At 43.1% G+C, this 67628-nt stretch overlaps 21 non-coding genes and 38 pseudogenes across 21 annotated transcripts; all 59 read left to right on the top strand.

The window, feature by feature from the left end:
* The first annotated feature begins 25864 nt into the window (after positions 1–25864).
* On the top strand, positions 25865–25983 carry LOC136734820 (uncharacterized; annotated as a pseudogene).
* A 218-nt stretch (positions 25984–26201) lies between these two features.
* On the top strand, positions 26202–26320 carry LOC136734600 (5S ribosomal RNA). Its single transcript, XR_010810576.1, has one exon. It is a non-coding gene; the product is annotated as a 5S ribosomal RNA (ribosomal RNA).
* A 209-nt stretch (positions 26321–26529) lies between these two features.
* Positions 26530–26648, top strand: LOC136734735 (uncharacterized; annotated as a pseudogene).
* Positions 26649–26872: 224 nt separating this feature from the next.
* Positions 26873–26991, top strand: LOC136734594 (5S ribosomal RNA). Its single transcript, XR_010810570.1, has one exon. It is a non-coding gene; the product is annotated as a 5S ribosomal RNA (ribosomal RNA).
* A 210-nt stretch (positions 26992–27201) lies between these two features.
* LOC136735022 (uncharacterized) lies at positions 27202–27320 on the top strand (annotated as a pseudogene).
* A 224-nt stretch (positions 27321–27544) lies between these two features.
* On the top strand, positions 27545–27663 carry LOC136734609 (5S ribosomal RNA). The gene has a single exon (XR_010810585.1). It is a non-coding gene; the product is annotated as a 5S ribosomal RNA (ribosomal RNA).
* A 226-nt stretch (positions 27664–27889) lies between these two features.
* On the top strand, positions 27890–28008 carry LOC136734593 (5S ribosomal RNA). The gene has a single exon (XR_010810569.1). It is a non-coding gene; the product is annotated as a 5S ribosomal RNA (ribosomal RNA).
* A 209-nt stretch (positions 28009–28217) lies between these two features.
* LOC136734792 (uncharacterized) lies at positions 28218–28337 on the top strand (annotated as a pseudogene).
* A 210-nt stretch (positions 28338–28547) lies between these two features.
* Positions 28548–28666, top strand: LOC136735064 (uncharacterized; annotated as a pseudogene).
* A 224-nt stretch (positions 28667–28890) lies between these two features.
* Positions 28891–29009, top strand: LOC136734801 (uncharacterized; annotated as a pseudogene).
* A 219-nt stretch (positions 29010–29228) lies between these two features.
* Positions 29229–29347, top strand: LOC136734970 (uncharacterized; annotated as a pseudogene).
* A 210-nt stretch (positions 29348–29557) lies between these two features.
* On the top strand, positions 29558–29676 carry LOC136734921 (uncharacterized; annotated as a pseudogene).
* A 214-nt stretch (positions 29677–29890) lies between these two features.
* LOC136734758 (uncharacterized) lies at positions 29891–30009 on the top strand (annotated as a pseudogene).
* A 215-nt stretch (positions 30010–30224) lies between these two features.
* On the top strand, positions 30225–30343 carry LOC136734546 (uncharacterized; annotated as a pseudogene).
* Positions 30344–30563: 220 nt separating this feature from the next.
* Positions 30564–30682, top strand: LOC136734711 (uncharacterized; annotated as a pseudogene).
* A 216-nt stretch (positions 30683–30898) lies between these two features.
* On the top strand, positions 30899–31017 carry LOC136734529 (uncharacterized; annotated as a pseudogene).
* Positions 31018–31236: 219 nt separating this feature from the next.
* On the top strand, positions 31237–31355 carry LOC136734662 (5S ribosomal RNA). The gene has a single exon (XR_010810638.1). It is a non-coding gene; the product is annotated as a 5S ribosomal RNA (ribosomal RNA).
* Positions 31356–31564: 209 nt separating this feature from the next.
* On the top strand, positions 31565–31683 carry LOC136734979 (uncharacterized; annotated as a pseudogene).
* Positions 31684–31897: 214 nt separating this feature from the next.
* Positions 31898–32016, top strand: LOC136734764 (uncharacterized; annotated as a pseudogene).
* A 217-nt stretch (positions 32017–32233) lies between these two features.
* Positions 32234–32352, top strand: LOC136735027 (uncharacterized; annotated as a pseudogene).
* Positions 32353–32562: 210 nt separating this feature from the next.
* On the top strand, positions 32563–32681 carry LOC136734988 (uncharacterized; annotated as a pseudogene).
* Positions 32682–32889: 208 nt separating this feature from the next.
* On the top strand, positions 32890–33008 carry LOC136735061 (uncharacterized; annotated as a pseudogene).
* A 215-nt stretch (positions 33009–33223) lies between these two features.
* On the top strand, positions 33224–33342 carry LOC136734726 (uncharacterized; annotated as a pseudogene).
* A 210-nt stretch (positions 33343–33552) lies between these two features.
* Positions 33553–33671, top strand: LOC136734899 (uncharacterized; annotated as a pseudogene).
* Positions 33672–33896: 225 nt separating this feature from the next.
* On the top strand, positions 33897–34015 carry LOC136734595 (5S ribosomal RNA). Its single transcript, XR_010810571.1, has one exon. It is a non-coding gene; the product is annotated as a 5S ribosomal RNA (ribosomal RNA).
* A 210-nt stretch (positions 34016–34225) lies between these two features.
* Positions 34226–34344, top strand: LOC136734850 (uncharacterized; annotated as a pseudogene).
* Positions 34345–34569: 225 nt separating this feature from the next.
* On the top strand, positions 34570–34688 carry LOC136734673 (5S ribosomal RNA). The gene has a single exon (XR_010810649.1). It is a non-coding gene; the product is annotated as a 5S ribosomal RNA (ribosomal RNA).
* A 211-nt stretch (positions 34689–34899) lies between these two features.
* On the top strand, positions 34900–35018 carry LOC136734616 (5S ribosomal RNA). Its single transcript, XR_010810592.1, has one exon. It is a non-coding gene; the product is annotated as a 5S ribosomal RNA (ribosomal RNA).
* A 216-nt stretch (positions 35019–35234) lies between these two features.
* Positions 35235–35353, top strand: LOC136734973 (5S ribosomal RNA). Its single transcript, XR_010810711.1, has one exon. It is a non-coding gene; the product is annotated as a 5S ribosomal RNA (ribosomal RNA).
* A 210-nt stretch (positions 35354–35563) lies between these two features.
* On the top strand, positions 35564–35682 carry LOC136734849 (uncharacterized; annotated as a pseudogene).
* A 225-nt stretch (positions 35683–35907) lies between these two features.
* LOC136734961 (5S ribosomal RNA) lies at positions 35908–36026 on the top strand. The gene has a single exon (XR_010810710.1). It is a non-coding gene; the product is annotated as a 5S ribosomal RNA (ribosomal RNA).
* A 210-nt stretch (positions 36027–36236) lies between these two features.
* LOC136734615 (5S ribosomal RNA) lies at positions 36237–36355 on the top strand. The gene has a single exon (XR_010810591.1). It is a non-coding gene; the product is annotated as a 5S ribosomal RNA (ribosomal RNA).
* A 216-nt stretch (positions 36356–36571) lies between these two features.
* Positions 36572–36690, top strand: LOC136734631 (5S ribosomal RNA). Its single transcript, XR_010810607.1, has one exon. It is a non-coding gene; the product is annotated as a 5S ribosomal RNA (ribosomal RNA).
* A 210-nt stretch (positions 36691–36900) lies between these two features.
* On the top strand, positions 36901–37019 carry LOC136734848 (uncharacterized; annotated as a pseudogene).
* A 225-nt stretch (positions 37020–37244) lies between these two features.
* LOC136734728 (5S ribosomal RNA) lies at positions 37245–37363 on the top strand. The gene has a single exon (XR_010810687.1). It is a non-coding gene; the product is annotated as a 5S ribosomal RNA (ribosomal RNA).
* Positions 37364–37573: 210 nt separating this feature from the next.
* Positions 37574–37692, top strand: LOC136734757 (uncharacterized; annotated as a pseudogene).
* Positions 37693–37907: 215 nt separating this feature from the next.
* On the top strand, positions 37908–38026 carry LOC136734821 (uncharacterized; annotated as a pseudogene).
* A 228-nt stretch (positions 38027–38254) lies between these two features.
* Positions 38255–38373, top strand: LOC136734517 (uncharacterized; annotated as a pseudogene).
* Positions 38374–38582: 209 nt separating this feature from the next.
* On the top strand, positions 38583–38701 carry LOC136734658 (5S ribosomal RNA). Its single transcript, XR_010810634.1, has one exon. It is a non-coding gene; the product is annotated as a 5S ribosomal RNA (ribosomal RNA).
* Positions 38702–38927: 226 nt separating this feature from the next.
* LOC136734995 (uncharacterized) lies at positions 38928–39046 on the top strand (annotated as a pseudogene).
* Positions 39047–39255: 209 nt separating this feature from the next.
* On the top strand, positions 39256–39374 carry LOC136734657 (5S ribosomal RNA). The gene has a single exon (XR_010810633.1). It is a non-coding gene; the product is annotated as a 5S ribosomal RNA (ribosomal RNA).
* A 211-nt stretch (positions 39375–39585) lies between these two features.
* On the top strand, positions 39586–39704 carry LOC136734744 (uncharacterized; annotated as a pseudogene).
* A 208-nt stretch (positions 39705–39912) lies between these two features.
* On the top strand, positions 39913–40031 carry LOC136734789 (uncharacterized; annotated as a pseudogene).
* Positions 40032–40247: 216 nt separating this feature from the next.
* LOC136734527 (uncharacterized) lies at positions 40248–40366 on the top strand (annotated as a pseudogene).
* A 219-nt stretch (positions 40367–40585) lies between these two features.
* On the top strand, positions 40586–40704 carry LOC136735024 (uncharacterized; annotated as a pseudogene).
* Positions 40705–40926: 222 nt separating this feature from the next.
* LOC136734733 (uncharacterized) lies at positions 40927–41045 on the top strand (annotated as a pseudogene).
* A 216-nt stretch (positions 41046–41261) lies between these two features.
* On the top strand, positions 41262–41380 carry LOC136734993 (uncharacterized; annotated as a pseudogene).
* Positions 41381–41596: 216 nt separating this feature from the next.
* On the top strand, positions 41597–41715 carry LOC136734634 (5S ribosomal RNA). The gene has a single exon (XR_010810610.1). It is a non-coding gene; the product is annotated as a 5S ribosomal RNA (ribosomal RNA).
* A 214-nt stretch (positions 41716–41929) lies between these two features.
* Positions 41930–42048, top strand: LOC136734578 (5S ribosomal RNA). Its single transcript, XR_010810554.1, has one exon. It is a non-coding gene; the product is annotated as a 5S ribosomal RNA (ribosomal RNA).
* A 220-nt stretch (positions 42049–42268) lies between these two features.
* On the top strand, positions 42269–42387 carry LOC136734756 (uncharacterized; annotated as a pseudogene).
* A 223-nt stretch (positions 42388–42610) lies between these two features.
* LOC136734678 (5S ribosomal RNA) lies at positions 42611–42729 on the top strand. The gene has a single exon (XR_010810654.1). It is a non-coding gene; the product is annotated as a 5S ribosomal RNA (ribosomal RNA).
* A 216-nt stretch (positions 42730–42945) lies between these two features.
* On the top strand, positions 42946–43064 carry LOC136734605 (5S ribosomal RNA). Its single transcript, XR_010810581.1, has one exon. It is a non-coding gene; the product is annotated as a 5S ribosomal RNA (ribosomal RNA).
* Positions 43065–43280: 216 nt separating this feature from the next.
* On the top strand, positions 43281–43399 carry LOC136734719 (uncharacterized; annotated as a pseudogene).
* Positions 43400–43615: 216 nt separating this feature from the next.
* Positions 43616–43734, top strand: LOC136734520 (uncharacterized; annotated as a pseudogene).
* A 223-nt stretch (positions 43735–43957) lies between these two features.
* On the top strand, positions 43958–44076 carry LOC136734702 (5S ribosomal RNA). The gene has a single exon (XR_010810678.1). It is a non-coding gene; the product is annotated as a 5S ribosomal RNA (ribosomal RNA).
* Positions 44077–44291: 215 nt separating this feature from the next.
* On the top strand, positions 44292–44410 carry LOC136735052 (uncharacterized; annotated as a pseudogene).
* Positions 44411–44626: 216 nt separating this feature from the next.
* LOC136734774 (uncharacterized) lies at positions 44627–44745 on the top strand (annotated as a pseudogene).
* A 215-nt stretch (positions 44746–44960) lies between these two features.
* Positions 44961–45079, top strand: LOC136734938 (uncharacterized; annotated as a pseudogene).
* Positions 45080–51547: 6468 nt separating this feature from the next.
* Positions 51548–51662, top strand: LOC136734569 (U5 spliceosomal RNA). Its single transcript, XR_010810545.1, has one exon. It is a non-coding gene; the product is annotated as a U5 spliceosomal RNA (small nuclear RNA).
* Positions 51663–67628: the final 15966 nt, after the last annotated feature.

Raw genomic sequence — 67628 nt, 5'->3', positions numbered from 1 at the left:
ATAGACAGTGATCTCAGATGTAATGTGTGAATTGCATTTTGAAATGGTAATACTTTGACGTTAAGTTGTATCATTTTAGTTCAATGAACAAATGATCTGAGGTTGATGTGTATTGTATCCAAGCAATTGAAAAATGTGCATTTTGATCATCGGGTGTGAGTTTTGTGTCTAGAGTTTTGAAAAATGACATCAAGGTTCTGAAATGAGTGCCAAAGTGATTGTAAAAAAGTGTAATATCAGGGGACAGTGGCTATTACTGATCTGGCCTTCCGTGGCCTCTGTATTAATGTAACAGGTCACATTGTATGTGTACACTGATACTTGATAGTATAATATAGTACAAGTAAAAAACATACATAGGTATCATAGAAGTATTTTGCAGAAATGATTATGGATACTTATCAAAATGGAGAGGAAATGCTAAATCCAGTCTCCCCAGGCTGAGCTTCTATTGCTACACCTGCTAAGTGGCTGCTGGCCCCACTATATGGATAGAGCCACACCAAGTACAAGAGTCTCCCCATTGCTATTTATATCTCCCTATCCAGTCTTCTATACGTGTCAGGTATACAAGTGTGTGTGTGTGTGTGTGTGTGTGTGTGTCTGTCTGTCTGTCTGTGAAAGTGTGTGTGTGTGTGTGTGTGTGTGAAAGTGTGTGTGAGTGTCTGTCTGTCTGTCTGTCATGTAACTTGCACATCTGTTAGGGCACCATTAATGCAGAGATGTACACATATTGTTTATTTTCCATATATATGTATGTATGTATGTATGCATGTCCAATTGCTTTGACAATACAAATGCACTGAATTGAGACAGAGAGAGAGAGAGAGAGAGAGAGAGAGAGAGAGGTGCTAAGGCACATTTGTAACATAAATTAGGGAACATTTGAAACATGCTTAGGGAACATTCATAAGAACATAAGAACATAAGAACATAAGAAAGTTTACACACGAGAGGAGGCCATTCGACCCATCATGCTCGTTTGGTGTCCATTAATATCTAAGTGATCCATGGATCCTATCCAGTCTATTTTTAAATGTTCCCAAACTTTCAGCTTCTACCACTTTCCATCTTGAATGCCTTGAAGCCCAATTTCCATTTGTTGTCCCCTGGTGCGTGTGTCCCTGCTGATCTGGAAAAGCTCCTCTGGTTTGAGGAACCTTTCATGATTTTGAAGACTTGGATCAAGTCCCCACGTAATCTCCTCTGTTCCAGGGTGAAAAGGTTCAGTTCCCTCAGTCTCTCTGAGTAGGACTTTCCCTTCAGACCTGGAATAAGTCTGGTTGCTCTCCTCTGAACTGTCTCTAAAGCAGCAATATCCTTCTTGAAGTGTGGTGCCCAGAACTGTACACAGTATTCCAGATGAGGTCTAGCGCATTGTACAGTCTTAACATTACTTAAATTCTACACTTTTGACGATATACCCTAGCATTCTGTATGCCTTTTGTATTGCTTCCCCACATTGTTTGGATGGAGAAAGTGAATCCACATAGATTCCTAGGTCTTTCTCATGCATTACTTCATCTAGATCTGTACCTCCCATAGTGTAATTATAGTGGACATTTTTGTTTTACTGCATGTATTACCTTGCACTTGTCCACATTGAATTTCATTTGCCAGGTGTCAGCCCACAACTGAATTTATCTAAGTTCCTCTGAATAGCATGTGCTGCCAAGATTGTATCTGCTAAGCCACCTATTTTAGTATCATCTGCAAATTTGACAAGGTTGCTAAGTATCCCAGAGTCTAGATCATTAATATAGATTAGAAAAAGCAAAGGCCCTAGTACTGATCCCTGTGGAACTCCACTAACAACCTCACTCCAGTTAGAAGTGACTCCTCTAATCTGTTTCCTATACATCAACCAGTTCATAATCCATCTACTTACATGACCCTGAATGCCTACAGCTTCCAATTTGAGGATCAGTCTTTGGTGTGGAACCTTATCAAAAGCTTTTTGGAAATCTAAGTATATCATATCATATGCTTTCACGTGATCTACAGCTGCAGTTGCATGTTCAAAAAAATGTATTAAGTTAGTAAGACATGATCTGCCTCGTCTAAACCCATGTTGACTATCTCCAAGAATATGGTTTTCATTGAGATGTTCCTCTATTTTCTGTCTAATCATTTTTTCCAACATTTTACAGGTGATGCAGGTGAGACTGATTGGTCTGTAATTTCCTGGCTCAGTTTTGTCCCCTTTCTTGTGGATTGGTATGAAATTTGCTGTCTTCCAGTCAGTGGGAACATCCCCTGTTCTAAGTGTCATTTGAAATAATCGAGTTAACGGCCTATACATAATTTCCCTTATTTCTTTAAGTACTGTTGGAAATATCCCATCTGGCCCAGGTGATTTGTTTGATTTTAATTCTGCTAGTCCCTTTAGTACCTCCTCCTCATTTATCCTGATCTCTCTTAGGGTTTGACTGGATTGATTGTCAACCTGTGGCATGTCATCTGTTTTTTCTTTTGTACAAACCTCTGTGAAATACTCATTTAGAATATTTGCCACATCTTGTTCGTTTTCCAAGATACCTCCATTTTTGCCCTTTATCTGTTTCACCTCCTCCTTAATTGACCGCTTGCTGTTGTAATTTTGAAAAAAGCTCATTGCATTGGTTGTAGCTCCAAGAGCTATGTTTCTTTCTATTTCCCTCTTTGCTTTCCTGATCCCTTTCTTAAGATCTCTTTGCAGCTCAACATATTCTATGTATTTTGTTTCATCACCATCCCTTTTGTATGTGCTATACAACATTTTCTTCCTCTTTATATTTTTTTGCATGCCTCTGGTTTGTATGTATGTATGTATGTATGTATGTATGTATGTATGTATGTATGTGTGGAAGGAAAGTTAGAAATTCTTTTCTCACAACTGTTTTTCTCTCTTGTATACTTAAGAAAGATAAGGTCAAGCTAGAAGGTCAGGAGGCCATAAGGTATTTTGATTTCTCTTTGTTATTTACAATGAGAACCTTGGAGACAATGTCAAACAGAATGACCTACGTGCCTGTTCCCTAATACCATGTATAGACCTATGAACTCTGTTCGATAATGATATATGTTCTGCTTAGTTAGCCTTTAAGATAACATAGTAATGACTTTCTAGCATGTATGTATGTATGTATATATATATATATATATATATATATGTATGAATGTATGTATGTCCAATTGCTTTTGACAATACAAATGAATTGAGAGGGAGAGAGAGAGAGAGAGAGACAGACAGACAGACAGACTGACAAACAGAAAAACAGACACACACACAAACACACACACACACAGAGCCAGCCAGCCCGCCAGCCAGCCAGTCAGCCAGCCAGCTCAGCGATGACATCACGAGCCTCTCTCAGCTGACTGCTATGACATCACAGAGCACGTACATTCCGTTGCTTGCCGTCTGTCAACCACTCAGTCACTGCCAGCCAGACTGGCTGGCTGGCTGGATGTGGGGGCTGCTTGCTGCTGCTGCGTACCTTAGCAAGCTTATTTGCTTGACCGGCCTTCCTACTCCTCTGCCCACATGCCCACCTATGCCTCTACTCCAAGATACTTATACAATAGAAAAACTATGGTAATAATAATATAGCCCAAGACAAAAAATATTAATCTTTCTAGACTGTATTAAAGTTCAGCACTTCGGAAAAATAGAATTATTTTGTATTTCAATAAAACAAAAATTATTACTGGTATCCACACACCCAACCAATGTAAATGTCATGGACGGTGTTAATTAGCTCCTTAATCACCATTACTTATTATATTTATATTTCACTTCACTTTATGCAATATGGCTTGTGTATTTTGTTTGGTTCTATATTGCCATTATTTTGTGTGTTGATTATCTTTCACTTTATTGTTTAATTTGTTATTCACTTAGTATTATTTTGATTGTTTGCACGCGTGCCTTATTATTTTTGTTTCTTCTTTCTTTCACAACTCACCTGGGTCCACCTGCACTCTTCACACGCGTCCCCACTTAATCACCCTGCCCTGGGAGAGGAGAGGATTATCTGCTGTAGTCCACTTTCCAATGTGGGAGGTCTCTGCGGCTCATATCTCATTCAATTATTTATTCATTTATCCTACATCAAGTTTATTTATTTTCCCACGTTTCATTCAATCACCATCAGAAGCTCTCTGTGCTAAAAGTGGCAGCACATTTGTCTCACACACATCAAACTCGCCTTTTCCTGCTTCCCAAGCCTTATCAACTTACTCAGACCCTCGTCAACTTACTCAAACCCTCTTCAACTTTGGTTAACATTGCTCTGCATTCTAACAGCTATTCTTTCTCCTATTCTTAATTTCTTACAAGAAATGTATTCAGGTTTTTTTATCAATATGTTTTATTTATATTTATACAGATGTCACTCCATTATTCGTTTATTGAAGTCATATATGTACCTAACAAAATATTAGCCAATAGGCCATTGATCTCAATAATGATTCCCATAATCCTAGGACACCTTCTCTTTTACTCTTCCTTTCCATTCTTACTTTTCTCCTGTAAAGCATTTTATATTACTTGAGCTTACTTATTCTATAGTTGTAATCTTATACTTCTGCGGTATCTTACCCTTTTCCTACATCACTCATCTTAAAACCATGGTCTACTTTGACTTTCATTTCAGGTATTATATGCTAGGCACCAATAACCAAACATTTTCTGAAAGACTGTAACATGTCACCAGACTGTTTACATTCTCCTGCTTTCACAGGCTGTCAGGGCTGCACCAGGCTCTCTTCTAGCCTTTTGTTTCCTTGAATTTGACTTTTGACAGAGCTTGTCCATAACATGATGTTTAACAAACAAATTCTGGTTCTTCTTGTGGAGACACCATGACTATTTATGTATTACTATTATTATCCATCTGTTTATTCAATGTATATTTTGGATTACTTTTCTTATAATAGTCTTTCTTTCTGATTTCTGATGCTTGAGGCACTCTGTATAGAGCCAAAGATCCTCATGAATATGATAAATCTGTTGTTACATTTTTAAATATAATTCTAAAATGATTGCCAAAACATAGACATTTACCTTATATCACCTTCAAACTATACATATTCATAAACACACAAAGCACATACACATTGATATCTAAAGATAATTCAGATATCCGATCTGTGGCATGTTTTATTGACCCTGCAGTGTCTCAAACAGCCCTTATAACTTATTATTTAAGCTTATGATTATTTAGAATAAAATGTCAAATAATCCCACTCGATTATTTCATTATTTCACTATCTCAGTTTTCTTGATCCATTGTGAAAAAGTTCTGTTATTTCCTCCTCATCTGTAGAGGCTACATTAGCCCACTCCCCGGTCTGATATTCTCGTAGTAACTGTATCCAAATGTTGGGCGGACATTTAGCCTTCACGATGATGTGTACATCGTGCGGGTGAAGGAGGTGAATAACCATCTTTTCATCTAGAATATCCCAAAAAGTTGTGTTACCCTGGTTTGGTTTTAATTTTGGGAGGGACGCCCATATCATTTCTTTTTCTCCTGGGGAGAAGGGGACATGGGTTTTAGTCGTATAGACTATTGATTGACCTTCCTCTTTACTCTGTCTAGTTTTGACTTGCATGGGTGCAGCTGGGACCGTTTTCAGAGCGGTCAGATCTGGATACAATGTATTATTATAACCAAAATCAGTGATTGATTTATATTCCGGATTATATGGGGGAGGAGCGCTAGCAAAACCTCCTTTTTCATATTCCCATGCTTTGCGATCTAAATCATCCCAATCGGGCCTGTCGTCCTCGGAGTGATCTGTGTCGCGACGCGCTCCTAACACGGCAGCACATCGCGCACCTACACCTTCACCTTTTCTGACCACTTTTCTTGCCCTTCTAATTTGCCTTGTAGTTCTATTAATTCTATCGTATTTTTCACAACTTCTGCTCTCAATTCACATTACTGTTTATGATGATCTTCCATTTCTGTTATTTTCTTTTCTTGATTCTCACCAACCTGACACAATATCACAATTCCTTTCTCTGTCTTATCTGGTTGTTGTTGCTTCCACCAGTCCCGGTGCTCCTTCGGAGACCAGTCTTTCTCCCAACTTCCTTCCAACATTTTCTTCTCTACATTCTGTTTTTTTATTTCTCAAAAAACCAATAATGCTGGTGTCACTCACTGTGACGATTTATCTGAAATATTACATTATTATATATTATATTATGTATATATATTATAATAAAAACAAACACTCCAGTAAGGTACGGACACCCGTACATGACACTGGCTAAGGTAAGGGAACCCATAAACAACCATAAGCACCCCCGGACCTAGGACAGACTGTAACTTGCTAACTTGCTAACTGTTTTGTTTGCTTCACATCGTTTGCTGCTAGTTGCATGCCAAACGAGTTCGTTCTGTCCAAAATATAAGCTTTTTTCTTCTAATAAACTCAATAAAAATACAGTGCACTAGCAACTATTTCCCTTTCAAAAGTTGTAGTCCCGTTTCAGTTAAAACAAAATGTGTTCTTCAAACAAAGAAAATACTTGTGTTTCTTTTCCCTCTTTACCTGCTCTTATCACAAAGCTTCTCAACACAATCTCAGGTGCAGGTGCACTCTGCGCTATCCTTTGCCCGAGCTTTGTCCAGGAAAACTCACTGTAGCCATCTTAGTTCAACACGGGCTCTCCTTACCTGCGAGTCACACGGGTCCAGTTCACTTTGCAAGTGAACAATCTCTTCTCAGAAACAATAAGGAAACTTGGAAAGAAACACAATCCCAGGTCGGTGTTAAAAAAAGTTCTTTGTTTTCATATTAAAAGAAAACATTTGTATTTTCTCTGCACACTTCACAGCTCCAATTAGCACACTCAACTAATCCCTGCCCCCCTCAGAACCGTCACTAAAGAAAGGTACTCACAGTCATTTTAAATATGACATCCTGTAGTGTTTGTTTTCAAAATATGATCTTATTATCACTTGAACCAAATAAATCCTTTGACCCACTAATACCAAATTACAGTTATGGGGGCCACAGATGTGATTTGAAAATACGATCTTCCATGTCTTTCTGTTGTGTTTTGACCTGGGGATCTGTAATTGTCCAAGTGGCTACTGCACATGTACTTATTTAATATTAAATGTGTTATTTAATTAGGCTTGGTTCTGGTGAGCATGTACAAGACGTCAGCTTTTTAAATAACTGTGTGTATTGGATCATACACATTTTAGAAATACTCTCTCAAACTTCCCGCATTGGTACCTCACCAGGGAGGTAGAAAACAGCAATAGCATTGAAAAAGTGTGATTGTAGTTCTGCTCTTCTGCAATATATTTCTACAATATCTTTAACATCTTCTTTAACATTGTTTTAAAGGCTGGGACCAATATGGTGGAATATCTCCAACACACGGACATTGAGAGACTCGACCCCTTTGTGCTGCTGCTCAGAGACCAACTCTCAGTTGTCTCTGAGTAGGCTATGGATCAACTTCCTTTCCTAATATGAAGGAGACCATGGATACAAAACCTATGAAAAACAGGTGATTATTGTTATTCTTCTCATTATAAACTACTTAATACATCTCTCCCATAAAGTACAACAGGATAGTGGTGACGTCATTCAGGATTGGATTGCCATTGGTCAAAAGCCCTCTGAGAGAAATTGTGTGGCGACACTCCACACTCTTAGAAGAAATTGTTCTGCACAGAACCATAAAGGGTTCCTCGAGTAATCGCTCTGGTGGATCCCTTTATGGTTCTATGTAGAACCCCTTCAAAGGGGTTACATGAAGAACCCCCAAACATAGCGTTCTACACAGAACCATTCGTTTTAAAATGTTATATATAGAACCCATTCAAAAGGGGGACACGTGCTATACCTGAATTTGTTTTCCAAATACAATCTTTAAAAAATGTATGAGTTCATATATACAAACACACATACACAACGTAAAAATCGCACTACTAGTGAAGTAACTTCATTTACATTATATGCCACAACTCCTCAATTTGGAACGCAAAAACAAGACATCTGATGTAAAAGTGTAAACTAATTACGAACAGCACTTTTGATTTTTATCTTCAATTCAGGGGCTACTTATTCGAACAGTAAACTGTATTCTCTCTTCAGAGTGACTGGAATGTTTTTGCCTACATTCAACTTAAATATGAAAGATTCCAAAAACGGCATAGTTTTCTTTAAGGCTATTCAATGCCAAACACAAAATTCTCTCTGCTTTCAGTGCTTGTCCTTCAGCACAATTACACAGGTTCATGATGTTCTCATTTCAATACATTGTTTTCTTATTTAAACTATTTGACTTTGAGCTTACATTGAGAATAAAATCACTTTTGCAAGTAAAACCTGGCCAAGAAAGGAAGCAGCACTACAATAAAACAATACACAGAATACAAAGCAGTTCCTTCAAAAGTGAAAGTGATAAAGAGTGATGTCTGTCAGTAAATTACGTTGAGATACATATTGGTTATTTTGAATTAGGAGTCCAACTTCAATAACTTCTATTAACAAGCCAAAATACAGATCAGAATTACAGGTAATTGAAAATAATATGTAGCGCCTAGGTAAGCTTGGATGTGTTCAGAGAAACACTAAAAACGGACCTTCCTCACACCCGTCTTGTTGAGGTGGACGTGGTCATACAGGTGATGTGGCTGGATGTCTCAGTGGTGTGCCAGGTGGACGTTGGGGAGGAGGGCACATCTTCGGGATACTTCTGCGTTGATGGCCTGGATGATGTGCAGGGGCACGTCTGTGCGGGGCAGCAGTGTGGAGATGGTGATTTTGGCAGTTTGGAATTCCTCTGTGGCTTTCTTTGCCACCTGTCTCAGGGCTGAGGCCACATCGCCCCTGCGGGCACTCAGGTCGTTAGTGCCGGTGTGGATGAGGATGTGTTTGACCTGGCACAGCCTCCTCTTGGAGAGCAGCTCCAGGGCTCTCTGTGCTGTCGGGCACCAAAGCTTTTTCACTTTTCGCCCAGGGAAGAGGCGCCTCTCATCCAGGAACTTCCCATTGGAGTCGCTCAGAATGACCACCTCTGTGTTGACCTGCCACTCCGGGTTTTGCGTCGGGAGTGGTGGGGGCAGCGGGTGTGTTTTAGGGGAGTGGCGTTTCAGGGGTTTGTGTATTAGTGGCAGGTCTGGTGATAGTGGGGGTGTCAGGAGTGGTGGGGAGTGTGGGTGGATCAGTGGGTGCGTCAGTGGGTGCGTCAGGGGTTGTAGGTGTTGTGGGGTCAGTGCAGTGCAGTCTCTGTGCTCCTCTCTTAGCTTCTCCAGCTGGCTCTGCAGGCTCCTCAGCTGGCTGTGCTGGGGTGTCCTGGTCAGCTCCTCCCTCGCTCTGTGCAGCTCCGTCCTCAGGGTTTGGCTCTGCTCCTCCTGGTCTCTTACTGCTGCTCTCAGCTTATGGATCTCAGCCTTGTGGTGCATCTTTAGTCCCTGAACTCCGCAAACTTCAGCTCCAGCACTGATAGGCATTCCTTTAGTGTTTTAATGTTGCTGGAGAGTTTTGGGGAGACAGGGGGGCAGTCTGTGGGAGATGGGGCACTGTCTGGCTCCGTGTGGCTGGGGGCAGACTGCAGGGTGGCCGGCTCTGGCTCGTGTTTCTCTACCTCAGTCTGCTGCTTTGAGGTGTGGAAGCCGAGAGATAATTGGTCCAGGCTGCTCTCGCTGTCCTGCACCATGATGGTCCCGTTGTGGTATACATTAAAAGTGAGCATCACACTGTCTGTGTCTTTCTCTACCAGCACTGAGATCTGCCTGCCTCTGCTAATGCCCCTCTTGTTGTTATTGGGGTATGTCTGGCACAGGGTTTTGTGAAAGGCGGTGTAGAACAGTAGATTGTTCTTGACCCTGTTTTCTCCTTTACCGGTGTAGTCTAGGATGAGGGTCTCAGGAGATGCTCTCATCACAGCTTGTTTGTAGTCCTTCTTAGCCTGTGCAGAGCGAATGTCTTCAGGGTATCGGATTTCAAAAGGCAGCTCTGCAGTCAGACTGCTGTTCGATAGATTTGTATCAGTCTCAGTGGCAGTTGGGCTCTCTCCTACTGTCACTCTATTCAAATTGGAGCTCTGCATTTTCATTGGCTGAGTCAACTACTGAGAATGCTTATTTATTTTATTAATACATATTTTTTTGTTTAATTATTTGTCTCTATAGGTGAAAGGTCTTACCTCCAATTCTTGTCTTCAGCTTTTCTTTTCTGACTTTTCTTCCTGAACTGTCTCTCTGCTTTCTTCTTTTTGTGTTTCTCTTAAAATTATTATTTTTTGAATACTTTTTCTTCTGAATTTCTATTCCATGTCTTCTGTGTATGTTTATAGTGCTATATATTCATTTGTAAATGACAAATTAAATCCGCTTATGTATAAAAACAAATGTTTTTTAGGAGCTCATATTCCTCTCTCTCTCTCTCTCTCTCTCTTTCTCTCTCTCCCTCTCAATTCAATTCATTTGTATTGTCAAAGCAATTGGACATACATACATATACATACATACATACATACATACATACATACATACATCTACACGGAAAATAAATAATAGAATTATGAATCACAATAAGATGTAATGAAGTACAGAAAATGAAAATGTAAAAAAATGTGATCTTTAATACATACAAATAAAGAAAATAGGTTTACTATTTCCAGATTCCTTTTTTGAAATACAATGACATGCATAACAAACAAGTATTTACATTATATTTACAGCCGGTGCTCGTGTGTCACTGTGTCCCTCAGGCTGTGGTAGGCGCTGACATATTGGGCAGCCAGGGTGGCTGTGTGTCCCTCCCCCAGGAGGACTGGCGTTTTTCTTTTTTCTCAGTTTTGTCACAGGTTGGGTGGGCATCCATTATGTTGTTACAGAATTTGTCCCTTATTTTGGGCTAAAGCTTTCCGTGGAGGGGAACGTGGATCAGTTTGTACCATTTTTGGGAGAATCTGCCTTGTTGGGGCGGAGCTGTGACCAGGTGAACAGCAGATCGGGCATAGGTGGGCATGTGGGCAGAGGAGTTGGAAGGCCGGTCAAGCAAATAAGCTTGCTAAGGTACGCAGCAGCAGCAAGCATCCCCCACATCCAGCCAGCCAGCCAGTCTGGCTGGCGGTGATTGAGTGGTTGTCAGACGGCAAGCAACGGAATGTACGTGCTCTGTGATGTCATAGCAGTCAGCTGAGAGAGGCTCGTGATGTCATCGCTGAGCTGGCTGGCTGGCTGGCTCTGTGTGTGTGTGTGTATGTCTGTGTGTGTGTGTGTGTGTCTGTTTGTCTGTTTTTCAGTCTGTCTGTCTCTCTCTCTCTCTCTCTCTCTCTCTCTCTCTCTCTCCCTCTCAATTCAATTCATTTGTATTGTCAAAGCAATTGGACATACATACATTCATACATACATATATATATATATATATATATATACATACATACATGCATACATGCTAGAAAGTCATTACTATGTTATCTTAAAGGCTAACTAAGCAGAACATATATCATTATAGAACAGAGTCCATAGGTCTACACATGGTTTTAGGGAACAGGCACGTAGGTTATACCGTTTGACATTGTTTCCAAGGTTCTCATCGTAAATAACAAACAGAAATCAAACTAGCTTCTGGCCTGACCTTCTAGCTTGACTCTATCTTTCCGCCTTATATACTTGGTGAATAATTGAGGAAGTAGCACCAAGTGACCACATTAGGCTGCCTGAGGGTTTCTGGGGAGTGTAGTTGTCTAGGGTCGGTTTTCTTCCCTAGAGTGCAGACCTTGCAGCAGACCTGGCCTGACATGTCTGCCATGTATGACCCTGCCCCTTGGTTTGTCCCACATCCTCCCCCCCAGCTGCGACCCCATAGGTCGAGCGACAGCCGCAAAAAAGCATGCACCCGGGACAGCCCATCAACATTCCCCATGGCCTTCCCTGGCCTGTGCTGCAGGGTGAAATGAAAATGTTGGAGACTCAAAAACCACCTCATCACACGGGCATTCCTGTCTTTCGAACGATGCATCCAAGTGAGGGGGGCATGGTCAGTGATCAGGGTGAAGTGCCTGCCCAACAAATAGTATCGAAGACTGTCCAAAGCCCACTTCACTGCCAAACATTCTTCTTCAACTACCAAATAATTTATTTCATTGGATTCCAACTTTCTGCTAAGGAACAACACCGGGTGTTCGTGATCACCCATTCTTTGGGACAAAACCACTCCGATCCCCACCTCAGAGGCGTCCGTCTGGACTATAAATTCTTTCTGAAAGTCAGGTACCATTAAAACGGGGTTGCGGCAGAGCGCCTCCTGTAGGCTCCGGAAAGCCCGGTTTGCTGTATCACCCCATCTAACCATATTGGGTTCTGTAGCCTTAGTCATATCAGTCAGAGGGGCCGCTAAGGTAGCATAGTTGGGAATAAACCTCCGGTAATACCCAGTTAACCCTAAAAATGCCCTAACCTGCTTTTTATTGACAGGCCTAGGCCAAGAGTTTATGGCTTCAACCTTGGATATTTGGCGTTTCACCATACCCCTCCCTACTGTATAGCCCAAGTATTTGGCCTCTTCCAACCCCAAATTGCATTTGGTTGGATTAGCCATCAGGCCTGCTGCATGTATTGAATCCAATACCGCTTGGAGCTGAGACAAATGTGATTCCCAATCTGGACTGTGAATGACCACATCATCTAAATATGCTGCCGCATACGTCCTGTGTGGTCTAAGTATGTGGTCCATCAACCTTTGAAAGGTGGCAGGAGCACCATGCAGGCCAAAGGGCATCACTGTGTAGTGAAACAGACCATCTGGGGTTGCAAAGGCTGTTTTTTCTTTGGCACCCGGGGTCAAGGGAATCTGCCAGTAGCCCTTGGCTAAGTCAATAGTTGAAATATAGCGAGCATTCCCAATATTCTCTAACAATTCATCTACTCGGGGCATTGGGTATGCATCAAACTTTGAAATTTCATTAACCTTTCTAAAATCATTACAGAATCTCCAGGAGCCATCAGGTTTGGAAACCATGACTATAGGGCTGGACCACTCACTGTGGGATTCTTCAATAACCCCTGCCTCCAGCATTTCCTTAACCTCATTTCTAATAGTGTTCCTGCGAGCTTCTGGTACCCTGTAAGGCCTCATATTTACCTTCTTTCCTGGGAGAGACACAATGTTGTGAGAGACTAAATGGGTACGCCCCGGTATGCCTGAGAAAACTTCCCTATTACGTATTATCAAGTCGTTCACCTCCTTCAACTGGTCAGGTGACAAGGCAGCTGCAATATTCACCTTCGGTGTCCCTAGTGGCTGAGGGGGGTAAGTCAACATCAACACTTCCCTGTCCTTCCAGGCTTTTATTAAGTTGACATGATATATTTGTTCTGGGGGTCGGCGGCCGGGTTGCTGAACCTTATAGTTCACTTCCCGTATTCGCTCTATAATCTCATAAGGTCCCATCCACGTAGCCAGAAATTTACATTCTACAGTGGGAACCAACACCAACACCCTATCACCAGGCTGGAACACCCTCAGTGTAGCCTGACGATTATAGGCGAATTGTTGGTGTTCCTGTGCCTGCCTTAGGTGCTCTCTCACAATGGGAGTGACTGTGGCTATTCTCTCTTGCATAGCATTGATGTGCTCGACTACACTCCGGAAAGGAGTGGACTCGTGTTCCCACGTTTCACGGGCTATGTCTAATATCCCCCTGGGGTGCCTCCCATATAACAGTTCAAAAGGCGAAAAGCCCAGGGAAGCCTGTGGGACTTCCCTAATGGCAGACATCAAGTAGGGCAGCATGAATTCCCAATTTTTCCCATCCTTATCGATTACCTTTCTTAGCATGGACTTCAGGGTCCTATTAAATCTCTCAACCAACCCATCTGTTTGTGGGTGGTAGACTGATGTTCTCAACTGCTTAACCTGCAACAATTTACACAGATCGGTCATAACCTTAGACATAAAGGGTGTGCCCTGATCTGTTAATATCTCCCTCGGTATCCCCACCCTACTACACATCAACATTAGCTCTTTTGCAATACCTTTTGAAGCCATGGTCCGCAGTGGAATGGCTTCTGGGTACCTGGTGGCATAATCCAAAATAACCAGTATATACTGATGCCCTCTGGCTGATTTCGGGAGAGGTCCCACCACATCCATAGCTATCCTAGCAAAGGGGGTCTCTATGATGGGCAAAGGGACCAGTGGGCTTCTGAAGGCTGGTTTAGGAGCATGTAGTTGACATTCAGGACATGAGCTACAATGTTCTGTCACGTCTGCATGTACGCCTGGCCAGTAAAACCTCCTCAGGAGTCTATCCTTGGTTTTGTCCATCCCCAGATGTCCCCCCAGGATATGCCCATGTGCCAGATTGAGAACTGTTCGTCTGAATGGGGTGGGAACTAGCAATTGCTCCACAATGTCCACCCCTATCTTATTTACACGGTACAATAGGTCATTTTTTACCATAAAATAAGGATAAGCTGTTGGCGGGTCTGCAGTAGTCATAGGGGTCCCATTTACTACCTTCACATTTTCTTTAGCATAGTGTAGAGTGAGATCTCGCACCTGTGCGCTGCCAAAATCAGTGGGGAGTCCCTCTAACACTGACACTTCTACATTGTCAGCTTCAGGGGTCTCTATGAATGGATTCTCACCCACCCTGCTAGTGCTGGGTTCCTCACCCTCCATAGGGTCATCTACGTCACTACATTCCACCCCTATGTTTTCAGTTTAATTTTCCCCAACCAAAACCTTCACTGTCGACTCAACTGGAACCAGGTCTACTTTTAGCTCTAGTTGTGGGATCGAGGCAACTTCTGGCTTACAGTTTTCAGTGTGCATTTCCAATTTACTATGTTTTCTATCTAGTTTTCCAAAATTAGGAAAATATCGTCCCAGTATCACATCATATGGCATGTTGGGTACCACACCGACTTCGTAATCTAGTTTCCCGGCCTCTGTCTGTATGTTTACAAGGGCTGTGGGATAGGGGCGTGTGTCACCATGTGTGCATGTGATACTGAGCTCCTGATGTCTATCCAGCTTGTTGGTCGCTACTAATTTTTCTGTGACCAGTGTAACCATACTGCCAGAGTCGAGTAGAGCAGCCACTTCTTTCTCATCGACTATCACTGTACACATGTGTTTTGGATTAGGTACTCCGCCTATGAAAACATCCGTCCCAACAGGGCAGGCATAAAATACCGGTTTCTCTTTCCCCATATCACACACATTACATTGCATTGGTTCCTCTCTACCTGGGCAGTGGGCCGCAATATGTCCTACTTTGTCACAATTGTAGCAGACAATTGGTTGTGATGGTGACCCCCTATAACCCTTAGTCTCGGCTTTAGGCCCCACCTTTGCCCCCCCCAGTCTTGCTCTTTTCTTCCAACCCAGCGCGTCATGTTTCCCAGAGTACTTTGGAACCATCTTACCCGGTCCGCTGGTTCGTCATGGCCTGGGGAACGAGTTTTTAACCTCCGGTACATGCTCTGCTGCTCCGGCTGTATAGAACCGCTCTACAATGGCCACCAAGGTGTCAGCGGACAGCACCTCATTCTGGCCAACCCAGCGTCGAACGTCCTTGGGCAAACAGCGTTGGTAGTTGTCAAGGACTATGGCCTCCACCACCTCGGCTGATGAATGGACCTCTGGCTGTAGCCATTTCCTGGCCAGATGGATCAGATCAAACATCTGCGTTCGGATTGGTTGTCCTGGTTGGTAGGCCCACTGCTGAAACCGATGTGCCCTCACTGCGGTGGTCACGCCCAATCGGGTCATTATCTCCGCTTTCAATTTATCATAGTCCTGGGCGTCCTTCAGCTCCAGATCAAAGTACGCTTTCTGTGCATCCCCTGCCAGATAAGGTGCCACAAGCCCTGCCCAGGAATCTTTTGGCCATCCCTCTCTCCGCTGTCCTCTCAAAGGTCATAAGGAAGGCCTCAACATCGTCCTGTTTTGTCATTTTCTGCAGAAAGTGATTGGTGCGGGGAGTGGAATGGGTTGCAGCCCCCTGTGGCCCAATCCTGGTTGCAAGTGCTTCAACACTCTCTTTCAGCTCTTTAGTCACCTTTTCCTGCTCTTCTCTAAACATTTTATTTGTATCATGCTGGACCTGCAGTGCTTCCTGATGCATCCGCATAGCATCCTGGTGAGCCACCTGCTGCACCCTGGTCACTTCCTGTTGGGCTATTACAGCCTGTAGTTTTTTTTTTTTTGGATAAAAAAATTCACTCAGCCAGTCTGGGTTTCATGAGGTGCTGCCCGCATTCTACACCAAATGTGACAAAACGCCTTGGCTGTACACATGTGCGGGTCTTCTCTGTGATCTTCTTAGGAGTAAAAACCAGTCATGACCCAGGGAGGAGGTTGCAAATACAGGGCTGTGCCTGTATGTTTACTTCAAACAAAACAAATCTGAAAACAAAACCTAACTCACACTGGAGTTGTAACTAATCTTACATAATCATTCTATTTTAAACAAAGTCTGGAATAAATAAGTCTTGGCTTTCTCCTTATGAGCTACCTCTGTTTTCCAGATAACTCACCCTATTGTCTCTCACTTCTCTCTCTCTCAGGCCCGCCTTATATACCTGGTGAATAATTGAGGAAGTAACACCAAGTGACCACATTAGGTGCTAGAATGGCTGCCTGAGGGTTTCTGGGGAGTGTAGTTGCCTAGGGTCGGTATTCTACCCTAGAGTACACACCTTGCAGCAGACCTGGCCTGACATATCTGCCATGTATGACCCTGCCCCTTGGTTTGTCACAATACATACATACATACATATACACGGAAAATAAATAATAGAATTATGAATCACAATAAGATGTAATGAAGTACAGAAAAAGAAAATGTAATAAAATGTGATCTTTAATACATACAAATAAAGAAAATAGGTATACCATTTCCAGATTCCTTTTTTGAAATACAATGACATGCATTACAAACGAGTATTTACATTATATTTACAGACGGTGCTCGTGTGTCACTGTGTCCCTCAGGCTGTGGTTGGCGCTGACATATTGGGCAGAATGTGTCCCTTATTTTGGGCTAAAGCTTTCTGTGGAGGGGAACGTGGATCAGTTTGTACCATTTTTGGGAGGATCTGCCTTGTTGGGGCGGAGCTGTGATCCAGGTGAACAGCAGATCGGGCATAGGTGGGCATGTGGGCAGAGGAGTAGGAAGGCCGGTCAAGCAAATAAGCTTGCTAAGGTACACAGCAGCAGCAAGCAGCCCCCCCATCCAGCCAGCCAGCCAGTCTGGCTGGCAGTGACTGAGTGGTTGACAGACGGCAAGCAACGGAATGTTCATGCTCTGTGATGTCATAGCAGTCAGCTGAGAGAGGCTTGTGATGTCATCGCTGAGCTGGCTGGCTGGCTGGCTGGCTGGCTGTGTGTGTGTCTGTGTGTGTGTGTGTGTGTGTGTGTGTGTGTGTGTCTGTTTGTGTTTGTCAGTCTGTCTGTCTGTCTGTCTCTCTCTCTCTCTCTCTCTCTCTCTCTCTCCCTCTCAATTCAATTCATTTGTATTGTCAAAGCAATTGGACATACATACATACATACATACATGCTAGAAAATCATTACTATGTTATCTTAAAGGCTAACTAAGCAGAACATATTTCATTATAGAACAGAGTTCATAGATCTACACATGGTTTTAAGGAACAGGCACGTAGGTCATACCGTTTGACATTGTCTCCAAGGTTCTCATCGTAAATAACAAACAGAAATCAAACTACCTTATGGCCTCCTGACCTTCTAGCTTGACCTTATCTTTCTTAAGTATACAAGAGAGAAAAACAGGTTTGAGAAAATCATTTCTAACTTTCCTTCCATACAATAATACATACATACATACATACGGAAAATAAATAATAGAATTATGAATCTCAATATAATGTAATGAAGTACAGAAAAAGAAAATGTAATAAAATGTGATCTTTAATACATTCAAATAAAGAAAATAGGTTTACTATTTCCAGATTCCTTTCTGAAATACAATGACATGCATTACAAACGAGTATTTACATTATATTTACAGCCGGTGCTCGTGTGTCACTGTGTCCCTCAGGCTGTTGTAGGCGCTGACATATTGGGCAGCCAGGTTGGCTGTGTGTCCCTCCACCAGGAGGACTGAGCGTTTTTCTTTTTTCTCAGTTTTGTCACAGGTTGGGTGGGCATTCGTTATGTTGTTACAGAATGTGTCCCTTATTTTGGGCTAAAGCTTACCGTGGAGGGGAACGTGGATCAGTTTGTACCATTTTTGGGAGGATCTGCCTTGTTGGGGCGGAGCTGTGATCCAGGTGAACAGCAGATCGGGCTTAGGTGGGCATGTGGGCAGAGGAGTAGGAAGGCCGGTCAGGCAAATTAGCTTGCTAAGATACGCAGCAGCAGCAAGCAGCCCCCCCATCCAGCCAGCCAGCCAGTCTGGCTGGCAGTGACTGAGTGGTTGACAGACGGCAAGCAACGGAATGTACGTGCTCTGTGATGTCATAGCAGTCAGCTGAGAGAGGCTCGTGATGTCATGGCTGAGCTGGCTGGCTGTCTGGCTGGCTGGCTCTGTGTGTGTGTGTGTGCGTGTGTCTGTCTGTCTGTCAATTCATTTCAATTCAATTCAAAGGTGCTTTATTGGCATGATCTATCACAATATTGCCAAAGCAGATACAAATGTTCTATCAATCAAGACAAAACATTGCAATACAAGATTCAGTGGAACAAATATAGTACACATTGAAATAAAATTAAGTAGGATATAAACCATATTTGTTGTTTGTATCAAAATTTGTGTCATGACATCAGAAAAATCACTGTTTTTATTTTGTTTTGCAAATGGAGTGCCACAGGCTGGTGTCTACACACTGTCTCGCAGGCTGTGGCAGGTGGATACATATTGCGCTGCTAAGAAGGCAGTGCGCTCCTCCTCTCCCAGCAGGACGGGGAGTTTGCAGCAATCGGGGATCATGCTGAACTCAGGGATATGCATTTTTAATATTTTAAAGTATGTCTCCCTGATTTTTGTGTATTTAGGGCAGGACAGCAGGAAATGCGCCTGTGTTTCGACCTCCCCTAGGTCACACTGGCTGCACAGCCGCTCTTCTCTGGCAACCCAGAATTTTCTGTAGCGGCCTTTTTCAATGGCGAGGCTGTGGTCACTGAGCCTGTATTTAGTTAGATTTTGTCTCTCTTTTATATTTTGGATTTTTAAGTATTCAGCCAATGTAATGTTTCTATTCAGGGCCCGGTAGCATTCCAATTTGTTTTGTAATTCTAATTCATGTCTCTAATCTTTTGTGTATTTGCTTTTCAGGTACATGTCAATTTTCCCAATTGTTGTTGTTTTGGTCATTGTGTGTTCGGGCTCTGTGAGCCTCAGAGCCGTGGGGGCGTTTCTGTGTACGTGTAAGATGTTTTTATTAAATTCTAGGTGGAATATTTCCATGGGGCTTTTGTCCCAATTGTTGTTATTGAGGTTCATGAGGGGACCCCACACTTCGCTCCCATATAGCAGGATTGGTTGGATGATGGAGTTTAATATTTTAATCCAAATAGTTATTGGTATTGTTGTTTTCCCAAATTGTGTCTTTATGGCATAAAATGCCCGGCGTGCCTTGTCTTTTAATGCGTTTATAGCCAGGCTGAAGCTCCCTGACGCACTGATGGTCAGGCCAAGGTAGTTGTATCTGGTGCAGTGCTCTAATCCAGTGCTGCCCAGAGTGAAGCGGTACCTGTTTCCCTGAGATGGGGCTTTTTTCTGGAAAACCATAACTCTGGTCTTGTCCAGATTGACTGCCAGGGCCCATTTCTGACAGTACTGCTCTAGCAGCGCCAGGTTCTGCTGAAGCCCCTGCTCTGTGGGCGACAGCAGCACCAGGTCGTCTGCGTAGAGCAGGAACTTGATCTCTGTGTCATGGAGAGTTAGGCTGCGGGCGTCAGACTGCTCCAACACTGTGGCCAACTCGATGATGTAGATGTTGAACAGTGTTGGACTCAGACTGCAGCCCTGTCTCACTCCCCGCCCCTGAGTGAAGAACTCTGTTCTTGAGTTGCCAATTTGAACTCCGCATTTGTTTTCAGAATACATTGATTTAATGATGTCATAAACTTTACCCCCTACACCACTCTGTAGAAGTTTATAAAATAATCCCTTGTGCCAGATTGAGTCAAATGCCTTTCTAAAGTCTACAAAACAGGCAAATATTTTTCCTTTATTGTTTTGGGTATATTTATTTATGAGGGTGTGTAGAGTGTAAATATGATCGGTTGTGCGGTGTTATGGTAGGAAGCCAATCTGACTCTTATTCAGGACACTGTGCTTGGTAAGGAAGGCCAGTATCTGGGCGTTGATGATACTGCAGAACACCTTCCCCAGGTTACTGCTCACACAGCTGCCCCAGTAGTTATTGGGGTCTAATTTGTCTCCACTTTTAAAAATCGGGGTGATCAATCCTTGATTCCCGACCTCAGGGAAACACCCGGCTCTCAGCACCAGGTTAAAGAGTTTGAGCAGAGCCTCCTGCAGCTGCGGGCTGCTGTGCTTCAGCATCTCAGGGCTGATGCTGTCGGGGCCGCTGGCTTTCCTGGGTTTGAGGATTTTGAGTTGATGTTTTAGTTCCTGTATTGTAAATGGGTTATCTAAGGGATTTTGGTTATTCTTAATGATTTCTTCCAATTTATTTAGGTTTTTTAATATTTTAACCTGTTCTGGCTTTGGATTGTTTTCAACATTTTGGTAAAGTTTTTCAAAGTGTGTTTTCCAGATTTCTCCATTTTGAATTGGTATTTCATTTTTTGTTTTTGGGGTATTTATTCTGCCCATATAGTGGTCTTTTTTCTTACTGAGGAGTTGCTTGTAGTGCCGCAGGGCCTGGCAGTAGCTGAGGCGAGCCTCCTGGTTGTCGGGCTCTCTGTGTTTAGTGTTGGAGAGATGTCTCAGGTGTTTCCTAGAAGTTTCACACTCCTGGTCACACCACTGTTCTTTTTTTCTTTTAGACGATTTCATATTTTGGTTTTTAATTGTTTTAATGTTTGATTTTAAAGCCAGTCTCTCAAATATTTCATTCAGTGTTTTGGTGGCTGAGTTTATTCCGTTTTGGTTTATTTGATAGTGTGAGGATTGATATCTGTCTAACATGTTTTCAATCTCATCACTATTCAGGGCTCTTGTGTAGTTCTCTGTGCTGGGCTCTGACCATCTCTAACTGGGTGGCAGGGAGACCAGTTTTGTGGGAAGTTTGGCTCTGACTTGTGGCTGCGCTGATCTTTTTAGGTAAAGTGTTATTTGGCTGTGGTCTGATAGTGGAGATTGTTGTCTGACTATAAACGCATTGTTGGCTTGTGGGTCCAGGTCAGTTATGGCGTAGTCCACCACACTGCTGCCCAGAGCCGAGCAGTATGTGAATCTCCCCAGAGAGTACCCCCTGGTCCTGCCATTGATGATATATAGACCCAGGCTTTTACATAGGCGCACTACCTGCTTCCTGCTCTTGTTTACCACGCTGTCGTGGCTGTGTCAGTGTGGAGGTGTGTGTGTGGCACAGCGGGGAGTCTCCGAACAGGTGTGTGTTCCCCTCTGTATTGATGTAGTCCATCTCTCTGCCAGTCCTGGCATTGAGATCGCCACACAGCAGTACAGAGCCCAGGGTCTGGAAGTGGCAGATTTCGTTTTGAAGCTCATGAAAGCCTTCCTCATTATAGTAGGGGGAGTCTGCGGGTGGCATATAAATTGCACATAGGTATATATCTGTGTTATTTTGTAGGGTGTCTTTTCTGATTTTCATCCACAGGTGTGTGTCTCCTCTCTGTACTGGGCATAGGGCTGCTCGGAGCTCCTCCCTGTACCACACGATAATCCCCCACGAGGCCCTGCCACACCTGACTTTGGGTTTTATATAGGAGGGCACAATCAGCTCCCTGTATCCATTGTATCCATCCAGTGTATAGACATATCTGCACAGCACCAAGTCTCTACAAGAATGAAAACATCTGAACTATTTACAGTGTTGATCAGTTCAGGGCCTGTGCTCTTCATTCCAAAAGTTGAGGAGCGTAAACCCTGCATATTCCAACTGCTTATTTTAAAGGACATGTTAATATATTTTATTATACTTGTCTCTTCTACATAAGAAAGTTTAATTTGTGGTCTACAACTGATATTATATTACTATTAATAATTATATATGGATATACATAATAATCACTCAAAGATTTTATGTTTGCATCAAAATATCAGAATAATTAAATCACATTTTTTCTTACTCTCCATCTCCACAACCATATATATGTGTGTTGAGGCTCAGTTAACTCAGCAGTGTGGAACAGATGACACTGAGGAGTTGCCTTATCTGGGCCAGCTGGGCAGCATCGGGCCTCCAGGCTCTGGAAGCCGCTGCTGCGTGGCTGTGTGGCTGTGCTGGTCCCCGGCTGTCCGCTCTGCTGTGCTGGACGGGCCCTCTGGGGATGGGGGGGTGGGGAATGGGGCCGCGGGGTCTCAGGTGCTGGGGCTGGGGTGGAGCCGGTGGCTGGGGATGTGGCCGGGGGCTGGGGGGTTTGCTCCTGGTCTCGAGGTGGGGGTGTGTGGGGTTTCGGCCCAGGGTTGTGTCCTTGAGGACCTTTGAGATGATCCTCACACCCGTCTTGTTGAGGTGGACGTGGTCATACAGGTGATGTGGCTGGATGTCTCAGTGGTGTGCCAGGTGGACGTTGGGGAGGAGGGCACATCTTCGGGACACTTCTGCGTTGATGGCCTGGATGATGTGCAGGGGCACGTCTGTGCGGGGCAGCAGTGTGGAGATGGAAATTTTGGCAGTTGGGAATTCCTCTGTGGCTTTCGTTGCTACCTGTCTCAGGGCTGAGGCCACATCGCCCCTGCGGGCACTCAGGTCGTTAGTGCCGGTGTGGATGAGGATGTGTTTGACTTGGCAAAGCCTCCTCTTGGAGAGCAGCTCCAGGGCTCTCTGTGCTGTGGAGCACCAAAGCTTTTTCACTTTTCGCCCAGGGAAGAGGCGCCTCTCAACCAGGAACTTCCCATTGGATTCGCTCAGAATGACCACCTCTGCGTTGACCTGCCACTCCGGGTTTGCGTCGGGAGTGGTGGGGGCAGCGGGTGTGTTTTGGGGGAGTGGCGTTTCAGGGGGTTGTGTATTAGTGGCAGGTCTGGTGATAGTGGGTGTGTCAGGAGTGGTGGGGAGTGTGGGTGGATCAGTGGGTGCGTCAGGGGTTGGAGGTGTTGTGGGGTCAGTGCAGTGCAGTCTCTGTGCTCCAGTGATGTGTAGCTCCTCTCTTAGCTCCTCCAGCTGGCTCTGCAGGCTCCTCAGCTAGCTGTGCTGGGGTGTCCAGGTCAGCTCCTCCCTCGCTCTGCGCAGCTCCGTCCTCAGGGTTTGGCTCTGCTCCTCCAGGTCTCTCACTGCTGCTCTCAGCTCATGGATCTCAGCCTTGTGCTGCATCTTTAGTCTGTGCATCTCATCCCGGAGCTGATCACACAAGGAGGTCTGGGCCAGGGTGCTCAAGGTCTGCTCCCTGAACTCCGCAAACTCCAGCTCCAGCACTGATAGGCATTCCTTTAGTGTTTTAATGTTGCTGGAGAGTTTTGGGGAGACAGGGGGGCAGTCTGTGGGAGATGGGGCACTGTCTGGCTCCGTGTGGCTGGGGGCAGACTGCAGGGTGGCCGGCTCTGGCTCTTGTTTCTCTACCTCAGTCTGCTGCTTTGAGGTGTGGAAGCCGAGAGCTAATTGGTCCAGGCTGCTCTCGCTGCCCTGCACCATGATGGTCCCGTTGTGGTATACATTAAAAGTGAGCATCACACTGTCTGTGTCTTTCTCTACCAGCACTGAGATCTGCCTGCCTCTGCTAATGCCCCTCTTGTTGTTATTGGGGTATGTCTGGCACAGGGTTTTGTGAAAGGCGGTGTAGAACAGTAGATTGTTCTTGACCCTGTTTTCTCCTTTACCGGTGTAGTCTAGGATGAGGGTCTCAGGAGATGCTCTCATCACAGCTTGTTTGTAGTCCTTCTTAGCCTGTGCAGAGCGAATGTCTTCAGGGTATCGGATTTCAAAAGGCAGCTCTGCAGTCAGACTGCTGTTCGATAGATTTCTATCAGTCTCAGTGGCAGTTGGGCTCTCTCCTACTGTCACTCTATTCAAATCGGAGCTCTGCATTTTCATTGGCTGAGTCAACTACTGAGAATGCTTATTTATTTTATTAATACATATTTTTTTGTTTAATTATTTGTCTCTTACCTCCAATTCTTGTCTTCAGCTTTTCTTTTCTGACTTTTCTTCCTGAACTGTCTCTCTGCTTTCTTCTTTTTGTGTTTCTCTTAAAATTATTATTTTTTGAATACTTTTTCTTCTGGATTTCTATTCCATGTCTTCTGTGTATGTTTATAGTGCTATATATTCATTTGTAAATCACAAATTAAATCCGCTTATGTATAAAAACAAATGTTTTTTAGGAGCTCATATTCCTCTCTCTCTCTCTCTCTCTCTCTCTCTCTCTCTCTCTCTCTCTCAATTCATTTCATTTGTATTGTCAAAGCAATTGGACATACATACACATACATACATATACACTCACCTAAAGGATTATTAGGAACACCTGTTCAATTTCTCATTAATGCAATTATCTAATCAACCAATCACATGGCAGTTGCTTCAATGCATTTAGGGGTGTGGTCCTGGTCAAGACAATCTCCTGAACTCCAAACTGAATGTCTGAATGGGAATGAAAGGTGATTTAAGCAATTTTGAGCGTGGCATGGTTGTTGGTGCCAGACGGGCCGGTCTGAGTATTTCACAATCTGCTCAGTTACTGGGATTTTCACGCACAACCATTTCTAGGGTTTACAAAGAATGGTGTGAAAAGGGAAAAACATCCAGTATGCGGCAGTCCTGTGGGCGAAAATGCCTTGTTGATGCAAGAGGTCAGAGGAGAATGGGCCGACTGATTCAAGCTGATAGAAGAGCAACTTTGACTGAAATAACCACTAGTTACAAATGAGGTATGCAGCAAAGCATTTGTGAAGCCACAACACGTACAACCTTGAGGCGGATGGGCTACAACAGCAGAAGACCCCACCGGGTACCACTCATCTCCACTACAAATAGGAAAAAGAGGTGAGACATTCAGATGGTAGAGTCAGAATTTGGCGTAAACAGAATGAGAACATGGATCCATCATGTCTTGTTACCACTGTGCAGGCTGGTGGTGGTGGTGTAATGGTGTGGGGGATGTCTTCTTGGCACACTTTAGGCCCCTTAGTACCAATTGGGCATCGTTTAAATGCTACGGCCTACCTGAGCATTGTTTCTGACCATGTCCATCCCTTTTTGACCACCATGTACCCATCCTCTGATGGCTACTTCCAGCAGGATAATGCACCATGTCACAAAGGTCGAATCATTTCAAATTGGTTTCTTGAACATGACAATGAGTTCACTGTACTAAACTGGCCCCCACAGTCACCAGATCTCAACCCAATGGAGCATCTTTGGGATGTGGTGGAACGGGAGCTTCGTGCCCTGGATGTGCATCCCACAAATCTCCATCAACTGCAAGATGCTATCCTATCAATATGGGCCAACATTTCTAAAGAATGCTTTCAGCACCTTGTTGAAGCAATGCCACGTAGAATTAAAGCAGTTCTGAAGGCGAAAGGGGGTCAAACACAGTATTAGTATGGTGTTCCTAATAATCCTTTAGGTGAGTTCATCGTAGCTCTTAATACTCTCTTTCTGTCTGGAGGAGATATAATTGAAGTATTGTACACGTACCCGGCTACTTTCAACACCCATTGCTGCACTGATATTTTTCCCTCCATTTTTCTTTATCCATTTTTTTTTTGCTGGAAGTTCCGTCAATACCCGTCAGCCTTTAAGAGACATCATGCAGCCAGGCCTCTAGTCTTGCGGCCACACCGTCCTGAACGCGCCCAATCTCATCAGATCTCGGAAGCTAAACGGGGCAGGTCCTGGTCAGTACTTGGATGGGTGACCTCCTGGAAATACCAGGTGCTGCTAGCTTTTTCGTCTCCTGGGAAACTTTATCGTAGCTCTTAATACTCTCTTTCAGTCTGCAGGAGATATAATTGAAGAATTGTACACGTACCCGGCTACTTTCAACACCCTTTCCAGCACTGATATTTTTCCCTCCATTTTTCTATTTTTTTTTTTTTTTTTTTGCTGGAAGTTCCGTCAATACCCGCCAACCTTTAAGAGACATCATGCAGCCAAGCCTTTCGGCTTGTGGCCACACCGTCCTGAACGCGCCCGATCTCGTCAGATCTCGGAAGCTAAACGGGGCAGGGCCTGGTCAGTACTTGGATGGGAGACCTCCTAGAAATACCAGGTGCTGCAAGCTTTTTACGTCTCCTGGGTAACTTCATCGTAGCTCTTAATACTCTCTTTCTGTCTCCAGGAGATATAATTGAAGAATTGTACACGTACCCGGCTACTTTCAACACCCTTTGCTGCACTGGTATATTTCCCTCTATTTTTCGTTTTTTTTTTGCTGGCAGTTTCGTCAATACCCGCCAGCCTTTAAGAGACATCATGCAGCCAGGCATCTCGGCTTGCGGCCACACCGTCCTGAACGCGCCCGATCTTGTCAGATCTCGGAAGCTAAATGGGGCAGGGCCTGGTCAGTACTTGGATGGGAGACCTCCTAGAAATACCAGGTGCTGCAAGCTTTTACGTCTCCTGGGAAACTTTATCGTAGCTCTTAATACTCTCTCTCTGTCTGGAGGAGATATAATTGAAGTATTGTACACGTATCCAGCTACTGTCAACACCCTTTGCTGCACTGATATTTTTCCATCCAATTTTCTTTTTTCTTTTTTTCTTTTTTTTTTTTGCTGGAAGTTCCGTCAATACCTGCCAACCTTTAAGAGACATCATGCAGCCAGGCCTTTCGGCTTGTGGCCACACCGTCCTGAATGCGCCCGATCTCGTCAGATCTCGGAAGCTAAACGGGGCAGGGCCTGGTCAGTACTTGGATGGGAGACCTCCTAGAAATACCAGGTGCTGCAAGCTTTTTACGTCTCCTGGGTAACTTCATCGTAGCTCTTAATACTCTCTTTCTGTCTCCAGGAGATATAATTGAAGAATTGTACACGTACCCGGCTACTTTCAACACCCTTTGCTGCACTGGTATATTTCCCTCTATTTTTCTTTTTTTTTTTTGCTGGCAGTTCCGTCAATACCCGCCAGCCTTTAAGAGACATCATGCAGCCAGGCATCTCGGCTTGCGGCCACACCATCCTGAACGCGCCCGATCTCGTCAGATCTCGGAAGCTAAACGGGGCAGGACCTGGTCAGTACATGAAAGTGAGACCTCCTGGAAATACCTAGTGCTGCAAGCTTTTACGTCTCCTGGGTAACTTTATCGTAGCTCTTAATACTCTCTCTCTGTCTGGAGGAGATATAATTGAAGTATTGTACACGTATCCAGCTACTGTCAACACCCTTTGCTGCACTGATATTTTTCCATCCATTTTTCTTTTTTCTTTTTTTGTTTTTTTTTTTTGCTGGAAGTTCCGTCAATACCCGCCAACCTTTAAGAGACATCATGCAGCCAGGCCTCTTGGCTTGCGGCCACACCGTCCTGAACGTGCCCGATCTCGTAAGATCTCGGAAGCTAAACGGGGCAGGGCCTGGTCAGTACTTGGATGGGAGACCTCCTGGAAATACCTGGTGCTGCAAGCTTTTACGTCTCCTGGGTAACTTTATCGTAGCTCTTAATTCTCTCTTTCTGTCTGGAGGAGATATAATTGAAGAATTGTACACGAACCCAGCTACTGTCAATACCCTTTGCTGCACTGATATTTTTCCATCCATTTTTCTTTTTTTTTTTTTTTTTTTTTTTTTTTTTGCTGGAAGTTCCGTCAATACCCGCCAACCTTTAAGAGACATCATGCAGCCAGGCCTTTCGGCTTGTGGCCACACCGTCCTGAATGCGCCCGATCTCGTCAGATCTCGGAAGCTAAACGGGGCAGGGCCTGGTCAGTACTTGGATGGGAGACCTCCTAGAAATACCAGGTGCTGCAAGCTTTTTACGTCTCCTGGGTAACTTCATCGTAGCTCTTAATACTCTCTTTCTGTCTCCAGGAGATATAATTGAAGAATTGTACACGTACCCGGCTACTTTCAACACCCTTTGCTGCACTGGTATATTTCCCTCTATTTTTCTTTTTTTTTTTGCTGGCAGTTCCGTCAATACCCGCCAGCCTTTAAGAGACATCATGCAGCCAGGCATCTCGGCTTGCGGCCACACCATCCTGAACGCGCCCGATCTTGTCAGATCTCGGGAAGCTAAACGGGGCAGGGCCTGGTCAGTACTTGGATGGGAGACCTCCTAGAAATACCAGGTGCTGCAAGCTTTTTACGTCTCCTGGGTAACTTCATCGTAGCTCTTAATACTCTCTTTCTGTCTCCAGGAGATATAATTGAAGAATTGTACACGTACCCGGCTACTTTCAACACCCTTTGCTGCACTGGTATATTTCCCTCTATTTTTCTTTTTTTTTTTTGCTGGCAGTTCCGTCAATACCCGCCAGCCTTTAAGAGACATCATGCAGCCAGGCATCTCGACTTGCGGCCACACCATCCTGAACGCGCCCGATCTCGTCAGATCTCGGAAGCTAAACGGGGCAGGACCTGGTCAGTACATGAAAGTGAGACCTCCTGGAAATACCTAGTGCTGCAAGCTTTTACGTCTCCTGGGTAACTTTATCGTAGCTCTTAATACTCTCTCTCTGTCTGGAGGAGATATAATTGAAGTATTGTACATGTATCCAGCTACTGTCAACACCCTTTGCTGCACTGATATTTTTCCATCCATTTTTCTTTTTTTTTTTTTTTTTTTTTTTTTTTGCTGGAAGTTCCGTCAATACCCGCCAACCTTTAAGAGACATCATGCAGCCAGGCCTTTTGACTTGTGGCCACACAGTCCTGAATGCGCCCGATCTCGTCAGATCTCGGAAGCTAAACGGGGCAGGGCCTGGTCAGTACTTGGATGGGAGACCTCCTAGAAATACCAGGTGCTGCAAGCTTTTTACGTCTCCTGGGTAACTTCATCGTAGCTCTTAATACTCTCTTTCTGTCTCCAGGAGATATAATTGAAGAATTGTACACGTACCCGGCTACTTTGAACACCTTTTCCTGCACTGATATTTTTCCCTCCATTTTTCTTTTTTTTTTTTTTTTTTTTTGCTGGAAATTCCGACAATACCCGCTAGCCTTTAAGAGACATCATGCAGCCAGACATCTCGGCTTGCGGCCACACCGTCCTGAACGCGCCCGATCTTGTCAGATCTCGGAAGCTAAACGGGGCAGGACCTGGTCAGTACTTAAATGTGAGACCTCCTGGAAATACCAGGTGCTGCCAGCTTTTTACGTCTCCTGGGGAACTTCATCGTAGCTCTTAATACTCTCTTTCTGTCTGGAGAAGATATAATTGAAGAATTGTACACGTACCCGGCTACTTTCAACACCCTTTGCTGCACTGGTATTTTTCCCTCTATTTTTCTTTTTTTTTTTTGCTGGCAGTTCCGTCAATACCCGCCAGCCTTTAAGAGACATCATGCAGCCAGGCATCTCGGCTTGCGGCCACACCATCCTGAACTCGCCCGATCTCGTCAGATCTCGGAAGCTAAACGGGGCAGGACCTGGTCAGTACATGAATGTGAGACCTCCTGGAAATACCTGGTGCTGCAAGCTTTCACGTCTCCTGGGTAACTTTATCGTAGCTCTTAATACTCTCTATCTGTCTGGAGGAGATATAATTGAAGTATTGTACACGTACCCAGCTACTGTCAACACCCTTTACTGCACTGATATTTTTCCATCCATTTTTCTTTTTTTTTTTTTTTTTGCTGGAAGTTCCGTCAATACCCGCCAGCCTTTAAGAGAAATCATGCAGCCAGACATCTCGGCTTGCGGCCACACCGTCCTGAACGCGCCCGATCTCGTCAGATCTCGGAAGCTAAACGGGGCAGGACCTGGTCAGTACTTGAATGTGAGACCTCCTGGAAATACCTGGTGCTGCAAGCTTTTACGTCTCCTGGGTAACTTTATCGTAGCTCTTAATACTCTCTATCTGTCTGGAGGAGATATAATTGAAGAATTGTACACGTACCCAGCTACTGTCAACACCATTTGCTGCACTGATATTTTTCCCTCCATTTTTCTTTTTTCTTTTGTTTTTTGCTGGAAGTTCCATCAATACCCTCCAGCCTTTAAGACACATCATGCAGCCAGGCCTCTTGGCTTGAGGCCACACCGTCCTGAAGACGCAAGATCTCGTCAGATCTCGGAAGAGAAACTAGGCAGGGCCTGGTCAGTAATTGGATGGGTGACCTCCTGGAAATACCAGGTGCTGAAAGCTTTTACGTCTCCTGGGTAACTTTATCGTAGCTCTTAATACTCTCTTTCAGTCTGCAGGAGATATAATTGAAGAATTGTACATGTACCCGGCTACTTTCAACACCCTGTCCTGCACTGATATTTTTCCCTCCATTTTTCTATTTATTTATTTTTTATTTTTTGCTGGAAGTTCCGTCAATACCCGCTAGCCTTTAAGAGACATCATGCAGCCCGGCCTCTTGGCTTGCGGCCACACCGTCCTGAACACGCCCGATCTCATCAGATCTCGGAAGCCAAACGGGGCAGGGCCTCGTCAGTACTTGGATGGGAGACCTCCTGGAAATACCTGGTGCTGCAAGCTTTTTACGTCTCCTGGGAAACTTCATCGTAGCTCTTAATACTCTCTATCTGTCTGGAGGAGATATAATTGAAGTATTGTACACGTACCCGGCTACTTTCAACAGCCTTTGCTGCACTGATATTTTTCCCTCCATTTTTCTTTTTTCTTTTTTTTTTTGCTGGAAGTTCCGTCAATACCCGCCAGCCTTAAAAAGACATCATGCAGCCGGGCCTCTCGGCTTTCGGCCACACCGTCCTGAATGCGCATGATATCGTCAGATCTCGGAAGCTAAACGGGGCAGGACCTGGTCAGTACTTGAATGTGAGACCTCCTGGAAATACCAGGTGCTGCAAGCTTTTACGTCTCCTGGGTAACTTTATCGTAGCTCTTAATACTCTCTTTCAGTCTGCAGGAGATATAATTGAAGAATTGTACACGTACCCGGCTACTTTCAACACCCTTTCCTGCACTGATATTTTTCCCTCCATTTTTCTATTTTTTTTTTATTTTTTTTTGCTGGAAGTTCCGTCAATACCCGCCAACCTTTAAGAGACATCATGCAGCCAGGCCTTTCGGCTTGTGGCCACACCGTCCTGAATGCGCCCGATCTCGTCAGATCTCGGAAGCTAAACGGGGCAGGGCCTGTTCAGTACTTGGATGGGAGACCTCCTAGAAATACCAGGTGCTGCAAGCTTTTTACGTCTCCTGGGTAACTTCATCGTAGCTCTTAATACTCTCTTTCTGTCTCCAGGAGATATAATTGAAGAATTGTACACGTACCCGGCTGCTTTCAACACCCTTTGCTGCACTGGTATATTTCCCTCTATTTTTCGTTTTTTTTTTGCTGGCAGTTCCGTCAATACCCGCCAGCCTTTAAGAGACATCATGCAGCCAGGCATCTCGGTTTGCGGCCACACCATCCTGAACGCGCCCGATCTCGTCAGATCTCGGAAGCTAAACGGGGCAGGACCTGGTCAGTACATGAATGAGAGACCTCCTGGAAATACCTAGTGCTGCAAGCTTTTACGTCTCCTGGGTAACTTTATCGTAGCTCTTAATACTCTCTCTCTGTCTGGAGGAGATATAATTGAAGTATTGTACACGTATCCAGCTACTGTCAACACCCTTTGCTGCACTGATATTTTTCCATCCATTTTTCTTTTTTTTTTTTTTTTTGCTGGAAGTTCCGTCAATACCCGCCAACCTTTAAGAGACATCATGCAGCCAGGCCTCTCGGCTTGCGGCCACACCGTCCTGAATGCGCCAGATCTCTTCAGATCTCGGAAGCTAAACGGGGCAGGGCCTGGTCAGTACTTGGATGGGAGACCTCCGAGAAATACCAGGTGCTGCAAGCCTTTTTACGTCTCCTGGGTAACTTCATCGTAGCTCTTAATACTCTCTTTCTGTCTGGAGGAGATATAGTTGAAGAATTGTACACGTACTAGGCTACTTTCAACACCCTTTGCTGCACTGATATTTTTCCCTCCATTTTTCTTTTTATTTTATTTTTTTGCTGGAAGTTCCGTCAATATCCGCCAGCCTTTAAGAGACATCATGCAGCCAGGCCTCTTGGCTTATAGTCACACCGTCCAGAACGCGCCCGATCATATCAGATTTCGGAAGCTAAACGGGGCAGGGCCTGCTCAGTACTTGGATGGGAGACCTCCTGGAAATACCAGGTGCTGCAAGCTTTTTACGTCTCCTGGGTAACTTCATCGTAGCTCTTAATTCTCTCTTTCTGTCTCCAGGAGATATAATTGAAGAATTGTACACTTACCCGGCTACTTTCAACACCCTTTGCTGCACTGGTATATTTCCCTCTATTTTTCTTTTTTTTTTTTGCTGGCAGTTCCGTCAATACCCGCCAGCCTTTAAGAGACATCATGCAGCCAGGCATCTCGGCTTGCGGCCACACCATCCTGAACGCGCCCGATCTCGTCAGATCTCGGAAGCTAAACGGGGCAGGACCTGGTCAGTACATGAATGTGAGACCTCCTGGAAATACCTCGTGCTGCAAGCTTTTACGTCTCCTGGGTAACTTTATCGTAGCTCTTAATACTCTCTATCTGTCTGGAGGAGTTATAATTGAAGTATTGTACACGTACCCAGCTACTGTCAACACCCTTTGCTGCACTGATATTTTTCCATCCATTTTTTTTTTTTTTTTTGCTGGAAATTCCGTCAATACCCGCCAGCCTTTAAGAGACATCATGCAGCCAGGCATCTCGGCTTGCGGCCACACCATCCTGAACTCGCCCGATCTCGTTAGATCTTGGAAGCTAAACGGGGCAGGACCTGGTCGGTACATGAATGTGAGACCTCCTGGAAATACCTGGTGCTGCAAGCTTTTACGTCTCCTGGGTAACTTTATCGTAGCTCTTAATACTCTCTATCTGTCTGGAGGAGATATATTTGAAGTATTGTACACGTACCCAGCTACTGTCAACACCCTTTGCTGCACTGATATTTTTCCATCCATTTTTCTTTTTTTTTTTTTTTTTTGCTGGAAGTTCCGTCAATACCCGCCAACCTTTAAGAGACATCATGCAGCCAGGCCTCTCGGCTTGCGGCCACACCGTCCTGATTGCGCCCGATCTCGTCAGATCTCGGAAGCTAAATGGGGCAGGGCCTGGTCAGTACTTGGATGTGTGACCTCCTGGAAATACCAGGTGCTGCAAGCTTTTTACGTCTCCTGGGTAACTTCATCGTAGCTCTTAATACTCTCTTTCTTTCTCCAGGAGATATAATTGAAGAATTGTACACGTACCCGGCTACTTTCAACACCCTGTGCTGCACTGGTATATTTCCCTCTATTTTTCTTTTTTTTTTTTGCTGGCAGTTCCGTCAATACCCGCCAGCCTTTAAGAGACATCATGCAGCCAGGCATCTCGGCTTGCGGCCACACCATCCTGAACGCTCCCGATCTCGTCAGATCTCGGAAGCTAAACTGGGCAGGACCTGGTCAGTACATGAATGTGAGACCTCCTGGAAATACCTGGTGCTGCAAGCTTTTACGTCTCCTGGGTAACTTTATCGTAGCTCTTAATACTCTCTATCTGTCTGGAGGAGATATAATTGAAGTATTGTACACGTACCCGGCTACTTTCAAAACCCATTACTGCACTGATATTTTTCCCTCCATTTTTCTTTTTCTTTTTTTTTTTTTTTTTTTTTTGCTGGAAGTTCCGTCAATACCCGCCAGCCATTAAGAGACATCATGTAGCCAGGCCTCTTGGCTTGCGGCCACACCGTCCTGAATGCGCCCGATCTCGTCAGATCTCGGAAGCTAAACAGGGCAGGGCCTGGTCAGTACTTGGATGGGAGACCTCCTAGAAATACCAGGTGCTGCAAGCTTTTTACGTCTCCTGGGTAACTTCATCGTAGCTCTTAATACTCTCTTTCTGTCTCCAGGAGATATAATTGAAGAATTGTACACGTACCCGGCTACTTTCAACACCCTTTGCTGCACTGGTATATTTCCCTCTATTTTTCTTTTTTTTTTTTGCTGGCAGTTCCGTCAATACCCGCCAGCCTTTAAGAGACATCATGCAGCCAGGCATCTCGGCTTGCGGCCACACCATCCTGAACGCGCCCGATCTCGTCAGATCTCGGAAGCTAAACGGGGCAGGACCTGGTCAGTACATGAATGTGAGACCTCCTGGAAATACCTGGTGCTGCAAGCTTTTACGTCTCCTGGGTAACTTTATCGTAGCTCTTAATACTCTCTATCTGTCTGGAGGAGATATAATTGAAGTATTGTACACGTACCCGGCTACTTTCAAAACCCATTACTGCACTGATATTTTTCCCTCCATTTTTCTTTTTCTTTTTTTTTTTTTTTTTTTTTTGCTGGAAGTTCCGTCAATACCCGCCAGCCATTAAGAGACATCATGCAGCCAGGCCTCTCGGCTTGCGGCCACACCGTCCTGAATGCGCCCGATCTCGTCAGATCTCGGAAACTAAACGGGGCAGGGCCTGGTCAGTACTTGGATGGGAGACCTCCTAGAAATACCAGGTGCTGCAAGCTTTTTACGTCTCCTGGGTAACTTCATCGTAGCTCTTAATACTCTCTTTCTGTCTCCAGGAGATATAATTGAAGAATTGTACACGTACCCGGCTACTTTCAACACCCTTTGCTGCACTGGTATATTTCCCTCTATTTTTCTTTTTTTTTTTTTGCTGGCAGTTCCGTCAATACCCGCCAGCCTTTAAGAGACATCATGCAGCCAGGCATCTTGGCTTGCGGCCACACCATCCTGAACGCGCCCGATCTCGTCAGATCTCGGAAGCTAAACGGGGCAGGGCCTGGTCAGTACTTGGATGGGAGACCTCCGAGAAATACCAGGTGCTGCAAGCCTTTTACGTCTCCTGGGTAACTTCATCGTAGCTCTTAATACTCTCTTTCTGTCTGGAGGAGATATAATTGAAGAATTGTACACGTACTAGGCTACTTTCAACACCCTTTGCTGCACTGATATTTTTCCCTCCATTTTTCTTTTTATTTTATTTTTTTGCTGGAAGTTCCGTCAATATCCGCCAGCCTTTAAGAGACATCATGTAGCCAGGCCTCTCGGCTTGCGGCCACACCGTCCTGAATGCGCCCGATCTCGTCAGATCTCGGAAGCTAAACGGGGCAGGGCCTGGTCAGTACTTGGATGGGAGACCTCCTAGAAATACCAGGTGCTGCAAGCTTTTTACGTATCCTGGGTAACTTCATCGTAACTCTTAATACTCTCTTTCTGTCTCCAGGAGATATAATTGAAGAATTGTACACGTACCCGGCTACTTTCAACACCCTTTGCTGCACTGGTATATTTCCCTCTATTTTTCTTTTTTTTTTTTGCTGGCAGTTCCGTCAATACCCGCCAGCCTTTAAGAGACATCATGCAGCCAGGCATCTCGGCTTGCGGCCACACCATCCTGAACGCGCCCGATCTCGTCAGATCTCGGAAGCTAAACGGGGCAGGACCTGGTCAGTACATGAATGTGAGACCTCCTGGAAATACCTGGTGCTGCAAGCTTTTACGTCTCCTGGGTAACTTTATCGTAGCTCTTAATACTCTCTATCTGTCTGGAGGAGATATAATTGAAGTATTGTACACGTAACCGGCTACTTTCAAAACCCATTACTGCACTGATATTTTTCCCTCCATTTTTCTTTTTCTTTTTTTTTTTTTTTTTTTTTTGCTGGAAGTTCCGTCAACACCCGCCAGCCATTAAGAGACATCATGAAGCCAGGCCTCTCGGCTTGCGGCCACACCGTCCTGAATGCGCCCGATCTCGTCAGATCTCGGAAGCTAAACGGGGCAGGGCCTGGTCAGTACTTGGATGGGAGACCTCCTAGAAATACCAGGTGCTGCAAGCTTTTTACGTCTCCTGGGTAACTTCATCGTAGCTCTTAATACTCTCTTTCTGTCTCCAGGAGATATAATTGAAGAATTGTACACGTACCCGGCTACTTTCAACACCCTTTGCTGCACTGGTATATTTCCCTCTATTTTTCTTTTTTTTTTTTGCTGGCAGTTCCGTCAATACCCGCCAGCCTTTAAGAAACATCATGCAGCCAGGCATCTTGGCTTGCGGCCACACCATCCTGAACGCGCCCGATCTCGTCAGATCTCGGAAGCTAAACGGGGCAGGGCCTGGTCAGTACTTGGATGGGAGACCTCCGAGAAATACCAGGTGCTGCAAGCCTTTTACGTCTCCTGGGTAACTTCATCGTAGCTCTTAATACTCTCTTTCTGTCTGGAGGAGATATAATTGAAGAATTGTACACGTACTAGGCTACTTTCAACACCCTTTGCTGCACTGATATTTTTCCCTCCATTTTTCTTTTTCTTTTATTTTTTTGCTGGAAGTTCCGTCAATATCCGCCAGCCTTTAAGAGACATCATGTAGCCAGGTCTCTCGGCTTGCGGCCACACCGTCCTGAATGTGCCCGATCTCGTCAGATCTCGGAAGCTAAACGGGGCAGGGCCTGGTCAGTACTTGGATGGGAGACCTCCTAGAAATACCAGGTGCTGCAAGCATTTTACGTATCCTGGGTAACTTCATCGTAACTCTTAATACTCTCTTTCTGTCTCCAGGAGATATAATTGAAGAATTGTACACGTACCCGGCTACTTTCAACACCCTTTGCTGCACTGGTACATTTCCCTCTATTTTTCTTTTTTTTTTTTGCTGGCAGTTCCGTCAATACCCGCCAGCCTTTAAGAGACATCATGCAGCCAGGCATCTCGGCTTGCGGCCACACCATCCTGAACGCGCCCGATCTCGTCAGATCTCGGAAGCTAAACGGGGCAGGACCTGGTCAGTACATGAATGTGAGACCTCCTGGAAATACCTGGTGCTGCAAGCTTTTACGTCTCCTGGGTAACTTTATCGTAGCTCTTAATACTCTCTATCTGTCTGGAGGAGATATAATTGAAGTATTGTACACGTAACCGGCTACTTTCAAAACCCATTACTGCACTGATATTTTTCCCTCCATTTTTCTTTTTCTTTTTTTTTTTTTTTTTTTTTTGCTGGAAGTTCCGTCAACACCCGCCAGCCATTAAGAGACATCATGAAGCCAGGCCTCTCGGCTTGCGGCCACACCATCCTGAATGCGCCCGATCTCGTCAGATCTCGGAAGCTAAACGGGGCAGGGCCTGGTCAGTACTTGGATGGGAGACCTCCTAGAAATACCAGGTGCTGCAAGCTTTTTACGTCTCCTGGGTAACTTCATCGTAGCTCTTAATACTCTCTTTCTGTCTCCAGGAGATATAATTGAAGAATTGTACACGTACCCGGCTACTTTCAACACCCTTTGCTGCACTGGTATATTTCCCTCTATTTTTCTTTTTTTTTTTTGCTGGCAGTTCCGTCAATACCCGCCAGCCTTTAAGAAACATCATGCAGCCAGACATCTCGGCTTGCGGCCACACCGTCCTGAACGCGCCCGATCTCGTCAGATCTCGGAAGCTAAACGGGGCAGGACCTGGTCAGTACTTGAATGTGAGACCTCCTGGAAATACCTGGTGCTGCAAGCTTTTACGTCTCCTGGGTAACTTTATCGTAGCTCTTAATACTCTCTATCTGTCTGGAGGAGATATAATTGAAGAATTGTACACGTACCCAGCTACTGTCAACACCATTTGCTGCACTGATATTTTTCCCTCCATTTTTCTTTTTTCTTTTGTTTTTTGCTGGAAGTTCCATCAATACCCGCCAGCCTTTAAGACACATCATGCCGCCAGGCCTCTTGTCTTGCAGCCACACCGTCCTGAACGCCCCCGATCTCATCAGATCTTGGAATTTAAACAGGGCAGGGCCTGGTCAGTACTTGGATGGGTGACCTCCTAGAAATGCCAGGTGCTGCAAGCTTTTTACGTCTCCTGGGTAACTTCATCGTAGCTCTTAATACTCTCTTTCTGTTCGGAGGAGATATAATTGAAGAATTGTACACGTACCCGGCTACTTTCAAAACCCATTACTGCACTGATATTTTTCCCTCCATTCTTCTTTTTCTTTTATTTTTTATTTTTTTTTTTTGCTGGAAGTTCTGTCAATACCCGCCAGCCATTAAGAGACATCATGCAGCCAGGCCTCTCGGCTTGCGGCCACACCGTCCTGAACGCGCCCGATCTCGTCACATCTCAGAATTTAAACGGGGCAGGGCCTGGTCAGTACTTTTATGGGTGACCTTCTGGAAATACGAGGTGCTGCAAACTTTTTACGTCTCCTGGGTAACTTCATCGTAGCTCTTAATTCTCTCTTTCTGTCTGGAGGAGATATAATTGAAGAGTTGTACACGTACCCGGCTACTTTCAACAGCCTTAGCTGCACTGATATTTTTCCCTCCATTTCTCTTTTTTTTTTTGCTGGCTGTTCCGTCAATACCCGCCAGCCTTTAAGAGACATCATGCCGCCAGGCATCTTGGCTTGCGGCCACACCGTCCTGAACGCGCCCGATCTCGTCAGATCTCGGAAGCCAAACGGGGCAGGGCCTGGTCAGTACTTGGATGGGTTTCCTCCTGGAAATACCAGGTGCTGCAAGCTTTTTACGTCTCCTGTGTAACTTCATCGTAGCTCTTAATACTCTCTTTCTGTTCGGAGGAGATATAATTGAAGAATTGTACACGTACCCGGCTACTTTCAAAACCCATTACTGCACTGATATTTTTCCCTCCATTCTTCTTTTTCTTTTTTTTTTTTTTTTTTTTTTGCTGGAAGTTCTGTCAATACCCGCCAGCCATTAAGAGACATCATGCAGCCAGGCCTCTCGGCTTGCGGCCACACCGTCCTGAACGCGCCCGATCTCATCAGATCTCAGAATTTAAACGGGGCAGGGCCTGGTCAGTACTTTTATGGGTGACCTTCTGGAAATACGAGGTGCTGCAAACTTTTTACGTCTCCTGGGTAACTTCATCGTAGCTCTTAATTCTCTCTTTCTGTCTGGAGGAGATATAATTGAAGAGTTGTACACGTACCCGGCTACTTTCAACAGCCTTAGCTGCACTGATATTTTTCCCTCCATTTCTCTTTTTTTTTTTGCTGGCTGTTCCGTCAATACCCGCCAGCCTTTAAGAGACATCATGCCGCCAGGCATCTTGGCTTGCGGCCACACCGTCCTGAACGCGCCCGATCTCGTCAGATCTCGGAAGCCAAACGGGGCAGGGCCTGGTCAGTACTTGGATGGGTTTCCTCCTGGAAATACCAGGTGCTGCAAGCTTTTTACGTCTCCTGTGTAACTTCATCGTAGCTCTTAATACTCTCTTTCAATCTGGAGGAGATATAATTGAAGAATTGTACACGTACCTCGCTACTTTCAACACCCTTTGCTGCACTGATATTTTTACCACCATTTCTCTTTTTTTTTTTTTGCTGGCAGTTCCGTCAATACCCGCCAGCCTTTAAGAGACATCATGCAGCCAGGCGTCTCGGCTTGCGGCCACACCATCCTGAACGCGCCCGATCTCGTCAGATCTCGGAAGCTAAACGGGGCAGGACCTGGTCAGTACTTGAATGTGAGACCTCCTGGAAATACCTGGTGCTGCAAGCTTTTACAACTCCTGGGTAACTTCATCGTAGCTCTTAATACTCTCTTTCTGTCTGGAGGAGATATAATTCAAGCATTGTACACGTACCCGGCTACTTTCAACACCCTTTGCTGCACTGGTATTTCTCCCTCCATTTCTCTTTTTTTTTTTTGCTGGCAGTTCCGTCAATACCCGCCAGCCTTTAAGAGACATCATGCAGCCAGGATCTCGGCTTGCGGCCACACCATCCTGAACGCGCCCGATCTCGTCAGATCTCGGAAACTGAATGGGGCAGGGCCTGGTCAGTACTTGGATGGGAGACCTCCTGGAAATACCAGGTGCTGCAAGCTTTTTACGTCTGCTGGGTAAGTTTATCGTAGCTCTTAATACTCTCTTTCTGTCTGGAGGAGATATAATTGAAGTATTGTACACGTACCCGGTTACTTTCAACACCCATTGCTGCACTGATATTTTTCCCTCCATTTTTCTTTTTCTTTATTATTATTTCTGGAAGTTCCGTCAATATCCGCCAGCCTTTAAGAGACATCATGCAACCAGGCCTCTCGGCTTGCGGACACACAGTCCTGAACGCGCCCGATCTCGGTAGATCTCGGAAACTAAACGGGACAGGACCTGGTCAGTACTTGGATGGGAGATCGTCTGGAAATACCAGGTGCTGCCAGCTTTTTACGTCTCCTGGGGAACTTCATCGTAGCTCTTAATACTCTCTTTCTGTCTGGAGAATATATAATTGAAGAATTGTACACGTACCCGGCTACTTTCAACACCCTTTGCTGCACTGGTATTTTTCCCTCTATTTTTCTTTTTTTTTTTTTTTTTTTTTGCTGGAAGTTCCGTCAATACCCACCAGCCTTTAAGAGACATCATGCAGCCAGGCCTCTTGGCTTGCGGCCACATTGTCCTGAACGCGCCTGATCTCGTTAGATCTCGGAAGCTAAACGGGGCAGGGCCTGGTCATTACTTGAATGTGGGACCTCCTGGAAATACCTGGTGCTGCAAGCTTTTTACGTCTCCTGGGTAACTTTATCGTAGCTCTTAACACTCTCTTTCTGTCTGGAGGAGATATAATTGAAGAATTGTTCACGTAACCGGCTACATTCAACACCCTTTGCTGCACTGATATTTTTCCCTCCATTATTCTATTTATTTTTTTCTTTTTTTTTTGCTGGAAGTTCCGTCAATACCCGCCAGTCTTTAAGAGACATCATGCAGCCAGGACTCTCGGCTTGTGGCCACACCGTACTGAATGCGCCCGATCTCGTCAGATCTCGGAAACTAAACGGGGCAGGGCCTGGTCAGTACTTGGATGGGAGACCTCCTGGAAATACCAGGTGCTGCAAGCCTTTTACGTCTCCTGGGTAACTTCATCGTAGCTCTTAATACTCTCTATCTGTCTGGAGGTGTTATAATTGAGGAATTGTACACGTACCCTGCTACTTTCAACAGCCTTTGCTGCACTGATATTTTTCCCTCCATTTTTCTTATTATTATTTTTTTTTGCTGGAAGTTCTGTCAATACCCTCCAGCCTTTAAGAGACATCATGCAGCCAGGCCGCTTGGCTTGCGGCCACACCGTCCTGAACGCGCCCGATCTTGTCAGATCTTGGAAGCAAAACGGGGCAGGGCCTGGTCAGTACTTGGATGGGAGACCTCCTGGAAAAACCAGGTACTGAAAGCTTTTTACGTCTCCTGGGTAACTTCATCGTAGCTCTTAATACTCTCTATCTGTCTGGAAGAGATATAATTGAAGTATTGTACACGTACCTGGCTACTTTCAACAGCCTTTGCTGCACTGATATTTTTCCCTCCATTTTTCTTTTTTCTTCTTTATTTTGCTGGAAGTTCCGTCAATACCCGCCAACCTTTAAGAGACATCATGAAGCCAGGCGTCTTGGCTTGTGGCCACACCGTCCTGAATGCGCCCGATCTCGTCAGATCTCGGAAGCTAAACGGGGCAGGGCCTGATCAGTACTTGGATGGGAGACCTCCTGGAAATACCAGGAGCTGCAAGCTTATTACGTCACTTGGGTAACTTCATCGTAGCTCTTAATACTCTCTTTCTGTCTGGAGGAGATATAATTGAAGTATTGTACACGTACCCGGCTACTTTCAACACCCTTTGCTGCACTGAAATTTTTCCATCCATTTTTCTTATTTCTTTTTTTTTGCTGGCAGTTCCGTCAATACCCGCCAGCCTTTAAGAGACATCATGCAGCCAGGCCTCTTGGTTTGCGGCCACACCGTCCTGAATGCGCCCGATCTCGTCAGATCTCGGAAGCTAAACGGGGCAGGGCCTGGTCAGTACTCAGATGGGAGACCTCCTGGAAATACCTGGTGCTGCAAGCTTTTTACATCACTTGGGTAACTTCATCGTAGCTCTTAATACTCTCTTTCTGTCTGGAGGAGATATAATTGAAGAATTGTACACGTACCCGGCTACTTTCAACAACCTCTCCTGCACTGATATTTTTCCCTCCATTTTTCTATTTTTTTTTTTTTTTTTTTTGCTGGAAATTCCGTCAATACCCGCCAGCCGTTAAGAGACATCAGGCAGCCAGGAATCTCGGCTTGCGGCCACACCGTCCTGAACGCGCCCGATCTCGTCAGATCTCGGAAGCTAAACGGGGCAGGACCTGGTCAGTACTTGAATGTGAGACCTCCTGGAAATACCTGGTGCTGCAAGCTTTTACGTCTCCTGGGTAACTTTATCGTAGCTCTTAATACTCTCTTTCTGTCTGGAGGAGATATAATTGAAGTATTGTACACGTACCCAGCTACTGTCAACACCCTTTGCTGCACTGATATTTTTCCATCCATCTTTTTATTTTTATTTTTATTTTATTTTTCTGCTGGAAGTTCCGTCAATACCCGCCAACCTTTAAGAGACATCATGCAGCCAGGCGTCTTGGCTTGTGGCCACACCGTCCTGAATGCACCCGATCTCGTCAGATCTCGGAAGCTAAACGGGGCAGGGCCTGGTCAGTACTTCGATGGGAGACCTCCTGGAAATACCAGGTGCTGCAAGCCTTTTACATCACTTGGGTAACTTCATCGTAGCTCTTAATACTCTCTTACAGTCTGGAGGAGATATAATTGAAGAATTGTACACGTACCCGGCTACTTTCAACACCCTTTGCTGCACTGATATATTTCCCTCCATTTTTCTTTTTTCTTTTATTTTTTGCTGGAAGTTCCGTCAATACCCTCCAGCCTTTAAGAGACTTCATGCAGCCAGGCCTCTTGGCTTGCGGCCACACCGTCCTGAACGCGCCCGATCTCGTCAGATCTCGGAAGCTGAACGGGGCAGGGCCTGGTCAGTACTTGGATGGGTGACCTCCTGGAAATACCAGGTGCTGCAAGCTTTTTTCGTCACTTGGGTAACTTCATCGTAGCTCTTAATACTCTCTTTCAGTCTGGAGGAGATATAATTGAAGTATTGTTCACATACCCGGCTACTTTCAACACCCTTTGCTGCACTGATATTTTTCACTCCATTTTTCTTTTTTCTTTTTTTTTTTGCTGGAAGTTCCATCAATACCCGCCAGCCTTTAAGAGACATCATGCAGCCAGGCCTCTTGGTTTGCGGCCACACCGTCCTGAACGCGCCCCATCTCGTCAGATCTCGGAAGCTAAACGGGGCAGGGCCTGGTCAGTACTTGGATGGGAGACCTCCTGGAAATACCAGGTGCTGCAAGCTTTTTTCGTCTGCTGGGTAACTTTATCTTAGCTCTTAATACACTCTTTCTGTCTGGAGGAGATATAATTGAAGTATTGTACACGTACTCGGCTACTTTTAACACCCTTTGCTGCACTGATATTTTTCCCTCCATTTTTCTTTTTCTTTTTTCTTTTTTCTGGAAGTTCCGTCAATATCCGCCAGCCTTTAAGAGACATCATGCAGCAAGGCCTCTTGGCTTGCGGCCACACCGTCCTGAACGCGCCCCATCTCGTCAGCTCTCGGAAGCTAAACTGGGCAGGGCCTGGTCATTACTTGAATGTGAGACCTTCTGGAAATTCCAGGCGCTGCAAGCTTTTTTCGTCACCTGGGGAACTTCGTCGTAGCTTTTAATACTCTCTTTCTGTCTGGAGGAGATTTAATTGAAGAATTGTACACGTACCCGGCTACTGTCAACACCCTTTGCTGCACTGATTTTTTTCCCTCCGTTTTTCTTTTTTTCTTTTTTTTTTTTTATTTGCTGGAAGTTCCGTCAATACCCGCCAGCCTTTAAGAGACATCATGCAGCCAGGCCTCTCGGCTTGCGGCCACACCGTCCTGAACGCGCCCGATCTTGTCAGATCTCGGAAGCTGAACGGGGCAGGGCCTGGTCAGTACTTGGATGGGTGACCTCCTGGAAATACCAGGTGCTGCAAGCTTCTTACGTCTCCTGGGTAACTTCATCATAGCTCTTAATACTCTCTTTCTGTCTGGAGGAGATATAATTGAAGAATTGTACACGTACCCGGCTACTTTCAACTCCCTTTGCTGCACTGAAATTTTTCACTCCATTTTTCTTATTTCTTTTTTTTTTGCTGGCAGTTCCGTCAATACCCGCCAGCCTTTAAGAGACATCATGCAGCCAGGCCTCTTGGTTTGCGGCCACACCGTCCTGAACGCGCCCAATCTCATCAGATCTCGGAAGCTAAACGGGGCAGTGTCTATTCTGTACTTGGATGGGAGACCTCCTGGAAATACCAGGTGCTGCAAGCTTCTTACGTCTCCTGGGTAACTTCATCATAGCTCTTAATACTCTCTTTCTGTCTGGAGGAGATATAATTGAAGAATTGTACACGTACCCGGCTACTTTCAACTCCCTTTGCTGCACTGATATTTTTCCCTCCATTTTTCTTTTTTCTTCTTTATTTTGCTGGAAGTTCTGTCAATATCCTCCAGCCTTTAAGAGACATCATGCAGCCAGGCATCTCGGCTTGTGGCCACACCATCCTGAATGCGCACGATCTCGTCAGATCTCGGAAGCTAAACGGGGCAGGGCCTGGTCAGTACTTAGATGGGAGACCTCCTGGAGATACCAGGTGCTGCAAGCTTTTTACATCACTTGGGTAACTTCATCGTAGCTCTTAATACTCGCTTTCTGTCTGGAGGAGATATAATTGAAGTATTGTACACGTACCCAGCTACATTTAACACCCTTTGCTGCACTGATATTTTTCCCTCCATTTTTCTTATTTCTTTTTTTTTTGCTGGAACTTCCGTCAATACCCGCCAGCCTTTAAGAGACATCATGCAGCCAGGCATCTCGGCTTGCGGCCACACCGTCCTGAACGTGCCCGATCTCATCAGACCTTGGAAACTAAACGGGCCAGGGCCTGGTTAGTACTTGGATGGGTGACCTCCAGGAAATACAAGGTGATGCAAGCTTTTTACGTCTCCTGGGTAACTTCATCGTAGCTCTTAATACTCTTTATCTGTCTGGAGGAGATATAATTGAAGTATTGTACACTTTGTCTTAGGGACAGTCTGGCTAGCAGTGACTGAGTGGTTGACAGACGACAAGCAACGGAATGTACGTGCACTGTGATGTCATAGCAGTCAGCTGAGAGAGGCTCGTGATGTCATCGCTGAGCTGTCTGTCTGTCTGTCTGTCTCTCTCTCTCTCTCTCTCTCTCTTCCTCTGAATTCAATTCATTTGTATTGTCAAAGCAATTGGACATACATACATATATATATATATATATATATATATACATACATACATACATCCATACATGCTAGAAAGTCATTACTATGTTATCTTAAAGGCTAACCAAGCAGAACATATATCATTATAGAACAGAGTTCATAGGTCAACACATGGTTTTAGGGAACAGGCACGTAGGTCATACCGTTTGACAATGTCTCCAAGGTTCTCATCGTAAATAACAAACAGAAATCAAACTATCTTCTGGGCTGACCTTCTAGCTTGACCGTATCTTTCTTAAGTATACAAGAGAGAAAAACAGGTGTAAGAAAATAATTTCTAATTTTCCTTCTACACATATATACATACATACATACATATGTAGCATTATGTTGGGTGTATTTGGATAAGAGCATTTGGGCTCTGAGCTGAAGCACTGATCTAAAGAAGACCTCTCCCCCCCCAAAGTTATCAGATTTCCTTAGCTCATCAGCTTGGAACTGGTTTGCATCAAAGTGACAGTTTTGGGGAGGATGGCACCGAGAAGAGGCCAAATAGTTTGGAATTCTGCTATGAGATGTCTGGAGAAAGGGGCCTGTAGGTGATAAAAACTCTTTGAAGTGGATGAGAGCCGAAATCCCGACATAGAGCTACGAACCCAGGCCAACCGGCATTTCCAAAAGATGGCATGGATTGACATCAGTCATAAATAAAGCCTCCCTCCAATAGGACACTGGGGGCTGAAACCGAAATCCAATCTCAAGAACTCAGGGACCAATCACCTACTGATCTGACAGACTATAAGGAACAGCGGACAGTCTTTCTCTCTCTCTCTCTCTCACCTGAACCAGAAACTCGCTGCCACAGCTCAACCTGTAGCTCTGTTGCCAGAACCGGAATCAGAAACCAACCAAGTCTTTGCCGGCAACAGAAGAGTTAAACTATGAGAAGGAGATTGAGCGAAGAATTATTTTAAAGGACTTTATTAAATAAATAACTTCACAGACCCACCTGATCAGTGGAGTTTTACAGCTGGACAATTGACTAAGTCGACTGAATACGAAAGTGTCAGTCACTTAAATAGCTATTTGAGTCTTAAGAAACTTGACCCTTGGAACAAACAGGGCCCTGCTTTCCTCAAAGACTTCGTCTTCAAGTAACTACGGTGGAACCATGCTTACAAAGAAGATTTTGTGCACAACCTTGGAGCCTTCAAACCAGTGGAAAATCTGTTTGGAAAAGACTCTACATTCGCGAAACCCCAACTTCCAGGTGCATCGACTGAGTGGAAGTTCTTGGACAAAGCCGAACCGGACTGCCTTTGTTCCAAACCACACGGACCTCGTGCCGTGTGCTGTTATCTGAGCCCGAAGCCAGAGAGGCCTCTCTGCGATGAAGTTCACATAACTTTAACAGTTTGGAGTTTGTGATTCATGACATTTGAGAAATCAATTAGAAATGTTAATCTGTGATTCATAACTCTAGAATGTGTAATATCATTTAGTTTTCTTAAATATAAATGTGAGTTGCATTAAACTGTTTTGTTGATAATTTTAGAAATAAAATCTGTCAACGCCGAGAAATATCTTCTCATTCCTGTTTAACTGTTTAGTCTGAAATTGACACAAGTTAATAGACATTAGATTATTGGTGGCCTTGCCTATCCTTAATCATTGAATAATAATCAGTTAAGGGAAATTGTGGTAACAAATAGGATCTTTCTCGGCACCTAAATGTAAATGAGACTGATATATATATAACGAGAAGTTACCTGACATAAATACTAACCTGCGTAGTTATTTAATGTCTGACTAATAATACTAACGAGAGACTCACCTTCGTCTTACTAACCGGTATTGTAGTCAATGTGTTTATAACCTTTTTTGTTTAACGATTTGTTAAACGGAATGTACGTGCTCTGTGATGTCATAGCAGTAAGCTGAGAGAGGCTCGTCATGTCATCGCTGAGCTGGCTGGCTGGCTCTCTGTGTGTGTGTGTGTGTGTGTGTGTGTGTCTCTCTGTCTGTCTGTCTGTCTGTCTCTCTCTCTCTCTCTTACTCTCTCTCTCTCCCTCTCAATTCAATTCATTTGTATTGTCAAAGCAATTGGACATGCATACATACATACATACATATATATGGAAAATAAACAATATGTGTACATCTCTTTCTGCATTAGTGGTGCCCTCACAGATGTGCAAGTTACATGACAGACAGACAGACAGACACACACACACTTTCACACACAGACAGACAGACACAGACACACACAGAAACACACACACATACTATGCATACACGCATATTATGGGTCTTTGTTGGGTAGTGAAATGGGTAGCATCAGTCGCAGTGTGGGTAATGTCAGGGAGCCAATCATAGTCCCCGTTATTTGCATATCGTGGCACAAAGCATTCTGGGAAAAGCAACTAAACACGTTTAGTCATGTATTTGTCCATAGTTTACACATGAGATGAAAGAGACAGTATGACGTATTGAGCACCTGGGATTCCTCATGTGTATGTGAGGGGCAGAGGAACCGGATCCCAAGTGTGCGTCCCAGGTGCTATAGGTTTCAAAGCATGCAGGGGAATAGGCACCCCACCCTGACACTTAAAGAAGACTGGATAGGGAGATATAAATAGCAATGGGGAGACTCTTGTACTTGGTGTGGCTCTATCCATATAGTGGGGCCAGCAGGTGCAGCAATAGAAGCTCAGCCTGGGGAGACTGGATTTAGCATTTCCTCTCCATTTTGATAACTATCCATAATCATTTCTGCAAAATACTTCTATGATACCTATGTATGTTTTTTACTTGTACTATATTATACTATCAAGTATCAGTGTACACATACAATGTGACCTGTTACATTAATACAGAGGCCACGGAAGGCCAGATCACTAATAGCCACTGTCCCCTGATATTACACTTTTTTACAATCACTTTGGCACTCATTTCAGAACCTTGATGTCATTTTTCAAAACTCTAGACACTAAACTCACACCCGATGATCAAAATGCACATTTTTCAAAACTCTAACACTTTTTTACAATTGCTTGGATACAATACACATCAACCTCAGATCATTTGTTCATTGAACTAAAATGACACAACTTACATCAAAGTATTACCATTTCAAAATGCAATTCACACATTACATCTGAGATCACTGTCTATTCATTTCATTACAAAGATCTAACTATCAATTGATACAGCTGCTCAAAATGATAAGTGACTGTTGCATTACTCTTAATGCATAATTTTATGGAAACTGACAAACAATATTCCATGTTTCGATCATGAAAGTTTCAGGATAATGAGATCCATTGACATCAATAAACGAGGAGCATGAACCAGTTGGACTACATTATCTATGGATGTAATATTTCATCATCATTCATCATCATGTAGCACTTTTCCATACCATGTTTGCAGTGTGGAAGGAAAGTTAGAAATTCTTTCTCTAATACCTGTTTTTCTCTCTTGTATACTTAAGAAAGATAAGGTCAAGCTAGAAGGTCAGGCCAGAAGGTAGTTTGATTTCTGTTTGTTATTTACGATGAGAATCTTGGAGACAATGTCAAACAGTATGATTGAAGTGCCTGCTCCCTAATCCATGTGTTGATCTATGAACTCTGTCCTATAATGATATAAATTCTGCTTAGCTAACTTTTAAGATAACATAGTAATGACTTTCTGATTATAACCAGCTCTTTGATTTTTGTGTATAAAAGCTCTGACTGTTAAAATGAAGGCAGAGCGACTTTGGGATCTACTTGAGTCACTGTTTCTCTCCACGCTGCATGTATTAAAGGCATTGCAACTAACGCTCCAACCTGGTTGAAGATGATTGTTCTTCCACATCAGATTTGACATAACTGTATGTATGCAGGCCCTTGTAATTGCTTTTCCAATACTGCCAACTGGTTATTGATGATTGATTTCACATTGTGGTACGAGTATCGAGTGAATTGAGTGCTATCCACCCCAGCAACACAGTGATAACATGGAGCCGGCAAGTCATCCAGGTCACAATAGAGGTCAAGCAGTGGGAGGAGGAAGACGTGGTGGTCAAAGGAATGGAAGGGGACATGCACCCCTTCTGAGAGGTGGTCGTGGGCCTCGTCATAGAGGAGGGCTTAGGCCTCACCAGAGAGGCAGCCATGGGCCTCATTTGAGAGGTGTTGGGGGAACGTGGTAGAGGACAAGGCCACGGACCAGACAGCGGCAGCAACAGCAAATAGTGTCCAGTGAAATCCGAGAAATAGTTGTAGAGCATGTTGTAAATCATGGCATGACCATGACTGAGGCAGCTACAATGATTCAATCAAACCTCAGAATCAACTCAGGATCAACTGTGGCCTCAATCATCAGAAATTTCCGTACTGAGAAGCGGCAAGTCTTCAGCATGCACTAAACATTAGGCTACTCTCAATTGTCAAATGACTGTATACTGCATACCAATGTGTAGCACAGAGTATAGTGTGCCTTTTGAAAGAAATGCAGACAGAGTGAAGCAGCTGATGACTGAGTATGTTCAGGTATGTTCAGTTTCAAGATGCCTCTTGTGAAAAATGGTTGTGAGAACCTGAACCTGAACACAGGGCTGATGGAAATTCAGAAGTACAGTAATCAATCCTTTGTTTTACACTAAGCCAGGTGAGGAACACTGCAGTTGACATTTTACTGTAGTTTTGTTCTTTTTTGTAGCTAATTATTGTTGCATGGCTTCAAAGAAACCTATGGTGTGATTTGATTGTATTGCATCAATACATTTCAGATTTTGTTCAATGATTCCACTGTGTCTGTAGTATTCTCTCTACTAGTCCTTTTACAGTGATGTATTTATGTGTAGTACCATAATGAAACATGTATCACATATTTTGTACTACAATATTTAATGATTGTACGAACAACTACACAGTGAAACTATCGGTATCTTCTGTGTGGGTGATCTAAATAAATGTTACTATGGTATTTCATGATAAATGAATTATTTGAACCAACAAGTCTGCAAGTGCAAGGTTTCTTTAAAGATATGAATGCACAATGCAATGTTTTGAACATTGGACAGCCTGTGTTACAAGTGATGACCGTTTTGAGTTTTGTGTCTAGAGTTTTGAAAAATGACATCAAGGTTCTGAAATTAGTGACAAAGTGATTGTAAAAAACTGTATATTCATCCTATTTAATGTGCTCTTTTAAAATGTACTTTTCTTTTTTATGTTGCCATTTCTGTTCTACCAATGTTTCAGTTGTTAGCCAAAGATTGACAGAGTACATCTCATACACACAGGCCAGACAGCAAGGATTTCTTTTTGAAATTCAATTACAAATGCTGCATGAACTCATCAATACGATTAGAGCTCCTGAAAGCAATATAACTAACTCACTCTACAGCATCTCATTAGCAGTGAAAAGAAACCAAGAAAGTTGGGACAGTCGACTGTTTACCACTATGTAACATCACCTTTTCTTTTAATAACACTTATTAAGCACTTGGGCACTGAAGACACCACTTGGTTAAGTTTAGCAAGTGGGATTTCCCCCCATTCATCCATTATGCATTTCCTCAGCTGCGCAACTGCACAGGGCCTTCGTTGTCTTAATTTGCACTTCATAGTGCGCCACACATTCTCAATTCGGAGACAGGTCAGGACTGCAGGCAGGCCATGCTAGCACCCGCACTCTCTGCCTACGCAACCATGCGCTTGTAATCTGGGCAGAATGTGGTTTGGCGTTATCCTGCTGAAAAATGCAGGGATGTCCCTGGAAAAGACGATGTCTGGATGGCAGCATATGTTGCTCCAAAATGTGTACATCTCTTTCTGCAAAAATGGTGCCCTCACAGATGTGCGAGTTACATGACAGACAGACACTCATACACACTGTCACACCCACACACACACACACACTTTCACAGACAGACACACGCACACACACTCACTTTCACACAGAGACAGACACACAAACACAGAGACAGACACACACACACTCACTTTCACACAGAGACACACAAACACATACACTTTCACACAGACACACACACACATACATACATACATACATACATACATACATACATATATAAGGAAAAGAAACAATACATTTAAAAATCACAAAAAGATGTAATAAAGTACAGAAAATCTAAATGTAATAAAATGTGATCTTTAATACACACAAATATGTATGGCTGGTCGGATGCGTCTTGGACTCGGGTTCCTCTTCATTACGTATAATGCTTTTGCCTTTTGCTATAGCTTTCCGTGGAGGGGATCGTGGGTGAGTTTGTACCATTCTTGGGAGGCTCTGCCTTGTTGGGGCGGAGCTGTGATCCAGGTGAACAGCAGATCGGACATAGGTGGGCATGTGGGCGGAGGAGGAAGGCCGGTCAAGCAAATAAGCTTGCTAAGGTACGCAGCAGCAGCAAGCAGCCCCACCATCCAGTCAGCCAGCCAGTCTGGCTGGCAGTGACTGAGTGGTTGACAGACGGCAAGCAACGGAATGTACGTGCTCTGTGATGTCATAGGAGTCACCTGAGAGAGATGTTTGTGATGTCATCGCTGAGCTGGCTGGCTCTGTGTGTCTTGCTGGCTGTGTGTGTGTGTGTGAGAGAGAGAGAGACTTTTTGACTTTTATCAGACTTCATTGCCTGTTTGCAACACGCAATAATTCATATAAAAGAAAATAAATAAATAAATAAAAAATAGTGTTCCCCTTTGTTTGTCTCCCCCCAACACGCATTAACTCCGCCACTGATCTGTACACTTTTAAAGAAAGCAACCCAATACACACAACAAAACAACCATCAAATACTAAACCCTATAAATGAATTACATAATAAAAACCAACTCCCCATCATACAATTCACAAAGGGCATCATTAATACACCAGACCTGTTCAAAACTCTCCAAATCATTCATCAGCCTGTAATAGTTAAACTCTAGTCTGACTCTGCACTTGACCAGCATGGCAAACACTCTCACTGCATCCTCACTGCCCTCCCCACACACTCTGTTCTTCCTAGTCTTATAGACGGCCATTTTAGCCTGGCCCAGCAAGAAGTTTACCAGCTGGTCCACATGTTTGGTCTTTCTGGTGTATCGCGCCCCTAAAATAAAAACCTTTGTGTTAAAAATCAGGTTAAGATCAGTAAAAAGACGAGTTAAAAGACTAAAAATGGGTGACAACCGAGAGCAAGTGCTGAAACAGTGAAACACGGTCTCTCTCTGAGCACAGAATGGGCAGGCGTCGGACACAGCAGGGTTAAGAACAGTAATAAAAGAATTGACAGCAATAATGGTGTGTAACACCCTCCACTGCAGATTGCCAGCTCTCTTATTGAGGGGGGCTTGTACAGGCTTCTCCAGGCGGGCGCAGTGTCTTCCCCCAGCCCCAGCCTGTAAAGTAATTTTAGGAATCACAAAGAAACAGTTGAAAGTGCTAAATAAGTATTTTGATGCACCATATTAATTTAGGAAATTTACATGTTGTTTTTCATCAGCTTCTGTATCTGATGGCTCCACATCACTGGCTGGATTGACAGCAACGACACTCTAAAAAAAGAAGTGTTAAGTTTGAGCATTCAGGACTTGTTTTGAAGATCCTGAATATCACTGGTCCACAATTTATCTGTGAAACTATGGGTTAATCTCCATATACAAAATACTTTTCACACACACTTTAAATTTACAACTAAATTTACATGTTGATGTCTTTCGTCAGCTTCTGTATTTGATGGCTCAATATAACTGGTTGCATTAACAGCAACGGCACACTACAAGAAAATAACATTATATTTAAACATTCAGGACTGGTTTAGCATCACCTCGAATATCCCTAGCCCTTGAGGTCGATTGTTATTGTGGTCTTCAAGACCAGTGCTTCTCAACCTTAGTCCTGGAGGAGGCCCACTGTCTGCTGATTTTCATTACAACAACATTGTAGGTTATATCAGTGACTGTGGTCCTAAAGTACCCCTATGCCTGCTGTTTTTTTTCCAGTTGAGCTCTTAATTACCTAATTGGCTTAACTGAAGCCATTTAACCCTTTTCCCAGGTCTTTGGTTGTTGATGAGTTACAAAGAGCTGGATTGTGGCCCGCCATGACTGGAAGTGAAGAACACTCACTCTAGGCCTTTAACTTAATGTTCATATGTAGGGGCCTATCCATCTGATTTGTTTTTGCACATTTATTAACAGAAAAATTGATGGTACGTGAAATCATCTGAGCTGAAAAATATAATGTTCCACCAATAATAAAATAAATGTATTAATTAAAATTATAGAGATAATAGAATGTTCACAGATTATTAGTTCAGAAAATAAAATATTTTTTTATATCTTAAATAGAATTAACACTCAAATCAGTTGTAGGGTAAACAAGGTCTATTTTTTGGATTGATTTTATAATTATACATGTATGGCTGCATGAAGCTTACCTGAGAATCTGATATTTTAGTAACTTTGTTGCTTCTTGTTGGGTAGTCCACGTTTGCCGCCGTTCTTTTTCTGTAAATGTAAATCAAAAGGCAATAATTACATACTGTAATTAAAATACAAAAAGTATAAACATTGTATTATTATTTTTGTATCCTGTTTCTCCATCTCGATGCTGTTCTTTTTGGAATTGCATATCTAGGTTTACTTAAATACTGTTTATAAGATTGTAAACTCATCATCCAAATTTCTTCATTTGCCAAACTTTATGTAGTGCGCTTGCAGTTTCAGAAGAAGAAAAAAAACTGTAACAGATGGGATATGTAGTACTTTATACTCGAGTGGTCTATGCGATTACACCCTGTTGGTGTTATTAAGAACGCCAAGTACCAGAATGCAGAGCGGGACTGTTTTTTGTGCCGTGACTTGTCGGGGGAAAAACGCGCAGAAAAAACGGACGAGAAGGTGAAGGTAGTATGGCGGTGATGCACGCGTTGGTGAAGTGGGAAAGCGGGGTCGACAAAGACTCTTACAGCGTGATTCCCACTGCTTGCTTTCGCAATTTTGATTTATTCAGCATTGCTGATGATGACGAAGAGACGACTCGAAACTTCAGAGCAGAGTGGAGAGACATGAACAAACCTCCAAAAGGTGGATGGCCTGTCCATGAAGCGCAGATCATTATGACTGGTAACAATGTTTATTTAAAAAAAAAAAAACATTAAAGTCTTTACATGCTATATGATATATACAATCACAGTATATTTGAAATGAATGTTTAAGTTATTAATGTGTTGTACGTCTAACATACTCTTATAACATGGTAGGTGGTGGTGAGGGCGCTAAAAACTCGTCATACTTGACTGGCATTTGTAAGAACGATTTATTGTGTGTTGTGCTTTACAATAAAATCCCCCAAATCACAAAATAAATTAAACCAGATATAATTTAACTTCAGTTTTGATTCAGTGTTGGCTGTTCATCTTAATTTGTATGGTCAAAGCACAGTATTTTTATGACAAATAAATATAATCCCCAAATATCTGTGGACATAATGCAGGGTTTTATTTATTTTATTTTTATTTTAGGAAAAGAAGGCGAACTAAGAAGAAAACTTAATGACCTAACAAAAATGCCCTGTCCTAAAATGAAGAGAGTACCTAAACCAAACAAAAAACTTCAAATTTCAGATGATAGTGACCTTGATGAACCACAGTTACCGGTGAGATAATTACTGCAAATATTAAATAAATGTATTGCAGGATTGTTTTTTTTTTATCATATTCATATATATATATATATATTTTCATTTTAAACTCTTTTCCTCTCTGAATACAGCACAAAATAAGAAAGAAAACCGATGGAGCTTCAAGAATTAGATCCCGTCATATTCTACAGACATTTAAAGAGTCCAGTGAAGTTGAGCTACAGCAAAACGTTAAGCAGCTCGAAAAGGAAAACACAAGACTTAAAAATGAAAACCAATGTCTTCGAAACCGTATGGTTGATGGTAAGTTTTTTTATTTATAGCAAATAATTCCTTACCTTGATAAATGTTATTCTTCAGTAATTTAGATTCCAGAGTAATGTATTATAGTTGATCATACTGAAGTAATCTAGAACCACAATACAGACTCTTAATGTGCACTGTCTAATAGTTTAATAATACTGATTATTAAATAAAGTTTTTCAACATAACTTCATAATCCTACATTAATGACTATATGCATTACATTAGACCTGGAAATTCTTGTATTTTATCTTTTTTATTTTTTTCGTAGCTAATGTTAATGACCCACAAAAAGGTCAGTTTGCCAATAACATAGAGCAAGTCTCTCAAGTATAATTGCAGGCATTGATGGTTTTGTTTTCACTTTGCATTAAATATATTACTAGAAATGATTATCATTTAATACTAAGGTTTTTTTCTCCAGAGATTCCAGACCTTTTGGACAATCTGAAAAAAATTGTAACAAAAGCCACATTTATCAGCAATGAAGACAAAAGTGTGTCACCATCAAGTGGTTCTGACAGCCCCACAGCAAATTGTTCTGAATCTGACAAAGAATCACCAAAACAGGTATAACACTCTTGGTCTACAATATTACAAAGACAAGGTAAAAATATATATATTGAAAACAAATATTGGTTGTAAACAATCTAATGATGCTACATTATCAGTTATATTCATAGTTATAGTTGATAATAAGAATGTAATTGAATTATGGGTGTCACAGATTCACTGACTTTATTATGTCTGTAAATTAATAAACTTAGAATTGAGACATACTGTGGTCTTTAATAACACATTTCTGTAACAAAATCACAGCCTTACTGATAATGTATTCCACTTAACATAATATAAGAATAGTTTGGGGATAAACTTGTTTTTTATTTACCATTGTCTTTTAGGTGGAAATATTCCCAGGCACTGGAGTTTACATTGACAAACTGTCCTGGATCCTTGCAGAGAGGTGCAGCACGAATACGTCATATGCAAGAACCCTGACGGTTGCTGTCTTTGACTTTCCAACATTACTAAAGAGCAATCTTCGTGGTGGTGGCAGCAAGAGAGATCCAACTTCGGAGACATTAAGATCCTCATTGATGTTATTGAGGATCATATACAGCTGCCTTCGGAAGGACACGACGTGTTTCAGTTGCGGGGCTTTGCAGCCCAGCGGGACCCTCTTAATGCCGGACATCAGCTGCCCGAGCCGGTGCGGATGAACGGAGGGACGTTAGACAGCGTTACCTTCCGGGCAGGAGCAGCGAGCGGCAACACCGGGGTGAAAGTGTCGTCTAACACTGTGCCATTAGCCACTAGCTGATTGAGCAGATCAGTGGTTTTTAAGAAGATAACAATGGCAGCAGACTTGATATTTTCACACCCTGCTACCTCCCCAACCGCTAACACACACTGCTCTAGGGGGCAGAACTGCACCGGAGCGATCTTGACTCCATGGCGTCGGGTCAGTTTTTCAAAAGACGCATTCAGGGGGTCCGACCCCCCGACCCGGGAAGAACTACCGGTACTCCCCCCTCCCCTCCCCTGTTCCCCCACAATAAGAAAAGCACTGAAAACAGAAGACAAAATAAACAAACTGAAAAAAGTAAAGCAACAAAAAAACGCAGCCAAAGGACAGAGCTCTCAGCAGCACTCCCGCTCACTGCAGACCCCTCCCACACACTCCCAGCTGAGAGAGAGAGAGAGAGAGAGAGAGAGAGAGAGAGAGAGAGAGAGAGAGAGAGAGAGAGAGAGAGAGTGTTAGTGTCTGTCTGTCTCTCTCTCTCTGTAGATGCATCATAGGGAACATATGTAACAATCTCTCTTTTTGTTTACCAAAAATGAGAGTGAACGTATTTCAAGTGGGTGTTGCCTTGGTTGGAAACGTTTTAAGATTATTTATGAAGTGTAAAGTGGATTTGTCTCAGTTCTCCGTAGTTTTCAATGTATGTGCCATTCAGTAGCGTTCATGTTACAGATGTGCCCTATGCAGTGGTAGGGTCAATAAAATGTCAGTAAAACTTTATTTTAGCAATTATGGAGGGGAAGAACTGCAAATAGCGGGTCCCCACTAATTATCTAACTTACCAACAACGTTTAAAATTAGGTCTTGCGAAGCTGCCAAATAATGCTGTATAATCGTATGTGTCTTCATACACCGGCTGCTATAGTCTGATAGCTTTGATTATATATACATATTTTCTCGTGAACCACAAATGCTATTTGCTTGATTTTTACAGAGTATGTTATAAATACCATTGTTATGAAGCCTGACAAATTGTATGCTGTAATTATGAATATTTTCAAATAATTTGTTTGTTTTTCCTAACATGTTACAAATGTTCCCTATGTGAAAGATGCATTATATCTTAATAACGTCTAAACAATTAAAGATATACAGATTATTATTTTCGGTAAAGTTATAACACATTGCTATTAACTATGTGTGTCAGTAAAAGTTTAAAAAATCCTAATAATTTTTTATTGATCCTGCAAAATAGGTGTTTAGGGAACATTTGTAACATTAGGGTTACGATTTGCCATAGACGCGGAATGAGTTTGATTGTGATGTTAAATGGGGTTTAAAGACGCAGTCGCCTCGGTGCTGATTACTATTGCTGTGTTTCTCCACTTCTACTCCATGCTTGGGAACGCCCACATCCAGTGACGTCAAAACCGGTGGAAAAGCGGGCCGGTTCAAAAAAGATCAGCTGGATCCCAGGCCGAGCAGCAGCTCCGGCTCCAGCACCGGCACCATGTCGCTGGAAAAGCGCTAAGTGAGCTCACAGTGAGCTCAGTGTAATGTCTGCTCTGGTGAGCTCACAGTGTGACCTAGTCGTTAGTTCACGTCTTCACTGGGTAGTCCATGACAACTTAATTGACTCAATTCTGGGGCTTAATTGGTCAAAATGACCATTGGTTGAAGGTACTCAGGGACTGATGTGTAGAGAGACTTATTAAACCTGCAGGATTGTGGTTTTCCCAGAACAGAATTAACCAGTGTAGCGTTATGTTGGGTGTATTCTGATAAGAGCATTTTAGCTCTGAGCTGAAGCACTGATCTAAAGAAGACCTCTCCCCCCCAAATTTATCAGATTTCCTTAACTCATCAGCATGTGAACTGGTTTACATCAAAGTGACAGTCTTGGGAGGATGGCACCAAGAATGGGCCAAATAGCTTGGAATCCCTGCTGTGAGATGTCTGGGGAAGGGGGCCTGTAGGAAATAAAAACTCTTTGAAATGGACGAGAGCCGAAATCCCGACACAGAGCTACGAACCCGTGCCAACCGGCATTTCCAAAAGATGGCATGGATTGACATCAGTCATACATCAAGCCCCCCTCCAATAGGACACTGGGGGCTGAAGCCGAAATCCAATCTCACAAACTAAAGAACCAATCACCTATTGATCTGACAGGCGTATAAAGGGTAACGCACGGCATCTCTCTCTCTCTCTCACCTAAACCAGTAACTCGCTGCCACAGCTCAACTTGTATCTCTGTTGCCAGAACCGGAACCAGAAACCAACTAAGTCTTTACCAGCAACAGAAGGGTTAAACTGGGAGAAGGAGATTGAGCCGTACGAAGAATTCTTTTAAAGGACTTTATTAAATAAAGAACTTTACAGACTGCGCTGCCCGCCTGTGCCCAGCCATCCAGCTGGACAATTGACTAAGTCGACTGAATACGAAAGTCATTTAAATAGCTATTTGAGTCTTAAGAAACTTGACCCTTGGAACGAACAGGGCCCTGCTTTCCTCAAAGACTTTGTCTTCAAGTAACTACGGTGGAACCCTGCTTACAAAGAAGATTTTGTGCACAACCTTGGAGCCTTCAAACCAGTGGAAAATCTGTTTGGAAAAGACTCTACATTCGCGAAACCCCAACTTCCAGGTGCATCGACTGAGTGGAAGTTCTTGGACAAAGCCGAACCGGACTGCCTTTGTTCCAAACCACACGGACCTCGTGCCGTGTGCTGTTATCTGAGCCCGAAGCCAGAGAGGCCTCTCTGCGACGAAGTTCAGATAAGTTTAACAGTTTGGAGTTTGTGATTCATGACATTTGAGAAATCAATTAGAAATGTTAATCTGTGATTCATAACTCTAGAATGTGTAATATCATTTAGTTTTCTTAAATATAAATGTGTGTTGCATTAAACTGTTTTGTTGATAATTTTAGAAATAAAATCTGTCAACGCCGAGAAATATCTTCTCATTCCTGTTTAACTGTTTAGTCTGAAATTGACACAAGTTAATAGACATTAGATTATTGGTGGCCCTGCCTATCCTTAATCATTGAATAATAATCAGTTAAGGGAAATTGTGGTAACAAATAGGATCTTTCTCGGCACCTAAACGTAAATGAGACTGATATATATATAACGAGAAGTTACCTGACATAAATACTAACCTGCGTAGTTATTTAATGTCTGACTAATAATACTAACGAGAGACTCACCTTCGTCTTACTAACCGGTATTGTAGTCAATGTGTTTATAACCTTTTTTGTTTAACGATTAGTTAAACGGAATGTACGTGCTCTGTGCTGTCATAGCAGTAAGCTGAGAGAGGCTCGTCATGTCATCACTGAGCTGGCTGGCTGGCTGGCTCTCTGTGTGTGTGTGTGTGTGTATGTGTGTCTCTCTGTCTGTCTGTCTGTCTCTCTCTCTCTCTCTCTCTCTCCCTCTCAATTCAATTCATTTGTATTGTCAAAGCAATTGGACATGCATACATACATACATACATATATATGTTATCGCTGTGTTGTTGAGGTGGATAGCACGCATTTCACTCGATACTCGTACCACAATGTGAAATCAATCATCAATAACCAGTTGGCAGTATTGGAAAAGCAATTACAAGGGCCTGCATAGATACAGTAATGTCAAATCTGATGTGGAAGAACAATTCCTTTATCCCTCTGTTCTCCACCAGGGTTGTGCTGATCGCCTCGATTGGCAAGTTTGCAGTGTGAGGAGTGGATCCATGTCGTCGTTCCTAGGCACTTCACAGCTGTGTGGGTGGTCAGGAGCACCTGGTAGGGCCCTGTCCACCTGGGCTGTTGGGAGGACTTTCTCTTGTGTGCTTTGATATACACAGTCACCTTGCTGGAAGGGGTGGTAAACCTGCTGGGATGGTTCAGTCTGGGCGGCTTTCATCTGTGAATGGACAGCTTCGAAAGCATGTGTTAGTCCCATACAAAAAGACAACAGAGCATCATCCATCAAGTGGATGTCCATTTCCCTTACAGACAATGGAGGAGTGATGGAGAGTCTCATAAGTCATCCCATAATAATCTCACACGGAGAAAGACCTGTTTTTCTCAATTTGCTGACGATTTCATTGTCATTAGGACTATAGGAAGGGGATCTGGACGTTTGAGTCCTGTTTGTTTGCATATATTAGACAGCTTATTCTTTAATATCCCATTTTGTTTCTCCACTGCTCCAGCTGACTGAGCCTGATGGGGCAGTGAAAATGTTGTTTACCTCGCAGGGCTTTGCATAGTTCCTGCACTATTGTCCCAGTGAAGTGAGTGTTCCTATCACTGGAAATTTCCCTGGAATGCGAAATCTACATATAACATCCCTTAACTGTATTTTTGCTACTTTTACTACTTCAGCCTTCCTACGGGATAGGCTTCAACCCATTTAGAACACCTATATATTATTACAAGTATATATTCATATCCACAACATTTAAGCTTTTGAACACAATCTATTTGCATATTGCAGGATTATGAGCTTGACAAATGTGGCAAGTTCTACAATATTGCTAAGCTGTTACTATAAAACCTGGGGCAAACCAATTTAAAAGACTGATGCACACATCCCCCCTTTGCCCGTGTGGCCAACACCATGCGCCACATGGGCAAACCAGGGAAAGAGTGCCTGTGAGGCAACCAATGCATTAGCAAATGTTTGAGCTCTCTTATGGAAGGTGCAGTGGCCAGTTGCAATTTCCTGGAGCTTTTACAGTGCATCTCAAATTAAATTTCATCCAGCCCCAGGTCATAAAAGTCAAACCCTAGTTACGACATACATAACACATACATTTTGTTGCTTCAAAGAGAATACAAAAGTCAGCAAAACATTCTTTTTTACAAATTCAGTTTGTAAACTGTATTGTACATATATTTGTTGCGTTTTGATTTATAAACATTATACATTGTACAAATCTTAAGTGAAGGGCAATGGACTGATTCTGACTTCATGGCTGTCATTCTATTCATTTGAATAATGTGACATCTCCACTAATAGTACATTATAAATTAAACTATCAATAGAAGAATATGTGCTACTGCGGACGTCATCTGAGCAGTTTCACAATATATTGTAGATTCCTATAATCTGGAAAACCTTTAATTATAGTATTTTAACTTATTTCTCCACTGAGTCAAGCATCACTTCAGCGTAGTGGACCTCAGCATTGGTCTGTTCAAGTTGCTGTGAGGCTGTCTTTAAAGCCGCGCCCTCGGCCTACTGTGTCTCAACAAGAACACCAGCATCTTCTTCATATGGGTCAGACATCGGTTCCTTCAGGACACGATTCATATTATGCATATCTGCCATGTGGAATAAATCAGTCTGAAGACACAATGTGTGGTTCACACAACATCAGAGATCGTCCTTATAAAAGGCATCTCTATCACATTAGTTGACATTCGCACAATCTATAAGGTTTCTAGTAAAGGGACAATTCAAAATAATAATAATCTTGATTCCAATTTATCTCATTTATCAAATTATTTCAGTACAGCACTCAGCTGTCGTCAGCAGCATCATATCTCCTGTGTTTATTGAATCAGCTTTACTTCCTAGTGTAGATACTCTTTTTGTGTGGAGTTGTCAAAGTTTCAAAACAATGTGCTTATCTTTGTCCTTTTATCTAACTTAAATACCTGAGAACATTACAATAACTATTACAGCAGCTCCTTCAACACCATAGTTAATAGTAGTTGGGTAAATGATGGCAGTTATTAATCTTTGTTTCTCAATTCATTTTTTACCAATAAACCATAATTTGAAATTATTTCCATACTCCTATTATTCCTATTTTCATTATTATTAGTTTTATGCGGTTGTCATCTAGTATGTGATGTATTCGTCTGTATCAACATCAATATTATTATCATTATTAATACAAGCAGTGTAAATTACCATTCATTACACTCTTGCTCTGTTTGTAATAAGTTATGAACCCTTACACGTACTTACAGTCTCTGCCTTGTCTCTGACTTCTCTCTCTCTCTCTCTCTCTCTCTCTCTCTCTCTCTCTCTCTCTCTCTCTCTCTCTCTCTCTCTCTCTCTCTCTCTCTCTCTCTCATCTCAGGCTGCTTGTCTGCTCAGGCGAACAGGGGGAGCAGAGGAGCACATACGGCCCTTGCCCCCTGCCCCCCTCTTCCTAATTGATAGGGTATTTCTGTTTGTGAAAGGACTATTTCCAAACAGTTTTATAACTTGCCATGACTATGTTTCATTAAATTAGTTATGTTACACCTTTAGTTATACCTGTAGTAACTTCATTATTTTCCCTCATATTCCAGTCAATCACCATCAGAGTCTCTCGTGGCAGTACATTTGTCTCACACAGAACAAACTCTCCTTTCTCAACCGCTTTCAATTTTGGATAACATCGCACTGCATCCCAACAGCTGTTCTTTCTCCTATTCCTAATTTCTTACAAGAAAATGCAAGTTATATTTGATCGATTTGTATTATTACTATTTATATACATTTCACTACATTATTGTAGTTAATGAATGTATTTAATCTTTGGAAAATAAGCCTTTTCATTGATCTCAATAATGATGTCCAGGTACTTCAGGAAAGCACATTTTCAAAAAATGTGTCCAGTCAATGATTTCCCCAACTAAGAACCTGCGTGGGCACTAAGACTGTCCTCCTGCGCGGCTCATGTCTTTATTGTGTCACTTCCTCCTATTGAAGTCCAATCTACACCAGTACAGGTTCAGAAGAACTGTTCCCGAATCCAGATTGAACTGATCAATAGTTAATTTCTTACCTACACATTGTATTTAGGGATCTATTTCTAGGGATTTAAAAACTCTTCATTGTGGAACTCATAGCTTCCAAATGAGCACATCGTTAATTTCCTGGAGTATCTGGTTATCTATTTATCAATATGTAAGAAACCTTCACCGAATGTTTGTGGTTGCCTCGGATTCCTATTTCTAAATTTGGCTCTAATTCCATTTCTAACATGTTACTTTTAACTTCTGTATTCGTAAGACCTATTTAAATAACTTAATTTTGTATTATTATTTCTGTTTGCAATAGCATTCTGTGTACAGTTAAATGCTGACTTTCTTGTAGGTCTGTTATTACAACATATTTAACTGGCGTTTTTTAGCTATCATTCTGTAACTATTTGTGACTTATGACTCTCTTAGTCATATTCTGGACTATACAGTACATGAAAAAGTCAAAATATGGACATTTACCTTGCGCAAACTGAAAACGTACAAACATACAAAGAGACACATATTAATTTATATCCATAGTAAATTCAGATACCATGGTTTTGGTTGGCATGTTATATTGACCTGCAGTGTCTCAAACTACCCTTATTTATTACTTATCTAGTAATTTTCCTTCAGTATCTTGAGGACTGTCATTTATACTGAAAAACATATATATATATTTTTAATTTGTCTTCGGGGCATTCAGATTGAATTATGCCTGTTGTCTTTTCTTTCTTTTCTCTAACAAATGTTTTAAGATAGCTAGCTTTGGTTTCTCATTTCTTAATGCTTTGTATTCCTATTTTGCAAAACCGTTTTTAGGTGCTCAAGTCTATCTGAATCAAAAGTCCCATCTTCTGGAAACCTTAATTTTCTGTCACCTATTGTCCAGTCAAACGCACCGCTTCACTCCATAGTTATCATACATGTACCTTACATGTGTACCTTTAAGTGGCGGGTCGCCCGTCTTACTAGAGCTGTTCCCACACAGTAACACGTTTTCCCATTTTCTATGTATCGTTTTGTACACAACAACCAAGGCGTGCAAGCCCGCAAAATAACAATAAACGACAGGGGAGAAAACATAGCAAAAAACAAGAAAACACAAATAATACTAAATCCTATATAGGAATAACAACAAACATGCTTTTCAATGTTTGCATTTATAGAACTTGTATATAACTTAATGACTTTTCTTCATTTACCATAAACACTATAAACTTCTATAAACTATAAACACGTTATTTTATATTATCACCGGCGTATCAGATATTGAACAATTAATTAGCGCTCCTTTTTTTTTTTTTTTCTAATAGTAGGTCAAACCTACGCTGCAGTTTACAAACACACTTAAGCCTGCGGGAACCCAGACAGGAAAACACAGTCCTGTTCCTTCACAAACAAGAAGACACAGTCAAGTCTATGGTAACCCTAAGAAACCATGCTCCTCGGTTATTGGTGTCAATGGATCTCATTATCCTGAAACTTTCATGATCGAAACATGGAATACTGTTTGTCAGTTTCCATAAAACTATGCATTAAGAGTAATGCAACAGTCACTTATCATTTTGAGCAGCTGTATCAATTGATAGTTAGATCTTTGTAATGAAATGAATAGACAGTGATCTCAGATGTAATGTGTGAATTGCATTTTGAAATGGTAATACTTTGATGTTAAGTTGTGTCATTTTAGTTCAATGAACAAATGATCTGAGGTTGATGTGTATTGTATCCAAGCAATTGTAAAAAAGTGTTAGAGTTTTGAAAAATGTGCATTTTGATCATCGGGTGTGAGTTTAGTGTCTAGAGTTTTGAAAAATGACATCAAGGTTCTGAAATGAGTGCCAAAGTGATTGTAAAAAAGTGTAATATCAGGGGACAGTGGCTATTAGTGATCTGGCCTTCCGTGGCCTCTGTATTAATGTAACAGGTCACATTGTATGTGTACACTGATACTTGATAGTATAATATAGTACAAGTAAAAAACATACATAGGTATCATAGAAGTATTTTGCAGAAATGATTATGGATAGTTATCAAAATGGAGAGGAAATGCTAAATCCAGTCTCCCCAGGCTGAGCTTCTATTGCTGCACCTGCTAAGTGGCTGCTGGCCCCACTATATGGATAGAGCCACACCAAGTACAAGAGTCTCCCCATTGCTATTTATATCTCCCTATCCAGTCTTCTATAGGTGTCAGGGTGGGGTGCCTATTCCCCTGCATGCTTTGAAACCTATAGCACCTGGGACGCACACTTGGGATCCGGTTCCTCTGCCCCTCACATACACATGAGGAATCCCAGGTGCTCAATACGTCATACTGTCTCTTTCATCTCATGTGTAAACTATGGACAAATACATGACTAAACGTGTTTAGTTGCTTTTCCCAGAATGCTTTGCGCCACGATATGCAAATAACGGGGACTATGATTGGCTCCCTGACATTACCCACACTGCGACTGATGCTACCCATTTCACTACCCAACAAAGACCCATAATATGCATGTGTCTGTCTGTCTGTCTGTCAAAGTATGTGTGTCTGTGTCTGTTTGTGTGTGTTTGTGTGTCTGTCTCTGTGTGAAAATGTGCCTGTCTCTGTGTGAAAGTGAGTGTGTCTGTGTCTGTGTCTGTCTGTCTGTGAAAGTGAGTGTGTGAAAGTGTGTGTGAGTGTCTGTCTGTCATGTAACTTGCACATCTGTTAGGGCACCATATGCAGAGATGTACACATATTGTTCCTTTTCCATATACACTCACCTAAAGGATTATTAGGAACACCATACTAATACTGTGTTTGACCCCCTTTCGCCTTCAGAACTGCCTTAATTCTACGTGGCATTGATTCAACAAGGTGCTGAAAGCATTCTTTAGAAATGTTGGCCCATATTGATAGGATAGCATCTTGCAGTTGATGGAGATTTGTGGGATGCACATCCAGGGCACGAAGCTCCCGTTCCACCTGTAGCGTAAGGTACACTTATAAATTTCAATTAAAGAAGTGAATTTATAGTATCACCTTATCACGAATCCTGGAATCTTGTAGAACTCAATTTCTGTAATAATTGGACGCAGACACCAATTCCAAAGATATAAATTGTCAAATTTATTCAAAACAAAGACTAAATGTAGCACTACACTAATTATACAAAAGGGAAAAACTAATTAAAATTCAACTCTAGATCAACAAATCAAAGACAAATCACTTCCGTGACCAAATCAAAGACCATGGGATCGCATATGATAACACAAATCGTTAAACAAAAGAGGTTATAAACACATTGACTACAATACCAGTTAGTAAGATGAAGGTGAGTCTCTTGTTAGTATTATTAGTCAGACATTAAATAACTACGCAGGTTAGTATTTATGTCAGGTAACTTCTCGTTATATATATATCAGTCTCATTAACGTTTAGGTACAGAGAAAGATCCTATCATTACTTGTTACCACAATTTCCCTTAACTGATTATTATTCAATGATTAAGGATAGGCAGGGCCACCAATAATCTAATGTCTATTAACTTGTGTCAATTTCAGACTAAACAGTTAAACAGGAATGAGAAGATATTTCTCGGCGTTGACAGATTTTATTTCTAAAATTATCAACAAAACAGTTTAATGCAACACACATTTATATTTAAGAAAACTAAATGATATTACACATTCTAGAGTTATGAATCACAGATTAACATTTCTAATTGATTTCTCAAATGTCATGAATCATGAACTCCAAACTGTTAAACTTATCTGAACTTCGTCGCAGAGAGGCCTCTCTGCCTTCGGGCTCAGATAACAGCACACGGCACGAGGTCCGTGTGGTTTGGAACAAAGGCAGTCCGGTTCGGCTTTGTCCAAGAACTTCCACTCAGTCGATGCACCTGGAAGTTGGGGTTTCGCGAAAGTAGAGTCGTTTCCAAACAGATTTTCCACTGGTTTGAAGGCTCCAAGGTTGTGCACAAAATCTTCTTTGTAAGCAGGTTTCCACCGTAGTTACTTGAAGACAAAGTCTTTGAGGAAAGCAGGGCCCTGTTTGTTCCAAGGGTCAAGTTTCTTAAAACTCAAATAGCTATTTAAATGACTGACACTTTCGTATTCAGTCGACTTAGTCATTTGTCCAGCTGTAAAACTCCACTGATCAGGTGGGCACAGGCGGGCAGCGCAGTCTGTAAAGTTCTTTATTTAATAAAGTCCTTTAAAATAATTCTTTGTACGGCTCAATCTCCTTCTCCCAGTTTAACTCTTCTGTTGCCGGCAAAGACTTGGTTGGTTTCTGGTTCCGGTTCGGGCAACAGAGCTACAGGTTGAGCTGTGGCAGCGAGTTACTGGTTCAGGTGAGAGAGAGAGAGAAAGAAAGGCCGTGTTTGTC

The sequence above is a fragment of the Amia ocellicauda genome, unplaced genomic scaffold (assembly GCF_036373705.1).
Source record: "Amia ocellicauda isolate fAmiCal2 unplaced genomic scaffold, fAmiCal2.hap1 HAP1_SCAFFOLD_40, whole genome shotgun sequence".
Classification (NCBI taxonomy): domain Eukaryota; kingdom Metazoa; phylum Chordata; class Actinopteri; order Amiiformes; family Amiidae; genus Amia; species Amia ocellicauda.
This window is presented reverse-complemented; position numbering and strand designations above follow the sequence as displayed.